General features: G+C 34.3%; 3 protein-coding genes across 4 annotated transcripts; 1 reads left to right on the plus strand and 2 right to left on the minus strand.

Moving 5' to 3' along the window:
- Positions 1–22,461: 22,461 nt before the first annotated feature.
- Positions 22,462–36,163, minus strand: LOC139891396 (nudix hydrolase 3-like). 2 transcript variants are annotated; one of them, XM_071874358.1, is made up of 21 exons: positions 35,990–36,163; positions 28,787–28,966; positions 28,559–28,636; positions 28,209–28,305; positions 27,972–28,105; positions 27,761–27,842; positions 27,500–27,586; positions 27,260–27,366; positions 26,973–27,144; positions 26,561–26,766; positions 26,334–26,415; positions 25,917–25,982; positions 25,647–25,724; positions 25,456–25,551; positions 25,241–25,347; positions 24,968–25,136; positions 24,799–24,882; positions 24,127–24,221; positions 23,926–24,016; positions 23,256–23,402; positions 22,462–22,645 (listed from the first exon to the last, which is right to left on the minus strand). In XM_071874358.1, the coding sequence occupies exons 1-21, from the start codon at positions 36,067–36,069 to the stop codon at positions 22,586–22,588; spliced, it is 2,298 nt and encodes a 765-aa protein (XP_071730459.1). In that variant the 5' UTR covers positions 36,070–36,163; the 3' UTR covers positions 22,462–22,585. The 2 variants fall into 2 exon arrangements, with proteins under 2 accessions (XP_071730459.1, XP_071730460.1); XM_071874359.1 differs by lacking the exons at positions 28,559–28,636; positions 28,787–28,966; positions 35,990–36,163 and adding an exon at positions 28,532–28,552.
- A 13,195-nt stretch (positions 36,164–49,358) lies between these two features.
- On the minus strand, positions 49,359–53,280 carry LOC139891397 (protein root UVB sensitive 1, chloroplastic-like). Its single transcript, XM_071874361.1, has 7 exons — positions 52,567–53,280; positions 51,424–51,699; positions 51,004–51,060; positions 50,708–50,906; positions 50,247–50,362; positions 49,939–50,115; positions 49,359–49,844 (listed from the first exon to the last, which is right to left on the minus strand). Exons 1-7 carry the CDS (start codon positions 53,278–53,280, stop codon positions 49,581–49,583), a joined length of 1,803 nt encoding a protein of 600 aa, XP_071730462.1. The 3' UTR covers positions 49,359–49,580.
- Positions 53,281–54,179: 899 nt separating this feature from the next.
- On the plus strand, positions 54,180–54,509 carry LOC139888267 (uncharacterized). Its single transcript, XM_071871286.1, has one exon. It carries the CDS (start codon positions 54,180–54,182, stop codon positions 54,507–54,509), a length of 330 nt encoding a protein of 109 aa, XP_071727387.1.
- The last annotated feature ends 17,580 nt before the right edge of the window (positions 54,510–72,089 follow it).

The following is a 72,089-nucleotide window of genomic DNA, read 5'->3' on the forward strand; positions in this document are numbered from 1 at the left end:
TACCCGAAGTTAAATATTCCAACTAATTGGGGATTCGAATTGTAACAAGGTTTTAATACTTTGTTTAATGAATACACCAGGTTATCGACTGAGTGTAAACCAAGGTTTTACTACTTTGTTAACAATTACACCAATTACCCTTGAATGTAATTTCACCCCTGTTTTAATTATTCTAGTGGCTATTAATCCATTCCCGTGTCCGGTTAAATGAACGATTATTCGTACATATAAATACCCCGCCCATCGTGTCCGATCGAGTGTATATGGTAATTTATAGGGACGCCCAATTGTAAATCTTTATATTAACATTAACAAACTTTCATTTAGTTAAACAAATATAAAGCCCATTAATAGCCCATAGTCTAATTTCCACAAGTGTCGTTCTTTTGTCCAAACCCCAATTATGGTACAAAGCCCAATTACCCAATTTTAGTAATTAGCCCAACATCATGATTACTTCGTTTTAAATAAGCATAATAATAACTTAGCTACGAGACATTAATATAAAAAGGTTGAACATAACTTACAATGATTTAAAAATAGCGTAGCGTTACACGGACAGAATTTCGACTTACACCCTTACAACATTCGCTAACATACCCTTATTATTAGAATTATAATTAAAATTAAAATTAAAATATAAATTATATATATATATATATCGTATAGATAGAGAGATAGAGAAATAGAATATGAAATTTGATCAGAATTCGGTTTGCTTTATAGCCAGAGTTGAAATTTGGGGCTCCGCGACTCGCGGCAAAATCCCCTTCAAACTCCGCGAGTCGCAGAGGATGTATTTACAGCTCAGTCCTTGGAGTTTTCTCTGCCGACGGTTTTTTTATATATAAATATAATATATATATAATTAATATAATTAATTATATATTATATTATATTTATATACATAGTTAACTTGTAATTTTTAGTCCGTTGCGTCGAGCGTTAAGAGTTGACTCTGTCCCCGATTCCGGATTTTCGAACGTCCTTGCGTACAATTTTATATTTTGTATTTTGCGTTTTGAATCTTGTACTCTTGTAATTTCGAGACGTTTCTTATCAATAATTGGAACCTTTTTGATTGTCTTTTGTACTTTTGAGCTTTTTGGTCGTTTGCGTCTTCAATTCGTCGAATCTGTCTTTTGTCTTCACCTTTTATTTTTTAAACGAATATCACTTGTAAATAGAACAATTGCAACTAAAAGCTTGTCTTTCTTGAGGAATAATGCTATGAAATATATGTTCATTTTTAGCATTATCAAATATTCCCACACTTGAGCGTTGCTTGTCCTCAAGCAATATCGTCTTGAAATACTAGAATCACTTCTTTATTCTTCACACTTTGTACATCAGTGATTTCTATACGGCGGTATAAACAATGGTAGTAACGATATGGTTTACAGTCCCACATGACTATAAAAATTTAGATCCATTAAGGAAATTGAATCTTTATGAAAACATTTGATTTTTTTTGAAAATTAAATCTAGTTTTTACCCTAGATAAGTTTTCCGGAATAACCCTTTACCGGTGTTTGCAAAATATTTTTGTGGGTTTGGTGGGTTTCAGATTTGAAAATTTTAGCTCAAAACTTGCGGTTTTGTGTCACCCACTTGCTAACCTTGTATTTGAAAAGCAACACGTCCAGTTTACTTGTCCCGTATATTACCTTTCGGTAAACTACCGTCCGGTTGTAAAGGAAAGCGTTGAACAAGCAACTGTTAAGGCAATGTCCCCTGACATGCTTTTAATTATGGTCTATAACGTGTCGGACGCAATTACTATCCTTGGTAGGAGCAATAGTAAAGCTCACCCTTATAATTTTTCGGTCTGGCACAAGGTCCTGTCTTTGACCACTATGCAACCACCATTCTTACGGTTGACACCCGATTTAGTTCAGGTGACCTAATGAATTCCAGGTGAATTCCTAGGATTTTACGTTCAATGGTAATGAACGCATTGAAAATAGGGTTTTCAGAAAACAAATCGGTTTGTAATTTTGATCAAAATATTTTCTCGTTTAAGCTCGAGTTTAGATATCATCGAATTCCATGAGTTTGTAATTCTCAATCTTTAAGGTCAATCTCTAGGATTGAGTAATATCAGTCTTAAAAGCTGATTTTTAATCTTTAAGGAGATTATCCTTTCTGGAGATCTGATTCATTAGTCTTATCAAGCTAATTTGCACGGTGCCCCCCCATTGTACGAGATAAATCCTTCTCATGGTTAGGATTAATCTGACCACTTGGCGACCCTGTTTAATGCTGAGGTCCGTGGATTTCCTGCTGATTTTAGTGATGACTTTTCTAGATTTTTCGTCAACCTACAGCTGGTCTGGATGACAACTTCATGACCTAAATCAAGAAGCGCGTTTCTTTTTCGGAAGACTTTACTTCCTTTTAATGATGGAATTGATTCATCGTGTAGATCCATCTTTTCTTTTCTTTCATTGGGTAAAACAGTTTAGTTTAGTCCAAAGCAAAAGTATTTTCAGTTATTTGTTACAGATATATGTGACATATGTTTAAGATAACTTGGTAAATTTTCCCACACTTGGCTTTTTTTTTTTTTTTTATCGTCCTCTATTCCATTTTAAATGAATTTTAACATCTTAGTTTGTTTCTTAATTTATGTCCTTTCCGAGGTAACAATAATTTCGGTGTTAAAACCTAGTTTTATCGTTCATAAATATGTATAAACATGATTTGAATTCATTTAATTGAAAATTTTGAAAAATTTTACTAGAATTGGGTAGTCAGTATATAAGACTAGGGCTGTTCTTTTTTATCAGAGAGCACTAGATTCTAATACAACTACTGCTTTACTAGTATTTTTAATGGTAACCAAGTGTTTAATATAAACATTTTAAAATCCGAAAGAATTTAACCCCTTCCCACACTTAAGATCTTGCAATGCCCTCATTTGCAAGAAATCAGTAACAATTTAAATTATTGAGGGTGATTTGTGTGAAAATGATTAAATTTTTACCAAAGTTTCCAAATATATTGGCGTTTGTTTGCTGAATGATAAATGGTGCACATCATTTGTTCATTCCGTCTTGTTGTTATTTCACATATATTTTGCATCTTGTCGTCAAAATTAGTTGCTTTTGCTGAACTTAATGCCAGTCTTTGAAAATGCGTTGTTTTACCCTGTTGTGTACATAAGATAAACTGCAAACATATATACATATTTTTGAAGTTTGGTTTATTACCCCACATTCAAAAATTATTAAAATCTAAGAATAAAAGTTAGATAATTATAAAAATGATTACAATATTAACAAAAATATTAAATGTATCAATAATTACAAATTACAAAATAAAAAAAATAATAATAAACTAAGGATGATATTGGTACCAATAGGGGTTCCAGGCATAACCATAAGTGCTATAGAATGCTTCGGCAGGGTCATACGTAGGATATGGTGGCTGCATCTCTATCGACCAAGGAGGGAAGACGGGTTTCGGTGTAGGAATATAGTTTCTACCTATATGTTTGCAATGAGCTATGATCTGGTTCTGATGAACTTGCCAATCTTCAAATGCTCTCTGTCTAGCATTTTCGTATTCCTGAGAAGCTATAAACCTATGCATTTCTTGCATCTCATTCCCCCCTCCTACATTACCTTGTTGCTGGTTTCTCTCCACCTGTGGATGTCTACCATGGTATCGTACTGCGGCGTTATTTCGCCTTTTCAAAACTTTCGCACCATGGTATACATTTAAACCTATAGTATCGCGGGGTTCCGGCTCTTCTAGTAATAATCCCCCCCGACTTATATCCACACCGAGATATTCACCAATCAAAGTAATAAAAATACCACCTCCTATTATGCTATGTGGTCGCATCCCCCGAACCATAGCTGATAAATAATAACCCACACAATATGGTATACTTACAGCGCTCTGTGGGTCTCGAATACACATATGGTAAAACAAATCCTGTTCATTTACTTTTTCTTTGTTCTTACCCCTTTGTGTAATCGAATTAGCTAAAAACCTATGTATCACTCTTAATTCGGCTCTATCTATATCCAAATAAGAGTAATTTCCCCCTTTGAAACGGTGATGGCTTGTCATTTAACTCCACACACCGTGTGTATCAAAATTCTCATCTATCTTTCTACCGTTTAGTATCAATCCTCTACAATCGGCAGACGCTAACTCCTCAGGCGTATATATACGTAAAGCCTGAGCCATGTCCAGTAAAGACATGTGGCGCATCGAACCGCCTAACAAAAATCTAATAAAAGAACGATCGGTTAAACTAGCTACCCGATCATTCAACTCTATACTACATAACAACTCTTCACACCATACTTTATATACAGGTCTGCGTATGGTGAATAAACATATCCAGTCATTAAAAGAAGAATTACCATACCTCTGTACCAGTAATTCCCTAATTGGCCCGGCCAATTCTACAGCTTCTAAGGGTCCCCATTCTATGACCCTCGGTACCTCAACAACCTTGGAATGAAGAGTATGCAAACCCCGTTGATATTTTGGATAATCTATCCAAAGTCTGTCAAATCTCAGGTTCGGGTGCAACTCTTCCAAATGCATATCGGAAAATGTCATGACTGGATGAGGTACATCCTGCTTGTAGTAGTTATCTACCTCCTGTTGTTCCAAATTCTCAGCAGGAGCATTGCGGGCTTGGGATGAAGATTCACCCCTTTCATTCTGCAAAACACATCAAACACAAATTTTGTGCATCCAAATATGCATTAGTGTCAGCAAAATCATCAATCAAAATAATTACAATGACATTATCAATTTATATCAAACTTAAGCTTATTTTCACATTTTTATCAAATCTACACTTTTTCAAATAAGCATATACGAAAATGTTCGCCAAGTTCATAAGCATTCAACTCAAATAACATGTCAAAATAATCATTACTAGCAATTAAACAAGTCTCAAATGGCATTATCTTTCAAAAATCAAGTTCATGAATTTTAGACTTGAAAAAGTCCACTTTAATTCTCAAAATCATGTTTAGGCTCAAAGTTTGGATCATTTAACTACCTAGACATGTTACACTACTCAATTTAGCAACAATTCATGACAAAAATCGGCCATAACCTGTTTATATCAAAAAGCCCCAAATTTGCTCAAGAACACAAACCCTAGATTACTCAAAATTTGAAGTTTAAGGCTTCTAATCATGTTAAACAGCATCAATCTAGGTTATACAAGCATAATACATAAACAATTTAAGTCTAATTACACTAAAAAGCATCAAAATCAAATTGGGGAAAAAATAGCTCAAGAACACCAAATTTCGGATTAAATGGTGTTTAGGTGTAGAAATTTACCGTTTTTCTTGAGTAATTCTTAGATAGCATCCTTCTCAACATGATTTTAGCAAAAAATTTGGTGATTAACGGTTAAAAATTGGGATTTTTGGGGTGTTTTTGGCATACTCTAATTCAATAAGATTAAAAATAATGATAATAAAAGTTCTCGTCCCTCCCTCGGGTAAAGCAATTTCGGTTCAAAGACCTAGTCTTCAACTTACGACGAATTTTAAAAATCATATTCTTAACTTAATGAGATAAAGTAAATTTTTGTTTTTAAATTCACACAACTTAAATATAAAATTCAAAATTAATATTAAAAATTCACACCAAACTTAAAATTTGAAATGCATAAAATTAAAAATTAATTATTTTAAAAATTAAAAATTCACACCAGACTTAATTTAAAAATTCAAATATTTACAATTTTAAAAAATATTGTTTTTACAAAGTTTACACTATTAATTTAAGATTTAAATATTAATTTTAAAAATATGGTAAAAATAAAATTAAAAATCTTTTTGTCTTTTTATCCCACTTTAATCAATCAAATATTATCAAAAATATGCGCCCCTCTTTTCGGTAAAGTAATTTCGGTTCCAAGACCTAATTTAACTCATGACGAATTTTTGAAATATTTTGGGTTGATTGTTTAAAGATATTTATACCTTAAGAATAAACGTTAAATTTCGCAGTGATGTAACAAATTTTTGAATGATATCAATAATTTCGGTCGCCAAACCTAATTTTATTTAATACCAATTTAATACTTTTTAGCAAACAAATTAGCGTTTATTATCAAAAGGTTAAAAATAAAAATAAAAACTAAAAACTGTACAGACATACCTGTGAAATAGATTTCTTAGTTATATGATCTATTCCATTCATAAGATAGTCGGTTTAATTGATTTTCCATGGCTACATAGGCGTAATCTCGAGCATTCAGTGTCTTTTCTTCTAAACATATGAACGGTCCGTCTCTGCTTAAAGTAACAAATTCGGTATTTGAATAGATTTGATTATTTGAACATTTACCTCCATGTGACCATTTTCCGCATTTGTGACATCGTTCTAGGTGTCGTGCTCTTCTTTTCGCTGCGGATTTTGATTTTCCTTTACCAAATTGTAACTTATTATCTTCGCATCTGGATTCTTTTCTAACTCCGTCCATTCTTTCTCTGATTACTGATACTAATTCGCTCGGTAGTATGTCATTATTACGTTTAGTGATCAAAGCGTGTAGCATTAGACCATGGTTTAGTTCACAGGCAGTCTTCATTTTGTAAAAACCTAAAAAAAATAAAAATTCAGAATGGGGGGAGAAGACTAGTTCTTTAGGGTCTGCTAGGGAAAGACCATTCGGGTTCCATTTTCGAGAACTACACGAAAACAGACAATCTAACTCTAACAGAAATACATATTATCCTTTAAAGACTTGATTCTCCCCACACTTAGTTAGCTGTGGTGTCGAAATTGTGATTAACTTCGTTGTCGACTTCCATCGGACCATGTATGTAATGTTTAACTCTGTGACCATTAACTTTAAATTCAATCCCATTTGAATTTATTAATTCTATCGTTCCGTATGGGAAAACTCTTTTGACTATGAATGGTCCAGACCATCTTGATTTCAATTTTCCAGGAAATAGCTTGAATCGTGAATTGAAAAGAAGAACTCTGTCTCCTTCTTTAAATTCTTTTGAACTTCTGATTCTTTTATCATGCCATTTCTTCGTTCTTTCTTTATAGATTAACGAATTTTCGTATGCTTCATGTCTTAATTCTTCTAATTCATTTAGTTGACTTAATCGTAGACGTCCGGCTTCATGTAAATCAAGATTACATGTTTTCAAAGCCCAAAATGCTTTGTGTTCAATTTCTACTGGAAGATGACATGCTTTTCCATAAACAAGTCTAAAAGGTGTGGTTCCAATTGGAGTTTTGTAGGCTGTTCTAAAAGCCCAGAGTGCATCCTCCAATTTAATGGACCATTCCTTCGGATTTGATCCTACGGTTTTCTCTAGAATACGTTTTAAAACTCGGTTGGTATTTTCAACTTGTCCACTTGTTTGTAGATGATATGCGGTGGAGATTTTATGAGTTACTCCATATCTTTTAAGAACTTTCTCAAGTTGATTATTACAGAAATGAGTACCCCGATCACTTATTAAAGCTTTCGGTGTTCCAAACCTTGCAAAAAGACGTTTTAAAAAGTTGACTACAACTCGTGCATCGTTAGTTGGGAGAGCTTGTGCTTCTGCCCATTTAGATACATAATCAATGGCTACGAGTATATATAGATTATTATGAGATTTTGGAAATGGACCCATAAAGTCAATACCCCAAATGTCAAATACTTCACATACTTGGATGACATTTTGTGGCATTTCATCACGTTGACTTATTTTTCCGGCCCTTTGACAAGCATCACAGGATTTGCAAAGAAGGTGTGCGTCTTTGTAAATTGTAGGCCAATAGAATCCAGCTTCATAAACTTTTCTTGCTGTTAGTTGAGGCCCATAATGCCCTCCTGTTGGTCCTGTGTGACAATGGTTTAAAATTTTACTAGCTTCATCTCCAAATACACATCGGCGTATTATTCCATCGGGACAACTTTTAAACAGATGTGGATCTTCCTAGAAATAGTGTTTTATATCACTGAAGAATTTCTTTCGTCTTTGGTACGATAATCCTTTTTCAAGGAATCCACAAACTAAGTAGTTTGCATAGTCTGCAAACCATGGGATTTCTTTATAATCTATCTTCAATAGATATTCATCAGGAAAGTTGTCTTGTATGGCTGATTCATTTAGAACTTCTAATTCGGGATTTTCAAGACGAGAAAGATGATCAGCGGCGAGATTTTCTGCTCCTCTTTTATCTCGGATTTCAATATCAAACTCTTGTAAGAGTAAGATCCAACGGATTAATCTTGGTTTAGCATCTTGTTTTGAAAATAGGTATCTAAGAGCAGAATGGTCGGTATAGACCACCGTTTTTGCTAGAACGAGATATGATCGAAATTTGTCAAAAGCAAAGACAATAGCAAGGAGTTCTTTTTCAGTAGTTGTATAGTTCGTTTGTGCTCCTTGTAATGTCTTACTAGCATAATATATAGGTTGAAATCGTTTTTCAATCCTTTGTCCTAAAACGGCTCCCATTGCAAAATCACTTGCATCGCACATTAGTTCAAATGGTAGATTCCAATTTGGTGTTATCATGATCGGTGCATTAGTGAGTTTTTCTTTAAGAATATTAAAAGATTTGATACACTCATCTGAAAAGATGAATGGCGCATCCTTTTCTAGGAGTTTATTCATAGGAGTGGCAATTTTAGAAAAATCTTTTATGAAACGTCGGTAAAAACCGGCATGCCCTAGAAAACTCCTAACTCCTCTAACATTGGTGGGATGTGGAAGTTTAGCAATTACATCTACTTTAGCTCTATCCACTTCAATTCCTTCTTTTGAAATTTTATGTCCAAGAACGATGCCTTCTTTAACCATGAAATGGCATTTCTCCCAATTAAGTACTAGATTTGATTTTTCGCATCTAATTAGCATTCGTTCCAGATTAACTAGACATGATTTAAATGTATCACCGAAGACTGAAAAGTCATCCATGAAAACTTCCATGCATTCTTCTATCATGTCGTGAAAAATCGCCATCATACACCTTTGAAAGGTTGCAGGGGCGTTGCAAAGTCCAAATGGCATGCGTTTGTAAGCAAAAGTACCATAAGGGCACGTGAATGTGGTTTTCTCTTGGTCCTCGGGTGCTATTGGAATTTGAAAATATCCGGAAAATCCATCTAGAAAACAATAGTAACTATTTCCGGCTAATCTTTCCAACATTTGATCTATGAAAGGTAAGGGAAAGTGATCTTTTCTGGTGGCGTCATTTAATTTTCTATAATCAATACATACACGCCATCCTGTTACAGTCCTAGTAGGAATAAGCTCATTTTTCTCATTTATAATGACAGTCATGCCACCCTTCTTAGGCACGCATTGAACTGGGCTTACCCATGGACTATCAGAGATTGGATATATCAAACCTGCATCTAGCAGTTTAATAATCTCTTTCTTAACTACATCTTGCATATTAGGATTTAGTCTTCGTTGGCGTTGCACATACGTTTTATGACCTTCTTCCATAAGGATTTTATGTGTGCAATACGAAGGACTTATTCCTTTAATATCATGAATCTTCCATGCAATGGCTGGTTTATGAGCTTTCAACACAGAAATGAGCTGTGATTTCTCATTTTCAGTAAGAGAAGACGATATTATTACAGGTAATTCAGATTCACCATGTAAATAAGCGTATTCCAAATGGTTTGGAAGTGGCTTTAACTCTAATTTCGGAGGTTCTTCTATCGATGATTTATATCGATATCTGTCTTCTTCTTTTAGCATTTGAATTTCTTCTGTTGTTGGTTCATATCCATTAGCTATAAGTGTAGCTAACATTTCAGCTTCATCAATTGGTTCATTACCTTCTCCTAAAGAACATTCTCCTGTTCCTTGTAATTCTGGAAATTCTTCTAATAATTCTGCATGTGCATCTATAGTTTGAATATAATAACATGTATCATCTGCAGATTGTGGCTGTTGCATTGCTCTATCAACTGAAAAGGTAACACTCTCATCCTCTATACTTAGGGTCAGTTTCTTACCGAACACGTCTATCATTGCTTTAGCCGTGTTTAAGAATGGTCTTCCTAATATTAGAGGAACTTGAGAATCTTCTTCCATGTCTAAAACAACAAAATCTACTGGAAATACTAAATTACCAACTTTAACTAGCATGTTCTCCATTATCCCTCTAGGATATTTTATTGATCTATCGGCTAGTTGTATGCTTATTCTAGTTGGTTTCAATTCTCCAAGGTCTAGTTTAGTGTATAGTGAATACGGCATTAGATTTATACTAGCACCTAAGTCTGCCAATGCTTCTATTGAACTAAGACTATCCAGAAAACATGGAATTGTGAAACTTCCTGGATCAGATAGTTTTTCTGGTATCTTATTCAACAGCACTGCTGAACAATTAGCATTCATAGTAACAGTCGAGAGTTCTTCCATTTTCTTTCTATTTGAGATTAGATCTTTCAAGAATTTAGCATATCTTGGCATTCCTGAAATCACATCAATGAAAGGAAGATTTACATTTATCTGTTTAAACATATCCAAAAATTTGGATTGCTCGGCTTCAAGTTTTTCTTTCTTCATTTTACTCGGGTAAGGAAGTGGTGGTTGGTATGGTTTAACATAAGGTTTATCCTTAACTGTGTTATTTTCATTAACCTTTTCAACTACCGGTTCTTTTTCCTTATCTTGATTGGGTTGTGGTTCTTGTGGAGTAGGAATAGTTTCATCAGAAGTTACAGGTATTTCAGGTGGTTTAAGTGTTGTACCACTTCTTGTGGTAATAGCTTTAGCTGTTTCATTTCGGGGGTTAGCATTTGTATCACTAGGTAGACTTCCCGGTTTTCTTTCACCTATTAACCTTGCTAGGTTACTTACTTCTTGTTCCAGATTTTGAATAGAAGCTTGTTGATTTCTAAATGCTTGAGCATTTTGTTCATTGGTTTGTTTTTGAGATGTGAAAAACTGCGTTTGAGTTTCAACTAGCTTCGTCATCATATCTTCTAAATTCGGCTTTTTATCATCGGTTTGTTGTGGTGGTTTGTTTTGAAAATTCGGTCTTTGCTGATTATAAGTATTATTGGATACTTGTTGATTGCTAGGACCTTGTTGGTTGTTGTATGGAATATTTCGGTTATAATTCTGGTTTTGATTGTAAATCGGTCTTGGCGGTTGATAATTATTCTGATAATTATTTTCAGGCCTTTGGTTTATGTATGAAATATTCTCTCTTTGTTCCATTGTTAATTCAATACTGAGACAATCTTTTGTCAAATGTGGTCCTCCACACTGCTCACAACTAATTCGTATAGCATGAATATCTTTAGTCATCTTTTCCATTCGTCTCTCGAAAGCATCTATCTTTGCCGAAATGGAATCTAAATCATGGCTAGAATCGGCTCTAGCTGCTTTAGATGATCTAATGATATCTTTTTCTTGATGCCACTCGTGTGAGTGGGAAGCAGTATTATCAATAATTTTGTAAGCACCAGTTTTGGTTTTCTTCATAATAGAACCACCAGCTGCTATATCTATGTCTTTCCTTGTAGTGATGTCGCATCCTTGGTAGAATATTTGTACTATTTGACAGGTGTCTAAACCATGTTGCGGACATCCTCTTAATAACTTTCCATATCTTGTCCACGCCTCATATAGAGTTTCATTTGGTTTCTGTGTGAACGTAACAATTTCTGCTTGAAGTCTTACGGCTTTAGATGCAGGAAAGAATTGTTTAAGAAATTTGTCAATTAAAACGTCCCATGTATCAATCGCCCCTTCAGGTAACGATTCCAACCAATCTTTGGCTTCTCCCTTTAAAGTCCAGGGAAATAACATGAGATATATCTGTTCATCCTCCACTTCTCGGATTTTAAATAGTGTGCAGATCCTATTAAAGGTACGTAGATGTTCATTTGGATCTTCCTTCGGCGCACCACTAAATTGGCATTGATTAGTCACCATGTGTAGAATTTGTCCTTTGATTTCATAATCTGGCGCATTAATGTCTGGATGAGTAATTGCGTGACCTTGGCCAATGCGTTTAGCTCTCATTCGGTCTTCCATACTTAGAGGTTCCAGATTCTCCATAATTGAATTTGTTGAATCGGTATCACTAGATGATTCTGATTTAATGGTTCGTTCCTCAACAATCTCTGTTTGAATGATTGGTGGTTCCGGAGGAAAGTTTAATGGTTCAGGATCTATGAACCGTTCCTGAATATTCTCCGGATTCTCAATTGTGAGGTCGGGTTCAAAAAATGGATTATCGGAAATTTTAACTGAAGTACTTGGTCGACTGGATGACGATTCTAAAGAAAAATCAACGGCGGTTATATTTGTTAAACGATGTCTTGATCTAGTTACAGGTGGTGAACGTACAAAAGGTGATGAACGTCTTGCTCGGTGCATTCACTGAATATCCTATTAGTTTTAAAAAGGAAAGAAAAATTATAATAAGTTATCCAATCAATAGACTTTTCTGATTTTGCCCACGTTTCGAATAGCCAAAAGATGCAGCAGAGGGGCAGGATTCGTTTGGTCTCAATATAATTGAGGACTGTTTGGCTCCAATAACCCGGTCCACGTACAAATCCAACTATTACTACGAACCAGAAAATTTTGATGTCTATTAATTTAACCACTTAAAATAAATTTTCGTAATTTTAAGAAATTTAGATAAGAAGTAGAAAAAAAAAATTCTAAGTCCTAAAAACTAGAATAGCGAGAAATAAGAAAGAAAAAGAGTTCGTCGAAAAAGGTCGAAAAAGAAAAAAATGGTTGAAAAATAAAAGGTGACGGAAAAATAAAAGAAACTTATCAAAACTTAAAAATACTTTACTAACCTAACCTTATTACTACAACTAACTTAAAATTATAATCGCAAATTGAAATTACTAATTGGAATGATAATTGATACATAGTAAAAGGTGTCTAAAAATATTAAAGCTTACAGGAAAAACTAAATCCCAAATGGAAATAACTTAAAAAGAAACTAAAACTTAAAAAGGCGTCACAAAATTCTAAAGCACCTAAATCTTAGTCTAAAGAAAAAGCACTTAAGGAATTCTACGGCAAAGCCTAAAAATCTAGGAGTAAAAATAACTATAGCAAAAACTAAGTTTAAAATTAAATATGAGCTAAAAATACAAATATTACGCTACAACGATTAAAAAGGGACAAAATATAAAAATATACAAAAAGTTGTAAAAAGTACAATTTTTATAAAAATATTATTTTTAATTTATTATTTTAATAAAACTACTAATTTTACAATTTAATAAAACTAATTTAACTAAAATATATAAATAAAAAGTAAAAATAAAAATAAAACTAATAATAATAATAATAATAATTAAGTTTAAATAATAATAATAATTAAAAATAACCCGTAATTAATGCAGATTTAGGGTTCTTTGTCGCCTGTCAGAAAGGCTCCGCGAGTCGCGGCATTTAATACTTCAAACCCCGCGAGTCGCGGGGTTCAGAAATTCAGTTGACAGGTTTGAATTTTTACTCGTTTTTCTTTATTTATTTTTTTATTTTATTTTCTGTTTTTAATTTTTATATAAATAAAAGATATTAAAATTAAACTTATATTTTTATAAACTAAAATAAAAATAAAGAAACTTATAAAACTTAAATATTTAACAAAATCTTAAAAATACATATATTTTTGTTTTTCTTTTTATATTTTTGAATAATTAAAACGTATTTTTACAAAAGCGAATTTTAATAAAAGTAACTAAAAATCTTTTTTTTTTTTATATTAGCGTTGCGCTTCCGGCTTTTAAGATAATTCCCCGGCAGCGGCGCCAAAAATTCTTGATGTCGTACGAGGTGTATATAAAATAGTTTATATTTTACTAGGAAAAACTATTAAATACGATACAATTTTACACAAGATATTTATTTATTTATAGAATGGATATACTTAAACCTTGCTACAACACTTATAGGCAGTGTACCTAATCGTACAGTAGTGTAGTTTTTAGTAAGTCCGGTTCGTTCCACAGGGAAATCTTTAAACAAAGCTCAACGCTATATTAGTTTACTTTTATAAAAATACAAATATATATATAAGTAATATTATTATTATAAAGGGGGGTTTTTTTACCGTTTAATGACCGGTTTGTCGATTTTAAGACTTTAGTCGCAGTTAAAACCTAATGTGAAATATAAAATAAATACAAGACTTAAATTAAAGCGTAAAGTAAATAACGATAATGAAATTGCGAATAATAAAAGTGCGATAAAAAGTGCGATTAAATAACAATAAATAAAAGTGCGATAATTAGAAGTGCAATTAAATATAAAATAAAGGAAATTAAATATGAAATAAAAGAATTATGCTTATTTAAACTTCCGTAATCATGATGTTCGACGTGTTGATTTTAGTTTTATGCCCATGGGTTAATTGTCCTTTGTCCTGGATTATTTAATATGTCCGTCTGGTTTTTGTCCATAACAGTCCATCAGTCATAAATATAAATTGTGAGTGTCCTCATCAAATTATTCTTATACCCGAAGTTAAATATTTCAACTAATTGGGGATTCGAATTGTAACAAGGTTTTAATACTTTGTTTAATGAATACACCAGGTTATCGACTGCGTGTAAACCAAGGTTTTACTACTTTGTTAACAATTACACCAATTACCCTTGAATGTAATTTCACTCCTGTTTTAATTATTCTAGTGGCTATTAATCCATTCCCGTGTCCGGTTAAATGAACGATTATTCGTACATATAAATACCCCGCCCATCGTGTCCGATCGAGTGTATATGGTAATTTATAGGGACGCCCAATTGTAAATCTTTATATTAACATTAACAAACTTTCATTTAGTTAAACAAATATAAAGCCCATTAATAGCCCATAGTCTAATTTCCACAAGTGTCGTTCTTTTGTCCAAACCCCAATTATGGTACAAAGCCCAATTACCGAATTTTAGTAATTAGCCCAACATCATGATTACTTCGTTTTAAATAAGCATAATAATAACTTAGCTACGAGACATTAATATAAAAAGGTTGAACATAACTTACAATGATTTAAAAATAGCGTAGCGTTACACGGACAGAATTTCGACTTACACCCTTACAACATTCGCTAACATACCCTTATTATTAGAATTATAATTAAAATTAAAATTAAAATATAAATTATATATATATATATATCGTATAGATAGAGAGATAGAGAAATAGAATATGAAATTTGATCAGAATTCAGTTTGCTTTATAGCCAGAGTTGAAATTTGGGGCTCCGCGACTCGCGGCAAAATCCCCTTCAAACTCCGCGAGTCGCGGAGGATGTATTTACAGCTCAGTCCTTGGAGTTTTCTCTGCCGACGGTTTTTTTATATATAAATATAATATATATATAATTAATATAATTAATTATATATTATATTATATTTATATACATAGTTAACTTGTAATTTTTAGTCCGTTGCGTCGAGCGTTAAGAGTTGACTCTGTCCCCGGTTCCAGATTTTCGAACGTCCTTGCGTACAATTTTATATTTTGTATTTTGCATTTTGAATCTTGTACTCTTGTAATTTCGAGACGTTTCTTATCAATAATTGGAACCTTTTTGATTGTCTTTTGTACTTTTGAGCTTTTTGGTCGTTTGCGTCTTCAATTCGTCGAATCTGTCTTTTGTCTTCACCTTTTATTTTTTAAACGAATATCACTTGTAAATAGAACAATTGCAACTAAAAGCTTGTCTTTCTTGAGGAATAATGCTATGAAATATATGTTCGTTTTTAGCATTATCAGTTGATAAATTGGATTTTCAAATATTACTAATCGAGTAAATGAATTTCAATATAAAGCACGTCTCGTTTTGTTGAACAATTGTTCAATATATGATAGTTAAGTATCTCATTAAGTATATTAATAATGGGTTTTATATATAAATTGAGACTACTAACTTAAGGGTTTCGAAAATAATATATATATATATATATATATATATATATATATATATATATATATATATATATATATATATATATATATATATATATATATATATATATATATAACATTTAACGACGTAATAACCCTTATGTTAAAATGAATATATATGTATCGTATTAAGATGTATTAATACACTTTTGAAAGACTTAAATACATATATTAACATACTTATACTTAACAAAGATAGCTATACTCATATTCCCATTCAATTTCATCAAGAATCCTACTCGTATTTATACAGTATTTATACGTGTGTTATACGCAGCTTCTAGAAGTACTTACATTTGGTAAATACCAATAGAAATTTTCAATAATGGAATAATATGTCATGCATGACCTAATGGTTTTTAACTTATACTAGATATTTTTCACAAAATGACAAATTACAACTAGTATATAAGACACCATATTTGATCAAATTTTTACCATTTCATTTTCTAATTTTTACTTCATGTTTACTTACACACACATACTCTCTCTAGTTCTAGTATCCCTTTCTTTGTTCTTCATCTATTTCTATCAAGTTCAAGCTTCAAAATCAAGGTATTAACCTTGCCTAAATTCTTGTTCAATTCATATGTTTATAGCTATCTATATAAGAATTTATAAACTAGAACATAGTTTAGTTGATTCTAAACTTATTTGAAGAACTAATCTAATCTTTCTAACTTAACTCTAATAAAACTTATTTAAATGTATTATCATGTTATATTAAGTTAATATAAGAACTTATAACTTGTACATATGAACAACACCTTGAAACTTAACATATATCGTTTAATCTCCATTCGGTAAAAAGCGGGCTGTTTTGGGTTGGGAATTAAAAACATATCTTAGACTTTGAGTTCGAAGCTAAGACTTTTAAAATATGTTAATATATGTAAATAAGACTTTCAGTATTTTTTTCATGATTTTAGACAAAGTGAAAGTATTTTATCAAAAATCATATATTGGGTGGATGCCGGGATTCTTCCAAATCTGTCCACCGACACCAAAAGAGGGTAAAGCTCTAAAAATTACTACATGGGCTGAACTTTTTGAATTATTTTTGAACAATTAACTTATTAAGTAATCCATATCAATTTGATTCACTTTAAACGGAGTTGTAATGAATATTTGGCGAGCAAAACAAAATCTGCTAAAATTAACGTTGTATGGACGAAATTTATATTATAAAAATTATATTAACCATATCCTTGCTAACTTTTCCTATATCCTATATATATTTGGACATGTTATCATTAGTATAACAAAATATTATAATCTTAGTTAATTTCGAGATTGTATATATATAATAATCTTGGTACGTTCCATGACAATAAGTATACAATACGTTTTGATAAATCCTAAGACAATAAGTATACAATACGTTTTGATAAATTCTAGGACAATACGTATACAATACTTCTCTGGGTTGATGCAAAGACAATACGTATACAATACGTCGTGGGGTAATTATAAGATTATATATATACCGATTATTGAACTGTTGGACATTTTGGACTATTTTGGACTACTAATAAAGGACTACTAACATAGAAATGTTAAAAATTAATATATAAGTACTATATGAACTTGTTTTATTTTATTCACATGTCGTATTATTATCTGAATCATTATTATTGTTATAGGTTCGTGAATCCAAGGACGACGACCATATTTTTAATAAGCTGAAAACTTATTATTAATATACTTTTACTACCGTGAGTATATAGTCCCATTTTTAAACTCTAAAAATATTTTTGGGATGAGAATACATGCATTTTATGTTTTACGCCATGGACACAAGTACTTAAAATATATTCTACGTTGAGTTGTATCACCTTGCATATCTTCCCTAATAGCTTGGTAACTAATATTTACATGTTGTAAGAACATGTAAGCGCGAATCCTATTGATAGATCACCCCAACCGGGATAGTCGCTCTAGTATCATAAACGGTTGCATAGTACTTCATTTTTACTACACTTGGTACAGTGTAGGGAGATTTCATAATAAAGGGAATATGCTACATTAATAGTTAAGTATGGTTACCGAAGCGCTTAACAACTTATAGAATACTTTTATACATTTGCGAGTGTACATATATTTATAACTATGAAATCTTGTGGTCTATATTTACATCGATGTTAAACCTATATATCTTACCAACCTTTGTGTTGACTGTTTAAGCATGTTTATTCTCAGGTCCTTAAGAAAGTCTTCCGCTGTTGCATTATCTGAGCAAGCTGTGCATGGAGTCTCATGCTTTTGTTTAAATGAAATGTTGCATTCAATAAAACCTTTGTCATGTATTATATTCGACTGTTATGTCACGTGTGTAGTATTTGGAAACCGATGTATCATGAGGATTATTTCTTAAATAATCGTCCACTTGTTTAAAACATGCATTATGTATAATAATGGTGTGCTTTTCATGAAACGAATGCAATATTTTCTAAAACGTATCATATAGAGGTCAAATACCTCGCTATGGGACCAATGAATAACGTACTGCGTTTATAGTAATATGGACGGTTCGTTTCAGTTTGAACCGAAAATCCCTTAGCTTTGGTAACTAGTAGCTGCCAGTACATAGGATATGGACTGGTGGGCGCGAATAACAGTATATGGATCCATAGGGCTTGACATCCCCGTCCGAGCTAGAGCGCTAGCCTTTTAACGGACGTATGTTATTTGAGTTTATGACACGTTGGTTTGCGTGTATTAAAACGAATAGGGTAATTATCATTATAACGTTAAAGTTTAGTTACCAGGGTGCTCTGTTACGTAGAATCTTTTGATAAACGTTTCGGATGAAACAAATGAAATCTTGTGATCCACCTTTATATACAAATTTGCGCAACATTAAAACTATGAACTCACCAACCTTTGTGTTGACACTTTTAAGCATGTTTATTCTCAGGTTTCTAGAAGTCTTCTGCTGTTTGCTTATACGTTATACAAGCTATGTGCATGGAGTCATACATGCTTTATTCAAGAAAACGTTGCATTCACAAAATCATCACCATGTATCTTATTTTGACTACATTATCAACGGATGTAGTATTGTAAACTATTAATTACAATGATTGTCTATATGTTGAAATCATCAAACGTCAAAAACCTTGAAATTTGATATTCAATTATGGTGTGCCTTTTCAAAAAAATGCAATGTTTACAAAACGTATCATGTAGAGGCCAGTACCTCACTGTGAAATCGATGAATGATGTATTCGTTCAAAAGGGATTTGGACGGATCGTCACAAATGTTGGAAGTAAATTACGTCTACATGGACAATCTATACATTATATAAAGCACGTGATAATAATCCTACGTATCAACTTCTCATTAATTCATGTCATGTGTCAACTCATCCTTTATTCTTGCCACATGTCAGTCTATCAGTTATTTTCATATATTAATTGAATTATTAGATACCTAATTTAATTTAATATACAAATTTCATTACTTAAAATACCATATTATATTACCATATAATACTAATATATTAATATTAACATATGTTATAATTATATTAATAATAATATTATATATTATATTATTATTATAAAATTCTCTTAAATGATCATAAATAATAATATTATTTTAAACGATACACAAATTTAATATAAAAACTGATAATATTTATATATATAAATGTTTATATATTTACAATGTTTTTTATTGTAATAAAAAATAGATAATTCTTTATTAACATTATAATATTATTTATGAATTATAAATTATATAATATAAAATTAATTTAGAGTTTGCGCATAAATTTAAAAATTACGTTAATATAATATTTATAGAATATTATATAAACAAAAAGGGCTCATATTTATCAATTGAAGTAAAAATGATTATTTGATAATCCTAATAGGTATTTAGATGTATGCATGCCCTGCTTCATTTGAGATTATGATATAATGAAATTAGTTTGTACTAAAAACATATACAATTAGATATGTACATAAACTATTATTCTTAACGATCGGTTTTAAAACAACTTTTTAGGGGCTCATGTTTGGTGTTTAATCGATTATTTGTCAATTGAAAATAAAATAAATATTCCAACGGACGATGTCATAATCTATGCATTAATATTCAATACTAATGTTTTCGATATAAATGTTAACAATAATAAATGATTTTTTTATTGTAATTGTATTATACATTTGTTAAGTATCAATATTAATGTTATCGATTATTAATTTATATAAATGTCGTGCAATGTACGGACTCATAAAATTAGTATATTAAATATTCGATGTTAATTAAGTTTATATCCTTTGAAAGTAGACATATTTAGTTAAATTTATACGATTAAATAAATATTTATATTTTTCTCCGCAATTTGTTGCGTAAATAGATAGATCTACTTTTTTTTCCCCAATTCATTTACAGAATATAACTACGTAACGGACTCTTATCTTTGTTACTAAACTCTGTTAACGCTTAACGTCGCACCCCATCCCTCGTCATCTCACGATCACCCTTTTTCATTTCATAGCTTTCACAAATCAAACCCTAAAAACATAAAAATACAACGTACGTCGCCTGCAAGCTAGCCTGTATGTATACTTTGAGCTTAGTTTTATGGTATGTTGTATGATTTAGTTATTTGTTGTCTTCTTATCGATTATGAGTTGCTTGTTTCTTCGATTGATTAATGTTTATATGTCGGCTATTTAGATTTTATTTTTTTTATACATTATTATGCGATTTGGTCAAAAGCATTTGGTTCTATTTATGTAGAAAAATCATTTTATTCTTCATTTTTTTTCTTTTTTTCTTCATGATGTTAGATGTTAGAGGTCTTAGATGCAATTAACCTTTTAGTGTACAGATCTTAGATTCAACTTAGGCTGATGTAATATTATAAGAACTACTCTGTACTATTTAGTTCTTCAAAATATTTAATATGTAAAATATCGTTTCTTTTAAATCTAATAAGCTCTAATCAAATTTTTTCCTTTATTCTTTTTTTTTGGTTGAATAGGAACAACAGCATCTCCTTGCAACCATGAAAATCGCATTTCTCTAGTGAGATATTGCGACAAGAATTGTGAGAAGGATTTTGTCTACGAGCATGGTGTTAAAGAGAAGTCTAGATACCTATTTAAGTAACTCCAATCTTACTTGGACTCAACGTATCAAGATATATTTTGATGTAACAAGAGCATTAAGCTACCTTTATGATCACTTGCGGACAAATCTAAGGGTTATTCACCGAGATATGAAAAGCATGAATGTCCAAGTAGATGAGAATTGGAATGTTAAAATTTCTGATATGCGACTCTCGGAATTTGGACAAGCAAATCATCAGGAGGATGCGGTTGTTATCATTAGTATTGTAGGGACTCTTGGGTACCTAGTTCCCTTATATTTGGAGACTTGCGTGCTAACGAGATTGTCTGACGTATATTCTTTTGGTAAATTCTTATTTGGGGAATTTTTTTAGAGATTATGTCCGGGAGTGATTGGTTTTTTCAAACCACGTTGCCGCACTGTGTGTATATGTTTGCATAAATCTCGTGAAATTCTCCAAGATGTTATCACTTGACGTTGCATAAAGACTAAACTACTTTCATGACCTTAACTAGAAATTGTAGGGAGTTATCCACAGAGATATTAAAAGTGCAAACATCCTTCTTGATGACCGATGGAATGCTAAAGTTAATGACTTTATGTTATTAAACATTGTCCCGACTCCCGACTAATCAGCATAACTCAATTCGTATCACCGACTTATGTACTTGTGGGTACAGAGAATCAAGATATATACTCCTTCGGAGTAGTTTTATTTGAAAACTCGTATTTCGGTGAGTATACATTGAATATAGCGGTTACTACGGTACTTATTGGTACCAAGAATCAAGACATATACTATTCCAGATTCTATAATAGTTATGAGTAACAAGAATCGAGACATTTACCCGTTTGGAGTAGTTTTATTTAAAAGGTCTCCACAATGCTTATGGGTATGCCGAATCAAGACATTTTACTCTTTTGGAGCAATTTTTTTCGAAAGGTGAAAGTATGCATTGAATATAATGATAGTATAAATCTCGTGATGAACGACCAAAAATGACTTGTTTTTGTATCAAAATTTGTAATTTCAATTTAGTAGTTGTATGATAGAAGTTGCTAATGGAGCATGGATTATCGGCAAATACTCGGGGTTTGATTTTGAACACATTACTAATGTTTTGTGGGGTTCTGTATTTAGTTGAGGTGGTTATGGATGTGAACTTCTAGAGTGAGGGTTAGTACATCTCTAGATTACAGTTTCCTTGTTTGTTTTTGTTCTTTTAGTTTCTTGTCGTTTTATGTTTTCTATCTGTTGTCTTTGTTTTCGTTGTATGTATGCCCACATTTTAACATCCATTTCGCGTCTAATTGGTATTTTAACATGTTTTCTTAAATTTATGACTAGCATTAAATCTTATTTTTAGTTGTAGACAAATGTGCATGTGTTTATTAGATATCTTTTAGAATGAGCTCGAGTTCTTTCACACAATGGTCAAGTCAACAAGTAAAAACGTAAACGGGACATCTCAAATAAAAGTTGTGCAAATGCTAGCACATTATGTGAAAAGTAGAAAGCCAACACGTTCTAATTGAAGCCATTCTCAGATCCAAAGTGAAGGAACACCGAAAGTTCACTTTTTGTGCAATAGGTCGGTAACAATTGGAAAATCTGGTGTTATATCAACCGGGACCTGCAAATTTATGAAACATATAAAAGGTCATAATGGGTAAGATCTTGGTACAACTCAAAATGGTATGGTTGGTTCAGATTGACACAAAGCATTCTTAATCAACAAATAATAATTTGTTTTTTTATTAATTATAAAAAAAAAAAATCAGTGTCTATTAGCAATAAAGTTGTTACAATTTCACCAATAATATAAAAAAAAGGGTAAACCGACCCTCTGGAAGCCCCACACCGATCGGTCCCACGGCTAACATGTGAGAGGAAAATCGCGTAACTCATGCTTAAAGGGACATGGGGTAGGGATTGAACCCATGACCACCGCGATATGCTGCATGTCCCCCAACCACTAGGCTACTATCGCGGGGACAATTTCACCAATAATATAAGTGTTTGAATAAAATGATTTTGGAGGTTTATAGAATTAACAACACACTTTGGGCGATACTCAGCCCATTTGACCCATTTCCTTTACACCCATTCATAAAAAATGGGTCAAAATTGCATCCACTAACAGATTGTGTGAGCTAAAGCTGCCAAACTAACATAAAGTCATATAACCTAAAAGGCACCAAGTCCATTAAATGACATCAATTATCAAATTATTGAAACATTACCTGAACGTTGGCTAATTTTTCCAAAGCGATTTTCAAAGGTTGTGTCATTTCACCATATTTTCCAAGAAGCTCTCGTGCTGCATATTTGTCTCCTTTGGCTTGTATCGTAAGTATTTCCCTACTTAAGCTCTCAACCACACCTTCAACCTATTTTAATACATGAAACAACTCAAACAACACGTTATATTCTTTAGAGGATTCGTTAGAAACCAGATAATACTTTGACTTCTTAAAATACTAACACTTACAACGAAAGAAGTGATACATTCACTAAAGGAGGACAAATTGGCACCGGCTGGGTCAGTAACGGGTCAAGTTGGTTTACTTTCAAACTGCCCATTCTTTGGTAATGTGTAGAACAAACAATACATATTGTACAGTTACAATAAATAATCAATGTGTAAATCGATTTTAGTAAACAATACCTTTTTTAATAATAAAACAATTTAGAAGGATGTAAATGCTTTAAAAATTTACTCCAGGCAACTTTCAAACCATCCCTCTTTTGGCTTAATTTATTTTCCAACACATTTGACCCATTTGAGACAAACGAAAACCAAATTGACCCATATATATAGCAGGGCCAAAATTATAAGCCTAAACCAAATCGACCCATATAAATTAATGGGCAAAATAACCAATAAAACTAACTTTGGAGAAACATACATACCTTATCGAAGTCAACAGAGAACATTTGGTCAGGATGCAAAACGAAGGCCCCCTTCTCAAATAACCAATTGAACTGTAGTGCTTGTCCTTTGCTGATAATAAACATGTACAAAAACAATACCAGAGTATAATAAATGTTACACTAACTATCCACATAATTAATATTTATATAAAAATAACGGTGATCAGATGAATTAATTACCCATGAGCTTCCTCTAAACCAAAACGTACTGAACGAAAGCAGCCAGCAAGGAAAGAAACATAAATGGACTTTACAAGACTCTTTGGTAGTAAATCCTGGTCAACCCCAAAGTTAGTTAGTCAAAGTATATAAATGCTGATATACTACTTCTATAAAGAAGGATAAATCCACTTTTGACATTTCGTTGTTACATGAGTTACTAATATAAAATTCAATTTCACCAAAGAGAACACAATTAACAATTACCTTTAACTATAACACTCAAAGTTGTAAAAGTAGCGAGTCGGGGACGAGTCGGTCGGGACCTTGGAGGGACGATTCAGGTGTTGACCAACATTGACTTTTAGTAATAAATAAATCAAACGTATATGTATTACACAAAAATTTATCAAACATAAAACATAATTATTACAAACATAGATATATGGCACAAAATCTAATTTCAAAAAATATACGGAGTACTTTTTTTTTTTACCTAACTTTGACTTTGACCGACTCAGACCGACTTTGACCCGACTTTTTAGCGTTGACAGACTTTTAAGGCATTTATGGGCGACTCGGGACGGTCTAGTCCCCAAACCGACGTGTCGGCCGACTTTTACAACACCAAAATATCATATGAACTGTAGTCAAATATTAGAGAAACTAAGAAAGAGTCAAAATATTTCAAACCTTAGCAATAAGGAAATTTAGGGCCCAAAGGCCAACAATGTCAGCTTTAGCTTCTTCAAGAGCAGAGTGAAGTTCTTGTAGCTCCTATTTCATCACATAAACTATGAAAAAGTAAACATATTTCAAACCGTGAATATCATATAATCTGTAAAATATTAAAGAAACTGACCAATCTCACAGTAGACTTGTGACCGTTAGAAAGTGTAATTGTATGTGGTCCAATCCCGTGACAGCACTCGTGACATATCGCGTGAGTGAAAAAAGAGTCAAAGTCAACTAGGTCCCGCTGTTCCTTGATAATACATAAGTCAGCTATAGGTTGAAGAATTAGCTTGAACCTATATAGGAATAAATTCAAGTATTAGATAATTTTTATATCTTATTCCTCTACGGTTATAGCTTTATTTATTTATATAAAAAAAACTAATTAAATTGACTTTACTTTGCCTCAGAAATATTCTTCAGCATGACCATTGACGAACCACGATCTTTCACAATACGTTCATCGTTCGGGAGATTGAAGGCAGCAGTTTGTGGGCCCTTCACACCCTTCAGCATCATTACAAGGCAATCTCATATTATAATCATATAATTTCACATATGGCAAACAAAAAGGTAATTGCTTATTTTGCAATAATCAACAGTAAAAATGATCACCCCGGAATTGTAAACAAGCTGGATGACACGAATAGGCGCAGATATGACATCCTGTGATTTGTACATGTCGTTCATAGGAAGATTTTGTTCCAAAACCTACATTATATGATTGATAAGATAAACAGAAACTTCAATAATAATATAATCCGAAAATAAGTAAACTTAATCATCAATAAAATTGATAACTGTACCTTTAAGTGATCCCCAAAGAGTTTAAGTTGAGTGGTTGCTTTATCATCTCGAATGCCAATAAATGCCTCAAATGTTGCCTAAGGATAAAATAAGAAAAACTGTGGTTGTATGAAAATACATAAAAGCAAAAAATTATGAACTATGCACCAAAAGATACAAGCAAATCATCATTTTCTAAAGCCAATAACTACTAACATTCGAACCAAAACTGTTATATAATATAACAAATAAAACATGGAGTTTACTAAATGAAGAAGAGATAAGATTACCTTGTATCCAAATAGAACATCTTCATAAGTCTCGTACGGGCCAATAGTAACATCCAATTTAGAATCCTTTAATAGATGAAAGATGCATGCAATTATAATTATAAGTAAGAAAATCTAAAAAAACGATAAATAACTTAATAGTCTTGATGAACTTTGTGGATAACAATCTTGATATCAAATTTTGTTTTTTTTTCTTCTTTTTTTGCTATTTTGTCCTGAAGTACACCTACATCGTTTATACCAACAATCCTGGATTACACATATCCAGTACATGTGGTGTTGTTGAGTACTCATACAAAAGGGCTACCGTCACGAGTCAAAATAATATACTTCTACTTCGTGTAAAATTGAACTTTAGATAACTCATACGATAGAAATAAATAAAATGATTTATAATGAAATGAAGTGTGAACTGACCAATTCCATCCAGGCTATATCAGATTCATAATAGTCGTTTAAAATGAACGCATCAGCCTTGCTGTGTAACAGTCTCTTTAAGCTACACAATCATAAATGACATATTAGAAGCCCATAACATCAAATGGGCGCGCACGCACACACACACTTAGTATGTCTATATCTGTAAGTATGTGTGTATATGTATATCAGCAGCTAAAAGATTTACAGCGTTTAATAAACTATACCTAGTTGAACTGGTCAAGTCCCCTGCTTTATGCAATAACTCAGCAGCTTTTGCAAGAAACGCAGAATATTCAATAGAGTATGGAATAATACGAAGATCACTGGTATTATTTGATTGAGAGTCATTATTCCTTCTTATAACGTTGAAAAAACACGTTGCATCTTGCTTATCTTTTTCTGAAAGCCCTTTTATCCATAATTCAAATTCCTGTCCCAAAAAAAAAAAAAAAAAAAAAAAAAAATTTGCTTTAGAATAAGTGATCATCAGAAACCCAACTGACCTGTTTGGATTTAAAATAACCCAAATTGACCCATTCATAAGTAATTGGGTTGAAATTGGCACCAATAGTCTTACGAGCATAAAAACAACATATACAACTTAGTACATTAGCTAATATAAAGGTTAAGACATACCATTTTATCCATATCTGGAGGATAGAAATTGGCACCGGGTGGTTTTGAGAGGGGAAACGCAGCTCGGTATTCAAAACCTTTCCAGCCACCCACTCGTTTTGTTGCTTCCGGAAGCAATTTCATGGCAGAGTCTGACGTCGTCAAAAACGCTTCATTTTCATCAAGACAACACCTTTAAGAATATTAAAAAACGTTGTATTTCATTAAATAAGAAATTTCTTAGCTAATGAATACAACAACATAAGAAGTAGTGTCATCAGAAGATTATATAAGATATAATAACATACCATGGACTCTTATTTATCAAGTAATACTTCAATTTTAACATGTCCAACTCGGACATTTGACCACGTTCGTTTAACCATTCCCTTAGAGATAAATTGCTGTACCAAACCTAATTCATAGGTAACAAACAAATAGAAATATAAAGAAAACATAAGAAATTACCATAAGTCTTTAGGTATGTTACAAAGCACTTAACGAATATAAATGAATACACATTTATTTGTAACGGTTTGTTAAATAACCTGCTGGTAAAAGATATCATCCATTATTTTCGCAGCTTGAATGAGTAAAACCAAAACTTCCTTATCCTCTTCGGTCACACCTGTCAACTGTCATTAGCTAATTTGGTTAACTTACTATCTATATATACCAGTAACAAACCACAGGAATAATAAATTAATAATTAACTAATAAATTGGTAACAATGGATCATAAAATATATTTGAATGAAATAAACTGATAACTAATAATAACTTAATAGAGATAAAGAAAGGCGAAACAACATCTGCAGTAAGTGAAATAGGAGCGTAACGATTGAGCTTCTTTTGCAAGCGCAAACTCCGTGCTTCTGTATTGTCTTGGTACCTTTCAAAAATTTTAACTAGATAATAAGCTGAATGTGTAAATGTTAAGTGTAATTTTTGAAATAAAATGGTTCACAATTGACTATATGTTCATGCAAGCAATAAAAGTAGTTAACTGGAAGACGCGTACCTTTTGGTAATTATATCAAATAACTGACCGTATGGTCCATCCACATTGTACGGTACATAAAGAGAGTCTTGCTTAGCAAGTAACTGCTTGTATTCCTCAACCGAGATATATTTAACAGCTGAAACTTCCGATTCCTACAAGAGAAGAAAACCATAATTAATCACTTTTGTTGGATACTATCAGTCGCTATTTGGGAGTATCTTCACAAAAATTAGCAACAGCTATAGATATCATTACCTGAAGAGTAAAAGCTTCCAAAGGAATTGGGTCGGGTGTTGTAACGAGATAAACATCATCAAACTCATTATCAATAAACATTCCATCATTTGTAACACTACAACAATAATAGCAATTCATAATTATAGGGCATTTTAACTTACATGTCCGAATGTGCACATTGCACAAGGTTCAATAATTTATATGAAGCTAACATTTAAAATCTTCATAGATTTTAGAAATTAGAGATCATGATGTAAATTTGTTATCAGTAAGAGTATTAAAATCCGAATACAACAATAGTTCTTAATACCAGATTTTGTTAGCTAATTATCAGTACTAACAGAGTGCAAATCGTGTAGAAGGACTACCATTCTTGCAAGAAAACGAATAGAAATTCAAAGGCATCGTTCGGGAGGGTTACACCAAGCTCTTCTTGAAGTTCTCGCCTGCAAACATGCACAATTTTTAAAGTTGTGTATGGCAAACTAAAAATATCCAAAAAAGTACTTAATAAACATGGTATAAACCGTTATGCATGGATATTCGTGTTCAACGGGTTAATAATTTTGTGTTTCGAAACACGGGTGATTATCTACCTGGCAGTAATAAGAGATGTATCACCAGCAGATACATGACCTGCACTAGATATATCCCATAATCCAGGCCATGAATCCTTGAAATCGGTACGTTTTTGTAGAAGAAGTTGTTGTGTACTTTCAGCGAAAATCCACACATGAACAGCCCGGTGATAATCGCCATCTCTATGCACTGCACTTCTGTACACCTCAAATTGTACACAAATGTTACCATATTTAAATGCATTATGTTATATACAGTCTAAACTAATCAAACTCAAAATGCTAAAATATTCAATCTTTGAAATGATAAATTAGTATCTAATATTACTACAGAAGAGTCAATAACTGACTTTAATGGTCAACATAAAAAAAAAAAAAAAAAAAACAGTAAATACAATAATCCTTTTTTTTTTGAAAGGCAAAAAGAATTTTTATTAAATTAAAAAGCATACAGCAAAGGCATATGAGGAAATGCCTTGTATAAACAAAGGAAAGGGAAATAACAAATGACAATACATATTAACTATTACAGGGAATAAAGGAAACAGAAAAGAAACATGCAGACTTCGACATCGAATCAGAACTTGGGCTAATTAGCCATGATCATCAAAAGACGAGGGATTGATGAGCCAATTATTCCAATCAAGGGAACGTTTACTCCAACGCCTTGAAATCCATTCAAAGGATTTTATTTGAATCTCATTTAGGATCATGGGAGCATTGCCTTTTTTCTTTTGGAAAATGCAATTATTTCTATTTTTCCAAAGTAAGTAGCCACAAATCCATTCGATTGCTTGCCATAGACATGAGGTATTATTCGCTTGGTTTGCACTTCGTTTGCCTAAAAATAGATCCTCCCGATTCATGCACATTGGACTCGATATGTTCCACCACCTATGAACTCTTGACCAAATATCTTTTGCAAAGGAGCAATTGATGAGGAAGTGATCGACGGTTTCGATGTCATTATTGCAAACCGGACATCTAACCGAATTTAAGTCTACACCTCTTTTGTCTAATTCGGTCAAAACCGGTAGTCTTCCCATTCTACATCTCCAAACAAAAATACCAAGCTTTTGGGGTACAAGATTATTACGTAGAGTCTCTTTTGCTATAGGGTCGGCTTGGAGGATGTTTTGATTTAACAACGAGCCTAGAACCGAACAATGAAATCGACCGGAGGTATGGAGGATCCATTTCCACGAATCGCTTTGGGCATTGTTATATTTGAAACTGTTAATGGATGTGAGCAATCCTTCTAGCTCGCTTCTTGTTCTACCTGTAGGGTTGCGGTTCCAATCCCAGTTTGATTTCCATTCGCACCCCTCCTTGATGAGTCTATTAGCTAGCATCACATCTTGATTCGACTCTAGATGGTAGAGCCTTCCGTATTTTTCACACAGGGGGGTGTCATCTAGCCACGGATCTTTCCAAAACAAAATATCATCACCTGTGCTAATTACTTTCTTGAACGATTTCGTAAATGGAATATTGAGGCAGTCGATGTTGATTCCCACTCTCCTTATTCCATTCCAGGCCGAATTCCTGTTAATACCAAGTGATAAATCATGAGAACCTAACCCCCCGCCCCGCCCATATAGGCTCTTTATAATTTTGACCCATACGGCATTAGACTCGTTATTGAAACGCCACCACCATTTCCCTAATAGAGAGAGATTTTTTGCTTTTAGTGTTCCAATATTGAGTCCCCCGCCCTCATAAGATAATAGTAATTTTTCCCATTTAACCCACGAGATTTTTGAATGTTCACCCGTCCCTCCCCAAAAAAAGTTACGTCTCATACCTTCGAGCAAGTTGACAACACAGGTTGGGGCACGGAATAGGGAGAAAGCGTACAATGGAAGACTACTGAGTACGGATTTGATGAGAGTGAGTCGGCCCCCGAAAGACAAAGATTTTGCTCTCCAATCCGAAAGTCTTTTTTGGAACTTTTCAATGATCTTTTCCCAATCCTTAGTATTTTTCATTCTCTGGCCAATTGGGATTCCTAGATAAGTGAAAGGAAAGGTACCCACATGGCATCCCATATAATTTGCCATGTTTTCGACAAGCTCTTTTCTTACCCCGACACCATATAAGCAACTTTTTGATAGGTTCACTTTCAAGCCCGAAAAGATCTCAAAACAATCAAGGAGTTTGATGAGATTACCCGCATTTCTTCTATTCCAATCGCCAAAGAAAATGGTGTCGTCAGCGTATTGTAGGTGAGAAAGCATTACCTTATCTAGACCGATTTCCAATCCTTTGAAGAGCTTATTGTTTACCGCATGTTTCACTAGCAAATTTAGACCCTCAACCGCCATTATGAAGAGATATGGAGACATGGGATCACCTTGACGAACACCTCTTTGCATCTTAAACTCTTTTGTAGGCGACCCGTTTACAAGTATAGAGATTGATGCCGAATTCAAGCACGCGGAAATCCATGATAACCATCGCTCTCCAAACCCCATGTACTTCATTACAGCAAGAAGGAAATCCCATCTTATACTATCAAAAGCTTTTTGGAAGTCCGCTTTGAAAATTAGACCTTTCTTCTTTTGGAATTTCAGTTCGTCAACGGTTTCGTTTGCTATGAGAATGCCATCAAGGATGTATCTACCTTTAATGAAAGCACTTTGCTCGGGCCCAATGATTTTATGAATGATTCTTTGAATTCGATTGGCGAGCAACTTTGCGATGATTTTGTAGTAACTTCCGATGAGGCTAATCGGTCTATATTCCCCGAGGTTTGTTGGATTAGGTGTCTTTGGGATTAGGGTGAAGAAAGATGCATTGCATCCATTCGAAATTTGACCATTATGCCAGAACCATTCGATCGCTTTCTTCAAGTCTTCTTTAATCAACCAAAACATTTTTTTTGTAGAAACCCATGTTGAAACCATCGGGTCCAGGGGCCTTGTCCGAATCACAACTCTTTATTGAGTTCCAGATTTCCAACTCAGAAAAAGGTGCTTCCAACAGTTGTTGATCTTCGTGGGTTATTTTCGAGAAGTTAAGGTGCTCAATGGAACCATAATCAGGGTTGCTGATATTATTCTGTTCGAATAATTTTGTAAAGTGCCCAAGTATCTCATCCTTAATTGCATCAGGAGATTCGACCCATGTACCGTTTATGAATAACCCTCTGATGCCCGACTTAGTGTTGTTCCTTCGAATCAAGGAATGGAAAAAAGATGTGTTATCATCTCCCTCTGCCGCCCACTTGAATCAGGCCTTTTGCCTTATCATGGAGGCCTTTTCTTTTTCCAGTTTTGAACTCGTTGCACGGGCCTGAATCCATTCAATTCTTTCCGAATCCGAGATCAAACCTGCTTCTGCCTTAGATTCGAGGTCATCCGAAACTTTCTTCCATTTGTCCAATTCAGTATCTAAAGGGCCATATTTGAATTTACTCCACTTCCTGAGTGCTTCTTTCACATTTTTTAGTTTGTTTCTGAAGGTGCAGTCAGGCCTTGATCCAGTGACGTTTAGATTCCAAGCCTCGATGATAATTTGTTCAACCTCTTTATTTTCGAGCCAGATATTAAAAATTTTGAAAGGCTTGGGACCGAAATTTTGGTTACTGTCCCGTAGCATAAGAGGGTAGTGATCAAGGGATTTTCGGTCTAAGGTTATGGTTGAAACATCACCCCAGGTATTGATAAAACCTTCGGAAACAAGAAACCGATCCAATTTACTAAATTTTTTTCCATCGTCGCTAATTCTTGTGAATTTCTTACCTAAAAGTGGAACTTCGATTAGGTGACTTTGTTCTATGAAGTTGTTGAAAAGCTTTGCTCTACGTTCTATGAAAATTGAGTTTTGACGTTCATTTTGCGATCTAACTTCATTAAAGTCACCACCTATCACCCATTCATCATTATCAAAAGACATCAAAACTTGGAGGCTGTCCCAGAAATTCTTTTTTTCGTCATCCTTATGTGGCCCATAGACGTTTACCACAATCGTTTCCTTCATTTTTCCTTGCCATTTGCCTCGGATCGCCAGGAAAAATTGTCCTTCTACAGCATCCATTACATCAACGATATTTGGATCCCACAATAGTAGCATACCTCCCGATTGTCCTACCTTTTCTTTTTGCAAATAACGGACGTTTGAAGAACCCCATATACATTCAATCCATTTGTCGTCTACTCGATTGCATTTACTTTCTTGGATCAACACCACTTCTGGACGTTCATTTAACCGTAATCTCCTGAACCACCCTACCTTACTATTCGAGTCGTCATCTTTCCCGAAACCACGTATATTGATTGATATTATCTTCATTGGGAAACTATAAAGGATCGAGAGACAAAAGATGAGTATGTCATTGGGGGTTAGAACCCCAACGTAACCCTAACTTATTTCCAAATTCATTCAGACCCACACTATCTGACGATTCATTCGATTTGGCTTTGGAAGAAGAGGATGTGGGTCTGCTTGAGATAGGTTTATTCCTTGCTAAACTTTTAAATCTGAGGATTTTTGATGTGGTTTTGAGGCTACAATCAGACTTCGGTGTTTTTTTCTTTGACTTGGTTTTCGTTGTATGTTTATGAATCTGGCTATGTTGACGTGATGGTAAGGTTTGGTTGATGTTATTTTGGTTCTGGCTGGGGTGACGAGGTAAGTTTGGTGGTATTTGATTAGTCCGGTTAGAGTCTGCTTGGTTATGGTTAGGGTGACGGGATGGTTTAGTGTACTTGGGAATTTGGTTTCGGGGAATTTGAGATGTAGTCGATGGAGGAGTATCAAATAGGTTAGCAATCTGAATGGGGCTAGAGTTTGGGGTGGGGATTTGAGATGTGTCTTTTCCTTGCTTTGAAGGTAGTGGGGATAGGGTTTTTGTTTGCGATAGGGTGAGGTTTGCAGGTATAGGTTTGCTTGGAGGGGTGTTTTGGTTATTCTTTGATTTGGGTGTCGGTATATTTTCTTGTGCAGAATTGGTTGTAAAAGTGATCGGGGTATTTGGGATTCTTTCGATAGTTGGATCTTTTATCGGATGGTTTGGTGATTGGGCTAGGTGGATTGGGAGAGGATTTGTTGGGCTAGGGGTAGATTTTGTTGATGGACTCGCTATGGTAATTTTTTCTGTTGGATTTAAAGAGGGAGTTGGGCTCGGTTCTATTGGATTTCTGTTATTGGGCCGGTCCGCCAAGTTTTGGGAATGGATATTGGTAGATTGTGCTAGTGAAATTTTTGGATTTACCTCATGAGTAGGTGGAATTCCAATAGAGCCGTCATCATTAATTCGTTGATTTTGGGGACCGTGAGCGTCATTAACGCCAGAAAAGTTTCTGTTTGTTCCCTTACACTTTGACGTTTCTTCTTCCATCTTTGATTTCGACTTTTCATCTGGGATTTCTGTTTCCGGCACCGATTCATCATCGGAATTAACATCGTTTTGAGAATTACCATCCGAGGCCCCATCATCAAAATAAGCATCTTCATCTTCACTTTCAATATCTATTTCGACAATATTTCTAATCTCTTCAGTTGCACGGATATAATGGATTGTTGATCTGTGTTTGATCCCTAAAGATTCTTCAATGGGATTCGAGCCTCTAACTTTTATCAATACCTTTCCTGCTATGAGGTTTTGATTTTGTTGAGTAATAGTGCAATTTCTGGTGTCGAGAACCATTCCCCACCACGAAGCAATTTTCTTGAAAGTCGTTTCGTTCCAACATGATACTGGGACTCCATAAATGCTTATCCATGATAGTCTACCCGGATTGATGAGATTGATGTCCCATTTTCTGATGTTTTGAATCCATTTACGAATATTGTGATCTTCATTTGCTAGTATATTTTCCATACAGGCCTCTGAATCCAATATAATCATGATATCTAGACCTCCCAAATACTTGATTATAAACTTGTTAAGACCTTCCTCTTCACATAAGAAATGAATTTGTTCAAGGATGTATAGATTTGGGACACTACCCGTAAGGGCATTTTTCAAAGTATCTTCGCAACCATTTTCGTCGTCTAATTCAATCGTTCTACCAGCAAAAGCTTTGTTGTAAGTGTCTAAGTTTGCTTGAACCTGGGGGTTTAAAGGTTGTGGGATGTTATGTGAGTTGTATTGTTTTGGCTGCCAACTCGTGTTTGTTTGTTTGTGTGTGGTTTGTGCGGTTTTGTTTTGGTTGGGAGTTTTGTGGTGCTGTTGGGGCGTGTGGTTAATATTGATCGGATTGGGTTTTGTAGAGGGAAAAAGCGAGGGTTCAGGATGTTTATTTGGCATTCGCTGTTTAAGATTGACTGGTTGGTATTGGTGATGATGGTAATGTTGCTGGTTATGTTGGTTATGGTGTTGGTTTGCATATGTGTTTGTTTGTTGGTGTATGTGGCGATTATGGTTAGGGTTGAGGGGAGGGAAGTGGTTAGGGTTATGTCGATCTGGTATGGGAGGCGGATGTGGGAAGGGAGGGATTTGGTTATGGTTTTGGAATCGGTTTGGATTAGTAGCAAATCTGGGATTTCTTTGGTCTAGATTGCCAGTGTTTCCTTTTTCGCTTCTAGCAACGTAAGCCCTAAGGTATGAATCATCATTGAAATGGATGTTTCTTAATCTCTCTGCCAATCTTTCCGGATCTACAACTTTCTCATATCGAACAAAACCAAATTTCTGTCCATTTGGTAGGTTTCTGCGAGCCATATATATTTCTGCTATCGCTCCATATTTTTTGAAGAGCCGCCATAGATCTTCCACCACCCATGTTATTGGAAAGTTAAAGAAAAGAAAAGATGTAATCTTCCGACCGTTTACCTTCGCGTTGTTGTTGTACCCGTAGTAGTTTCCATTGATGCTTCCATGCGCCGCTGCCGTGCCCCTCCTATTGCCGCCGACTGCTCCAGTGAACCTGTTTCTCTCTCTCACTCTCTCACACATTGTTTTTTTGTCCAAAAGATTAGAAGATTACCTTCCGTAAATACAATAATCCTACATTATATTAAACAGATTAATTATGAGCATTTTCAGGAACTAAAAACCTACCCAAAAAATGGATAAACAAAGTAGTAATATTTCTGTATTACATACAATTACTTAATACTGTAGGATTATATGGATTATTATTATATTGCAAATTTAACACCTTGTCAGTGGAAACGTATGTTTGAGTTGCCAAAAAAAGGATATGATTAAAAAATAAAAATAGAAAAATAAAATGAATTAAAAAGATGAAAACTTTAAGGAAATATAGATGTGACCTGGGTTTAGAAACACCAGTTTTCAGGCCGGTTTTAGTGAGGATGTCGAAGTGTTCTTCTTGCTGATCGCCGTCGCCCATTTTTATTTTATTTATTTTTAATTATTTTCTTATGTTTTACTGATTTAATTAAATTCTTTAAGCTGTACGATCGACCAATTAGAAGGAGATTGATGATTAATATCGACGCAAGTTAAAAAGGGAGTATTTGTGATTCCTTTTTTAAACAAACTGATAACCACGAATATTTTGATAGAATATTTTGATAGTGAATGAGAGTGTGGGATTCGATTACTCGCCTTATCGGATATTTTGAATAAAGAAATACCTTCTACCTTACTTCGTACATTATAATTTGATAACGTTTACTTTAATTTATTTTTATTTTTATTTTTATCTTTATCTTTTTAACGATTACCGAAAATCTAATAACATTCTTCGAAAAATGAAACCCACAAATGGATACAAACAACTTACAAGACGATAAGGCTCAATGGCAATAAACAAGAACTACAAGTTAGGTAAGACAAAGTAAAATCCAAGCAAATGCCAGCCACACGGGGCACAAAAACAAGATGAACAACTTAACTAAAACGAATTATAGTTTATTTAATTATTTATTTATTTTTTTGATGTAAAATAAGCTAAAATTATGTCGTTAGTTCTTAGTTCTTGTGGTTTGTGTCAAATTGTGTGGATGTCCCTAAACTTTTTTTTTATATTTATTTTACTTGGTTGGTCACTATGGTTTACATGAGTTATACGGTTTGTCCCTGTGATCAACGTCCGTTACTCTGGTACCTTTAAGTCATATCACATGCATCTTGCATTAGAGTATTTTAGTCTACTCCCTTTTTATTCTTCTTTTAAACATGCCACTTAACCATCCCTATTTTTATTTGTGTCCTTTGTTTTCTCAATCAACTCATCATTTTCCTCTCGAAACATTTCCGGTAGTGAAGCAAAGTAAAAATTAATTCCGGTTAATCGATGATACACTATGCGCGAATGTGATCTCTCTTTTATATACGGTATGTTTTAGGGATTTAAATTACACTTTATACATGATGCATGTTTAAATTCAACATAAAGTTGTGTTTTGCAGCTTATTACCCACGTCAATTTTCTATAATATTACATCATGAGGGATATTTCCCTGATCGTCTAGGTATAAGATATGTGGAAGGTAATGTTACATAAGATATGTGGAAGGTAATGTTACATAAGGTAATGATATTGTGGAAGATCTCATGTATGGTGGATTTAGTAGAATGTATTGCTCCATACCATTTTTTAAAAAGTGATACCAACCTCAATTATGGGTTAGAACCTCTTGGCAGTACAGTGGTGTTAATAACTTAAGGCAGTATAAGAAAATGTGGGTGAACATTGAACATAAAAAAAGGTTGAACATATATATGAGTAGTCGACCTCGAGCTCGGCTCGTTCAAATTATAGAGAGTTCTAGCTCGAGTTTGAGCTCGACTAGGTTCAAGCCTAATATTATAAGCTCGAGCTCGGCTCGACCGGCTCATTTGATATTATACAAGCTCGAGCTCACCTCGACTTCTTAATTATTTCATATTATATTTATTTTTATTTAAATTTATTTCATATGTTTAATTCATGTAGTTTTTATGCACACATAATATGATAAAAAAAATGTTATTAATATTATATTATTAGAAAAGGAAAAAATTTCATGGTTGGTCTTCAAGCTTTGTTCCGAAAATCAAGGTATGGAGGAGACTTTATAATGATCACGTTTGGTCTCAACTTTTAAACATAATACCCGATTGGTTTCGGCTTTTAACATTCGTTACTTGCTCACAGTGATTGGCACATAGTGGGCAGTTTGATCTTTTCGTTCGTTTCTCTCATATTCTGTCCATCATGTGCCAATCACGTGTTTAAGTTAACTGGGAGCAAGTAACGAGCATTAAAAGCTGGGACCAGTCAGGTACTATGTTTAAAAGGTGTGACCAAACGTGATCATTTTAAAGTTCCCTACGTATCCTGATTTTTAGAACAAAGTTTGAAGATCACGCATGAAATTTTTTCTTACAAAAAATAAATAATTTAATTGATGTAAATGAAAAACTCGAGATACAAAGAATTAGCCATCACAAATCACAATCAGTATTAGAATACTAATCGCATCCAAACAACACCATTCACCGTAAATCGCAATTAAATTTGAATACGGAGTCACCCTTAATACATCAATTAACCAAAGTTGTCATCCCAGAGTCGTGAAAAAACAACAGAAGATAACTCGAAGAGGTGAATTCGACCAAAGCATGAAATTGCCATCGGGATGAGACTAACAAATGGATACCATAAAATCATCCTTGAATCTCACGAGCCGCAAACGAAAGTAAATCCACACCGAAGAAACCCAACCTAGCAAAAAATAGCATCAATGAAGAAGAGCAGCGGCACACGGTAAAATGTTATGGAGGGAATAAAAAACGAACAAGCGTCGTAACAAGAAGAAAAATGAAGTTGTAACTAAACATCACCTTAAAACCAAATTGTAACCAAACATAACCCTTGAACCAAACTATAAACAAACACCACCATTGAACTAAGCTATAACCAAACGCTACCTACCATTGTACTTATACGGTCAAACCACTGTACCAAAAGTCGAAAACCCTCACTGAAAAGTAACAGTACTAAACACCAGTACACCACCCTTGAACTTAATAAGGCATACCAGCCATGAAGAACCGGCGATCCAAGCCGGAAAACAGTACCACCATAATCCGAAAGAGACATGACGAGATCCACCTCCCACATACACCCAACCACACGCAACCTGCAGAAAAAGAGAGAACAAGACGCCCTAGTCGCCGCCTGCAAGCCATGGACGGTAAAGATAGCGCGAAATCCGGAAAAAGTAAAGCTCACCGGAAAGTCGCATGTTGCCGGAAAACCAACCATAAACCAGCAAAGAGGCAGCACTACCAACACGTTCACAACATCCCATGCCAGCAGCAGAGCACGGTGTAGAGACCACCATGCTCGCCACCTGCTGCCGGAGATGGGAGGAGCAAACAATCGGCCGGAAAACCTTCTCAGAAACCGGAAAAAGTAAAGAGGAATAAATTCACAAAAATTAAACCAATTTTGCAATAATGCGATACCATAACTCTTATATTAGCCACAATAGGATCAAAAGCATGGAATAACATAATCAAAATAATTATGGGAGCCAGAGCCACAAAATTACAACAACAAGGTTCAATTTATTACTATCGGTTTTCAGATTATAGTATATAGTTTGATCAGAATAATATTGATGGTATGTAATATTAAGGTTTGGTTAGTATTTAAATGTTTGTTTATGAAAATTACATGTTACATTTACAGGTTTATATTAAAACAGTATATATTAATATATAGATAACAAGTTTTAATGCATTTTATGATTTTGTGACAAGATTATTGGATAAAGTTACGGTGGTAATTGGTAACAGATAGAGCCATATGATTTGGGGTTCCGCCACGAAAAGTCTAGTAAGAAGCAAGGGGCTTAGTAACCCGATTCAACCCTACCTTCTCGGATTCATTGAGGTATGGTGCCATGATTTCTCTACATTTTTTATATATATAAAGTTTCAACCTTTGTAAACAGAAAGGGTATTGATCTGTAAAACAAAAAAAAAAAAAAAAAAAAACGAATGCTTGTGTGTACATCAAATTCTAGTAACAGTCAAAATTTTCCAATCGAGGCTCGTGTATCACATATAGGTACATGTGTCGTTTCACCATTCATGCATCACCCCGGAATGATTGCAAAAAGGGTGTTACCCAAAGTTATGGTTAATTAGCTAGGTCATTGATTGTCATAGAGCAAACGGAAAAGAAACATAAACATCAAACCAAAATCGAAGTATCTCATTACTTAAAAGAACGAAAGGGTATCCCCATGTTAACCTTGTTCTCCTGCATTCTAGTGTATGGAGTGAAAGGAACACAACTACGACCTTGTTCATGCCTTTCATGGCAAACACTTCACTTGGTGAGTTGCTAGGGATGACTGTTAGCGTGTTCAATAAGTCGCCTAAAATTAGCCTGCTGAGGATGACTTTCAGTTTCATGCTATGTTGTTCGGGTGCTAACCTGAGATATGCAACGAGGTCCCCATCCAAAGTTGTGTGGTTGAATTCAGTGGTGGTAGTTAAGTCGTTGTTGTTGTCCGCGACTGCCATCTAATTAATTTTGACATCATCAAGTGTTAGATAATGAAGAGGCGCACTCGTTGTTATGCTCAACCTAATGTGAATTCAATATATGAAAATTAGATGTAATTTAGAATTGTAAAAAAAAGTATTTTAGTAAGAAGTTTTCACGAGAAATGTGATACGGGTTCGCCAACAAATCGATTATGAGTTGTAAGAAGTTTTCACCGCTAAACAAGGTTTCAATTACATCAATTTGACATAGTTAGCAGGATTTCTTCCTTCCCTAACAAAATATATACCGGCTTTGCAAATACTTTTACGTTTGTGAACACACACGATCGCTAACACAACAATAGCCTAAAACAAATTAGAGAAAATAATACTATACAACAACAAACAACAACAACAACAATACCCAATTCCACAAAAGTGGGGTATGGGAGAGGTGGGTGTAGACAATCATTCCCCGTACCCTAGATTAGAAGGAAGTCACTACTCCACCCGCGGGTATAGAACCCGCGCCTAGATAAGGTCGTCCCTCCCTCTACTCTAGAGCAAAAGAGATTGCTTCCAAACGGACCTCTGGCCAGAAGTGCTCATAAAAACGAAATAGATAGGGCAAAAGATACGTACCTGTAAGAGTTATGTGCTCCTAGCAAGAAGCAACCATACACAGTATCCAAAAAAGAGAACACATAAAGCAATAATGCACAACAGTACGGCAAATAGCATGGATCATACCGAGCACAAAACCATTTAAAATCAAGTAGACATACAGACAAACAAAATAAATACATACATATACATATATATATATATATATATATATATATATATATATATATATATATATATATATATATATATATATATATATACACACACACACCACACATGAGCATGGATAAAAAAAAACTCATGCTTAAACATATATACTAATAGATACATTCGTAGATATATATACCTAGGTACAGAAACAAGACAGACAAACATACATACACCAATACATGTTACATAGATACATAGGTACATATATAGGTACCAACATATGCAGCGGTACATATGTATAGCCTAAATACATATAAATAGAAACAGGTGCATATATACTATATGGAGGGGTATATATAGTGTAGCTATAGAATAACTAGTTATAGTTATATATGTAGTTGTATAATAAATGTATTAAACACATTGAAAAAAAAAAAACTTACCCAATTATTCTAATTCTACTCCTCCACATGCTCCTATCAGAAAATAATACTATATTTTGTTTAAAAAGTCAAAAGAATGATAATATTCATTCATAAATTATTATAATTCCTTTGGCTTTTCAAAACAATATATAATTTACTTATTTTTAGTTTGTATTTCAAGTATTGTTGTGTTAACAATAGTTGTTCCTAAATTTAGAAGTAGTCGTGAAGCTGATATATATTTTGTTAGGGAAGGAGAAATCCTGCTAACTATACCAAATTGCATAATGTCAATGAAATCTTGTTTGGCAATGAAAGCTTCTGACAACTCATAATAAATATAGTGGCGAATCAGTATCACATTCCTTTTAAAAAACCTTTTATTTTTTTCATTAATCCTACTAAAATACCTTTTTTAGATTCCAAAATTATAAGGAGTATCTAATTAATATTAGGCAAAACCAACTTGTGTTTCTCTACATTAATTCAAAAGTTAATAATATCAAGATTAATGAGATGTCTGCCGCAGACAACAACAATGAGTTAAGTACCATCGTTGAATTCGTCCACACAACTTTGGATGGGACCTTTTTTTTTTTTTTTTTAAAAGCCAACAAATTATATTAATAAAAAGAGATACAACCAGGAGGGCCTAAGGCCAATATACAAATAATGCTACAATCATAGAGCTATCAGCTAACACGAAAAAAATGCTTAAAAATTAGAGCAAACGCGAGAATATAGACAGTGTGTATGGTTAATTGTTGATAGGAAAAAGCCTTCACCCGCCGGTTACTACTAAGTGGGATCAACTTGTATAAAAACAAGCCGGATTAGGACCCGAAATACAGTGCTGATCTAATGCAGCGACAAAGCAATCGAGCCTAAACCACTTAGACTCCTCTAAGTAATAATTCAGCAGGATCCGACATAAAAAACCTACCTTAACCAACACCTACTTTTGCGAGTGATGCATCAAAACTTTTGGGGTTCGTGATCCACGTTAACCAATTTAGCGATCCTTTTTTCCAACGGGCGTTTATCCACTCGAAACATTTGCTTTGAATTTCTGCTACGGTCTTTGAGGAGCTAAGGCAATTACCTCCAAAAGTACGGGCATTTATGTGAGTCAAAATATGATAGGATGTGACCCAAACCGTAGCTTGCCATATGGATACCCCATGGTTGGAGTTTAAAAACGGATTTGAACTTTGTGCAATGTCGGAAATACATGAGATAGGTAGATGATTGAAATTCCACCACTTTTGGATTCTTTCCCAAATGTCTTTGGCAAAACTACAAGTTAGGAGCGTGTGATGTAGAGTTTCAATATCATCATCACAAACCGGACATCTCAATGAGTGGAGATCAATACCTTTTTTATCTAGCGCGACTCTAACGGGCAATTTGTTTTGTTTCGCCCTCCAAATGAAGATACCAATTTTTTGCGAGATGAGTGGGTTAAAGTCCGTAGGCTGGGGTGGTGAAGAAAGAACTTTTTCAGCGGCTAGAGAGCTAAGTAATCGGACCAACGAGCTGGTGGAGAACAGACCCGACGGGTCATGTTTCCAGGACCACGGGCCAGCCGAAGGATGAGACTGGGTAGCAGGAGAATGAGAAAAAGGGTGTGCTCTGATGGAATCGATAAGAGCAAAAAGTTCATCCTCAGTACGCCATCTCGGGGGCATGGACCAATTCCATTTGAAAATCAACGGATTAACCGTTACATCCAAACGGTCGGCAATGAAAGCCTCTAGTGTAGCCTCGAGTTTGAAAAGTCTCGGGTATGCGTCTTTGAGCGGTACGTCGCCCATCCACTTATCAATCCAAAATCTCGTATCCGCACCAATTCCTACATCTTTGACAAAAGCGTTAGAGAGATTACACCCTAACTTGGTTAGGGTGTCTTCGATTTTAATAATATTATACCAAGGGCGACCCGAAAGATTTTTCAATTTGTTCCCGGGTATCGAGGTACAACATCCCAAACCCCCGCCAATTCCATAAATACTTTTGATAATGCGAACCCAAAAAACGTTTTCACCCGAGAGGAATCTCCACCACCATTTGGATAGGAGTGCAAGATTTTTAATTTTTAAGGAGCAAACATTTAAACCACCAAATTCGTAAGGTAAAAGTATTTGTTCCCATTTAACCCAAGCCATTTTTTTCTCATCTTGAGATCCCCCCCAAAAAAAATCACGACGATACCCTTCAAGTTCTTTAATTACATTAGCAGGTGCTTTAAAAAGTGAAAAATAATAAAGTGGGAGACTAGTTAACACCGCTTTAATTAACGTGAGACGACCTCCAAAAGAGATAGATTTAGCTTTCCAATCCGATAAACGTTTTTTGAACTTTTCGAGAATAGGAGCCCAAGTATTATACGAAGAAATTTGAGCCCCAATTGGGAGCCCAAGGTAGCTAAATGGAAAAGACCCTTCTTTGCAATTAAACCACGAAGCTAAGCTAGCAAGTTCGGAAGTGGTCGTACGAATACCATAAACACTACTTTTGTTGAGATTAATTTTAAGGCCCGATAGATCCTCGAAACATTTAAGAATTTTCAAAATATTTTTAACCTCGACTTTGTTCCATTTTCTAAAAATAATTGTGTCATCCGCATATTGGAGGTGTGACAAAACAACATTATCTTTTCCAATCTCGACACCATTGATTAGTTTTTTGTTTGTTGCAATTTTTAAAAGTTGGTTTAATCCTTCGCCCTCAATGATGAAAAGGAAAGGGGATAAAGGGTCCCCTTGTCTTACACCTCTTCTGGGAAAGAATTGGTCGGTGGGTGAACCATTGATTAAAACAGAAATAGATGTAGAATTAAGGCAAGACATAATCCATTTTACCCATTTAGACCCAAACCCCATTGAAGACATTATTGATCTAAGGAAATCCCAATCTAGACAATCAAAAGCTTTTTCGAAGTCAACTTTAAATATAAAACTCTTTTGATTTCTAGATTTAAGGTCTTCTAAAGATTCGAGAACAATTAAGACACCATCAAGTATATATCTATTAGAGATAAAGGCGCTTTGTTCGTCACCTATTAGCCTCGGGATTATTTTGCGAATTCGGTTTGCAAGTAGTTTGGAAAGAATTTTGTAGTAACTCCCGATGAGACTAATAGGTCTAAAATTAGAGAAATTGAGAGGATCATTGACCTTTGGGATGAGAGTGATGAAAGAGGCGTTGCACCCGTTGGAAATGGATCCCGTTTCCCAGAACCACTTAAGAGCCTTGATAAGATCTTCTTTGATTATGTCCCAGAATTTGATGTAAAACATGATATTAAAGCCATCTGGTCCCGGCGCCTTATTTCTACCACAACTCTTAATAGCATCGAGAATTTCAGTTTCAGTAAAGGGAGACTCCAAAGCCTCGGCCGAGGGTGCTTCAATTTTTGGCCCGTCCCAATTATCAAACATCCATGACTCCGAGGTATTCTTTTTGAAAAGTCCCTGAAAAAAAGAAAAAGCTTCATTTTTAATAGATAAGGGATTAGAATTCCATACCCCACCAATGTTGATGCCATGAATATTATTTTTCTGATTCCTCCGCCGAATGTAGGAGTGGAAAAATTTGCTATTCTCGTCTCCTTCTAAAGCCCATTTGAATCTTGATTTTTGTTTAAGCATTTCTAATTGAGATTTCTCTTTTTGGAGGAGATTTTCTTTGTCTTTCATCCAATTGTTGTAGTCCTCATCATTTAGATTGGAAGTTTCGGCTTTCTTTTCCCATTCAGTGACCACACACGTTAATTCTTCGATTTCAGTTTTCAATTTACCATGAGAAGTCGAATACCACCTTTTCAGTTCTTGTTTGACTAACTTGAGCTTATCTCTAAAGATGCAATCAGGTTTGGAGCTATTTGTATTTTTGTTCCAAGTTGTTTTGATGATGTCGAGCGAATCTTCGTGCATTAACCATTCATCGAAAACTTTCACCGGTTTAGGTCCAAAATCGATGTCACCGTCTCTTAAGAGAAGCGGGCAATGATCCGTGTGTTTTTTATCCAAAACCAAAACGTTTAAATTTGGCCATTGAAGGATGAGGTTTTCCGAGACGAGGTATCTATCAAGTTTGCTGAATTTCTTTCCATTATCACTAATTCTGGTGTACGTTCTTCCACCTAGAGGCAGATCTAGCAATGAGTTCTCCTTGATAAAATCGTTGAAGAGTTTGGCCCGTCTTTCACAAAAATCCGTATTTTTCCTTTCCGATGAGTACCTTACTTCATTAAAATCGCCAAAAAGAGCCCACATAGCTCCATCATATTTCAGGATGTCATTAAGATCGTTCCACATCTTTCTTTTTTCTGAATCAGAATGAGGACCGTAAATGTTCACAAGAATGATCTCGGTACCTACATCTTTCCAAAATCCTTTTATCGCAATAAAGGAGTCACACTCAACAACACGGTTAGCATTAAAAAGATTAGGGTCCCAAATCGTAATAATCCCGCCCGAATCACCTTTTGATTTTTTAAAAGCGTATTTATAATCACTACTACCCCAAACCTTTTCCACCCAATATTCCGAGATTTTTTCGGCTTTTGTTTCCTGAAGGGCAATTACGTTTGGCCTTTGTTTATCACAAACCCGTTTGAACCAATTGAATTTATTTTTATCTTTAAGACCTAGACCTCTGATGTTAAGGGATACTATCTTCATATTTAACAGATTAGAATCACGAAAAAATGAAACAAAAATCAGAGGTTACCTCAAAGGTTGGAAGAAGGCTGTTTCCGTGATAAACCCAGGATTTCACCTACATCCTCGATATTTAGTGATGATTCTGATATGTGGTTACCTCTAGGATCCGAGTTACGTGAAGATGATGGTTGATTTGTTTTAATTTTTATCTTCTTTCGATTAGGGTTCCTGGCCTGAGACCTTGCCTTAAGAATTCGAGAAGTTGAGTTCCATTTTCTTATGGTGGACCAGACTGAGTCGGTTGAAGAAGTTTTTCTTTTTTTGCTTGGCATACCAGAAGGGTGATATGTGCACTCGTGTACAGGAGAAGCAGAATTGACATGGTCTGACGAAGATGTAGTAAACACGAAGACATCAGAAGGTTGAGGAGGGACAGATTGAAACGGGCATGCATTCTCCTTGTCACTTGATTGTGCCGGGAGGCTAACAGATTGGGCTACGTGAGAAATAGAATCAGATATATCATTGGGCTTATCAGCAAATGGGCTAGGGGAATCAAAAACATCGATTGGGTTGGTAATCTTTTCATTAACAGTGGACTTGAATGAGGTTTCATTTACCGAGTAATACTTAGGGGGTTCGATTACCGGGCTTGACTCTTCATTATCACTTTGGGGAAAACGAATATGGGTATTTTCAAGGCCAGCTTTTAGAGTTCCATTAACGTTATCATTAATCTCAACATTAATCTCGTCATTAAAGTTAGCTGACGTGGCAAATAAATTTGAGCTGCCCCCCTCGTCGGCCGGTAAGTCGTTTTCCGGTTGCCAAACATCATCATCGGTATCGTCTTTTTCGTAGAAAGCATGATTTGATTCATTATCATCTTCTATGTTGGTATTGTTATCAGACGAATCATGTTCCATTTCCTTCATCTCAATTTCAATAATTCCTTTTACATCCTCGATTACATGAATGTAGTGAATACTTCCATCATCGACTTTTGCATGGACTGTGGTATTAATAAGTTTATCACCCCATAATTTGACGAGAACTTTGGCCGTTACAAGATTTTGGTTACCGATAAATTCGCAATTATGGACATCATGAATCGTACCGAACCACCCGGCTATCTTCCTGAAATTTTTTTCTGACCAACAAGTGATTGGGACGCCTCTGATCGTTAGCCAAGATAATCTAGCTGACTTGAAACATTTGTCATCGACTTTACGAATATTTTTTAACCAACTTTTGAGAATATGGTTATCCTCACTTAGTATAGTATTAACAGTTGATTCATCCTCGAAAGTGAGACATATTTCGAGTCCACCAAGGTATTTGATGTTAAACTTTGACAAACCTTCGGCGGTGCAAAGAGTGGGGAAGTCTTCAATAAGATCAATGTCAATAATCTCGCCAATAATAGCCTTTCTAAGAATTTTTTTGTTTGATATTTCAGGTTCTAACGTGACCATACGAGGCTTGTCCCAGGGGTTGGAGATTGTTTCTGCTGGAGTAGTAGTAGGGGGATTTGGATCAGAGGTTGGGGGGTTGGTTTCACGGCTCGTGGTTTTAGGGACATACTGAGTTTTAGGTTTATTAGGTCCGACTGATTGGGGGGGATTTGCAAGGTTTTGGTTACTGAAGCGTGAAGGTTTGGGAGGTGCTGGTTCATGAAAACGATTCATATTCAGATGGGGTTTTCGGTTATGTGCATGATATGCTCTTAACCAGTTTCCATTTAAATATATAGTGTTTAATCTCTTGAGCAGAAAATCTAAATCATGGATGTTGGAATATCGAACAAACCCATACCTTTTCCCATTCCTCAAAGTTTTTCCAAAAGGGAGATAGAGATCTGTCACGGTTCCATATCTCTTGAAAAAGAAAAGGAGGTCGTTATAGGTCCAGTGGTCAGGGAAGTTAAAAAACATGATGGACGATGAAGGGTTTGATTGGTTGATAGGGATATTATTTGGAAAAGTAGCATGGCGATTGAGGGAGTTTGAAGGATTTTTGAATAAAGGTGAGGAAGATCTGAATTTAGGGTTGCCATATTTATGAATTAGGTTACTAAAATTTTGTTTGTTTGGAGAGGATTTATGTTTTCTGGTTACAGGCACCCATTCTCCTTCCTCAATCTCATCAGTTTTCCGGTAACCATGATTTTTCGGTTGGGGGATAGGTTTCATCGAAGGAGCAGGTTTGTTCATGTTTAGGTTTTTGTATTTGAAGGTGTTAGGGTTACGGTTTAAATCATGGGACCTTGCTGCACATCGCAAGTTAGCACCCGAACAACACATCATGAAATCAAAAGTCATCCTCAACATGTTGATTTTAATAATTGTAGGCGATTTATGGTGATTTATTGAACATGCTAATAGTTATCCGCAACAACCGATTTGCACCATTTGGAGTATTTGTCGTGACAGACGTGAACGAGTTATAGTTTTGTTTCCTTTCACTCCAGAGATTGGAATGCACGCCAGCAAGGTTAACGTCGGAGTACCCTTTCGTTCGTTTAAGTAATGAAATAGCCCGATTTTACTATGGTGTTTATGTTTCTATTTCGTTTGCTTTATGACAATCAATGACCTACTTAATGAAGTAACAGAATTTCATTCCATCTTTAATTATACCCCATCATAAAGGTCCCGAGAAACAAGATAGATGTGTATACGTCCTTCATGTGGGTTTGATACTGTTTCTAAATGGCCAACTCATGGAAGAAAGTGGTGCTACATGTGTTATAGGAGATGGCTTCCAAAAAATCTATCATTGGTGTAGGGACACACAATCATTTGTTGGAGGTCAAGAATTAAAAGTTGCACCAATTCGTCCTCCTAGGGAGAAGTTCTACAACGGTTAGATGACAATGACTTTCTTGTTTATGGCGGTCCGGGAAAAAGAAGGGTATTTTTTTATATGTTGGCATATTGGGAGCATTTGTTGTTTATATGGGACTACAAAGTACAAACCGAGTCATAATCGAGTTTTATTGTTGAAACACAACTATCTTTTTATTTTCATTTTAATTTGGTGTCTTGAAAACCGAATTCGGAATTCTGTTTATATGGACTACAGAGTACAAACCGAGTCTGAATTGAGTTTTGTTGTTGAATTTGTGTGACCAATGTTGACATTTATAAGTGATTCACATATGATTAACATAAACTATAGGATCAATACTCAACATCAAATTCACATATGGTTAACATAGACTATAGAATCACTATTCACTACTCAACATCAACATCCTATTTTAGTATATTTATTTAGATTAGATGAGAAACATACAATAGAAAGTCAAAGTCAAACAGTTAGAATAAAAACTGTTTGTTGAATAAGGAATAGGACCAAATACTTCACACATATTTAAGAGTTAGAGAGTCGCTAAAAACCAGAATCATTCTAATTTTGCATTTACACCTTGATCAATCAGCTAGTAACCCTAATCATATTCCAATTTCAACTATTCCTGTAACCACTATTTTTCCAATCCCTCTATAACAAACTTCCGTATACGTTATCAAAACATTTTATTAGCAATCGGGCCGAATTCTATGAGGTAAAGGCCTAGCTACAAGACTATCAGTGACCCACCCCGCAAATTCCCCGTCACGTTTCGCATGGTTAAATTCCCTTTCTACATATTCTAAAGATAATCGCAAAACTCCACTTGGTCCACAATCGTCAAACGTGCTAACTGATCTTAGTTGAGCTTCTTTTTTTAACCAGTAGAGATAATTCACATGAAACATTGACTTGAGCATATCTTGTGGTGAGCATATCTCTTTCAATATCACCTGTTTAAACAATCATGAATAATTGTTACTAAAGCTATGATAGGATATGTAAAGAAAGTGAGAAATATATCTAATTGGAGTATAGTTTACTTACGCAAAATTTGCCGTTGTGCTCGGTTAAGATGTAGCCTTGGTCATTGTACAAGTCAAGTAATGCGTGTGCGTCCATTTTCGTTTTGACGACGTCTGACAGCTTCGATCCGAGCTCTAGACGTTGCTCGATAGTAGCAGCAGCCTCTTTGGCTTCGGATGATAGTACTCTATGTTCTGCCTGGAGACACGATATATATTTTAATAATTTTTTTAATCAAGATTTTTTTGAAACAAATGACATTAGAATATGTACAACTAGAAAAGGTAGCGAAAAATACACTTAAAAGACGTGTGAACTAGTTGACTTACTTTGTTTGCTGGTTTTAGACTGAGAAGTGGTAGAGCAGGGAAAAATGGCTCTTCATCATTGACCTCTTTAACCGAAGGAATAAGACCACTTAGGAGATATTCACCAAATACTAAGCCTGTATATATCGGTGATGGAAAACGAGTTCAGTAAAGTAACACTCATCAAATAATTACTAAAGGTTAAAATGGTAATTTTAAGTTTTAGACTTTAAGCATAGATATGAAAAAACCATCCCAAGAGAGCCCAGTAGTTGGGGCCCCGAACTCTGTCACAGGTTCAAATCTTGGGGTGGTCAGAGAAGGTTTGGGAAACGGTCACGGACTGTTCCCGATAGGCCACGTACATCAGAGTTAAAAATACTCGTCCTCCGGGTAACCCGAACAGGGAAAACCTTATAAATTTTTTAATCATAAATAAGAAAAAGTTGATTAAGTAAAAAATGAATGAGGGAAGGAAGTACTTGCACGATAAGGATTCAAAGTCCTTAATTGGATAGATTGATAAGATTTGAGATTGCAAAACATGTGGATCGAAGTCACTACGCCAAAAGTAACAAGAGCCAAAGGTGTAGAAGCTTGTATGCAATTAGCTAATGCTATGCCAAGCATTATTCCAATTGACTTGCTCACCATTCCCTGAGCTTCACCCTTTGCTATTACCTGTCTTTTTGAAACTTTATTAATTTATTTATTTTTTTTCAAAAAATATCTTTTATGTTGATGGTACCAGAGACGTGTATAAGCAATAGGGAATTACCTCTGCAAAGTTCCTCTGAGCAGCGAAACCTGCAAAAAAACAGCTCCTGGTAGCAGCCTGTAATGTTAAAAAGGGTTTAACTACATGGTCATACATTAACCAGAATATAATCCTAAATATGCAAAAATGTTGTTGTAGATAGATTATTTACTTCTAAAGTTATGAAGAAAGCAACACAATGAGAATATAAACCCGAAATCTTGATATAAAATAACTAAAGGTGTCAAATTTGGCCCATTAACATGCTAATGGATCATATGAACCATATGCTAATGTTATATCTCTAACGGGTCAAATGGTTAAGCCAAGAGATTTTCAGACAGTGAAACATGTCGAACGGGCCCAAGCAGTAAAATCGACTTTAACAGATCTAGAATTTAAATGCATAAAACATCCAAAGTTAGTTTAATTACAATATACCTGAATTAGTGAAGCTGCAGATCGTCCTGCCCCAGCAGCAGCACCGATCGGGACAAAAAGATGTGGAAAAGCCGGAGTTAAAATTTCAAGGCCAAAAGCAGCATTTTCGAAGAAATCAGCAAACAATCTCCACCCTTTCGGATTCACATCAAAATGACGCCCAAACTTCGACAAAAATATTTTACTTAAATACCCAATGCCATCCTTGAGCACCCAATTCACTGCTGCAGCAGTTGGAATCGCTCCTTTCCCCAAACCAACCGCATATAACAAAGACTACATAAAACAAAAAACAATCTAGTTACACCACCTTAAAACTTCAAAATTCAGTTACATTTTCATAAACTCCATGAGATTTATCGAATTTTTGTACCACTCTAAAACAGCAGTCACTTACAATCATATGTTGATATTTTAAGGACCAAAAAACTACTATTAGTATGATATTTATTCTTAACTATCTCTCACTTTGAACCATCCAAGACAGCGCACTCACTAGCAGCCACGTACATCTTAGTAAATATATTCTCCTTCTTCGGTTAGTTTGAACATGGAAAACCTTATCCATTTACCCGTTTTATCTCTCACTTCAATTTATCAAAATTTTACTCTTCAATATACAAAAATTAGCACGAAAAGAATATCCAAAAACGTCTTTTACATTTCCAAACATAACGAGATTATATATTTGGGCAAAGTATATACAAAGATTCCAACTTTCCCGGTTCTCCTATAGTATATACTTAACTTAAATACGAGAGAACCATTTAATGTACCAAACTTCCAATTCTTTGCAACTGAATACATCCAGTGACCTCTTTCATCAAGTAACTGCTACATTGTTAAACTTTTACAAGATTTTTCTGCTAAAGTGGCATCCATATCTTGCGATGTCATCAAAACTGGTGCCACTCCACCATTTACATATGAGATTATAAAGCAAAGTAAATATTGGTTCATCAAAATTTAAAACTGAAAGTCCATATATGACAGCAGGGATAGTAGCTAGATACATTCTAACAGTAAGCTACAAGCTCTATTCTAAAAAGATACAAGCTTTAACCATTCCTAATATCAAAAACCAATAAACATTCAATCCCAATAACTCGAAATCCAAAAATTCAATATAAATTGGAAACTTACTTGAGTAGCAAGAACACTACTAACTTGAGCAGCAATACCCTGAACACCTCTCCAACAAGAATACTCCATATAATCACTAGTAACACTATCCGGATACCCTTCAGGAAGCATCAACCTCATAAATAACTCTCTACATTCACCCCACATTTTCGGAATTACGTCATCAAACGACATCGTTTTCGACCACCAATCCGACGTCACAGATGGAACTATAAACTCATCTGTCATACTATCACCTACAAGTTTTCTTCTTTTTCCTCCTTTCACTTCCCATACCCAATTCTCATTTTCATCTTCAGTTTTATCATTATTATTACTATTATCTGAAATTGCATAAGCTTGAGAAGATAATTGAAGGATAAAGGTGAGTAATAAATACAGTAATATATGTTTTGTATGGGGATTTTCATTGTTATCATCGTCATCATTAAACCATCGATCCCACCAATTACTTGAGCCGCCGCCGTTTCCTCCGGTGGTGGAGCCACCGGACCCGGAAAACCCACCAGAAAAGCAGGAGAATTTGAGTTGGGTTTTTTGTGAAATGGGGAAATAATGTGATATTGAAGGTAATGGTTTCCAAGGTTGAAGATGGGGTGTGATTGGTCTGGTGGTGCAGTGAAGAAAAGTGGGGCGGTATGAGCGGATAAGTGACGGAGAAATGGTGATCGATGGTGGTGGTGGTGGTGGTGGTGGCGCCGGCGAGAAAAGCATGGTTTGGTTGAGGTCTAAACCCGGAGTCACAAACGGTGGTTAAACCCTGAGTTTGGGGGAATTGGACTTTTAACACTTTTTTTTATTTTTTATTTAATTATTTAATTCAATTAAAGAATCTTTTACTCCGTATTATTTAAAAAGAATTTATAATGATAGCCCTAAGGCCACTCGCAGTGGACCATTAGCCACTTCCGTGATCCACCGCCACCAGCTTACGGCCATCACTAGCAAACCGCCACCAGGTTCGCCAGTTGTACCTGCAACGAGCCTAATGGCTGGAAAAGTGGGCCCCACTTGTTTTTTGTTTTTTTTCAAACGACTAGTATGCATCTTTTTAATATACATTACTTATACTATACACATTACCACTTTACACAAACAAAATCACACATTCAATATCAAACATTTTCAATATCAAACACTCTCAATCTTCCATTCCTTCAATTCAAACAAATGTCTCAACTAAATAACAACGATTTCTTCAACTATATGTTAAACAATCCATTCCCGTCACCGAATCATTCATCGTCGAACCAAGCTAGCAATTCGTCTCCAAGCGAAACTAGTTTTTCTCAACAACAACAATTTGTTCCGTCACAACAACTACCACCATTTCAACAACAACTACAATTTGTTCAACCACCACCACTACCATTTCAACAACAATTACAATATCAAAAAACGAATACATATTATTCACAACATCAATTTCATATTAACCAACAACAATTCTTTTCACAATCACAACAACAACAACTTCCATACATACAACAACATTTAACACAACCGACTCTTGAAAGCGTACCCGGAACACAACCCGAGACCGAAAAATAAAAAGCTAAAAGCAAGGGAAACGGTAAATTAGTCGAAGGAAGTGAAAAGCCGAACGTCAAAATATGCATTGGACTCCCGAAGAAGAAGAAATTTTGGCCGAACGTCGGCTCGATGTGACTGAAAATCCGAAAATAGGAACCTCACAATCGGCCGATTCGTTTTGGAATACGGTTATAGCCAACTATGCTCAACTCGCTTATCGCAAAAGGAACAACGAGCAAATAACCGGAAAATGGGCGAAAATGTCAAGAGATATCAAAGTTTTTATTGGTGTTTATAATCAATTAAAAAGAAATTGGCGAAGTGGAACTAATGACTCGGATGTCATTGAAGCGGCGCATGAAGAATATCGGAGGCGTCAAGGTGTTCCTTTTACGCATTACAAAGCATGACAAGTACTTCGTAGTTGTCCGAAGTTTTGTGCCCCGGAAGGCGTAATGACATCTCGGAGGCGTCCACAACCGGAGCCACCGATCACTTTGGTGGACGATGAATCTTTAAGGGTTTATCCAAACCCCGATCACGCTTCTTTATTCGGGGACGACCCTGTGATGCCCCGTACAAAACCATCATGTACGGATCATCAACAACAGGATCATCACAAGGTCAAACACTATATGCTGTTTGAAAACCGATTTGCATTCATTAAAAGATAACGTTTTACAAAGATAACATGTCATAAGACTTATTACAAACCATTGCTCAAAAATAACATAAGTTTACGAATGCAAAACATAAGTTTCATAATTTGAGACATCTCTAGTAATTGTGATGACCCGGAAATTTCTGATCAAGTTTAAACTTAATCTTTGTATGATTAACATTTCCGACATGATAAGCAAAGTCTGTAATATTGATTCTCAAAATTTTTGAACTAATGTTATATATTCAGTTAACCTTTGACTATTGACCAACGATTCATGAACATCTATTTGAAAATAGATATATATATATAAATTGGAATATTAATTATTCATAAATAACTTGCAATGTGTATTTAAAAACTGATTTATGTATATTAAAAAGATATATACATATATATAATTTCAAGTTATTTAGTAAACGATAGTAACATTCGTTTATTGATTCAATTGATATTTAGATAAGTTAACTAAAGCGTTTAAGATGAACCAGTAAAATACTAATTTGCTACAGTATTTTCAAATTGCTACAGTACCCAAAATGCTATAGTGTTTACGAAAATCACTATTTGCTACAGTGAAATTGACTTTGCTACAGTGAATTGATACACTATTTCAAAATGAAAATGTATGTATTATATGTTAACAAATAGCGAGACGATGATTTATAGAAGTAAATGACCAAAACACTCAAATGTATAAGTTATACCTCGAGTGGTATAGTTTACGGATGATTTAAGACTATATTTTGACAAAGGTACGATTCACGAAACGTAAAGTACAAGTTTTCTCAGTATACGATAGGACGTTCGAAAATCCGGAACCGGGACATAAGTCAAGTGATGACGTACGACTTATCGGAATAAAAATTACAAGTCAACTATGCACGTGAATTTAATATAATATATAATTAATTATATAAATTATATATTATAAATATAATATAAATAAATATGTCGACAAGAGTCATGACAAAATCATATGTGAGCTGGAAAAGCTTCCCATGCGATCGCATGGGAATTACACTGTCCAGCCATGCGATCGCATGGCAACCCTGGACAGGCCACATCTATAAAAGCCGATCATTTCTGGTTCTGAATTTATTTAAATTACTCCGTAAGTATTTATTTTATTTATATTATTATTATTATTATTATTAATCTTATTATTAATCTTATTATTAATCTTATTATTATTATTATTATTATTATTATTATTATTATTATTATTATTATTATTATTATTATTATTATTATTATTATTATTATTATTATTATTATTATTATTCCTAATATTATTAGTAATATTAGTGTTATTAGTAATATTATACATAAAATACTACGACGAGGTCTTGAGCGTGTCACTTTCAAAATGGTTTTCAAGCGGGATAGAGCTAAGGAAATTATGGGTTATTGCCAAGGAGGTTATGGGTAATGTTCGGGGGTATATTTGTGAATCAAACCTAGTGTTTATCATCTCCGTTACTTCTACGTACTATCCTACAATATTGAATCTCAATATTCATACGTAAGCACTCATATTTTATCTTTTATATATTAATTGTGTATCCATGTCTAGTGCTCGAGTATATATATTTATACATACGTGTATGCTAAATTTCGTTGTTAAACAGTTTATAATAGATCACGAATTAAATACATATATTACTGGTAAAAGGTATATGATATACATGTTTTTGGAAAGCTGGTGAAAAATCAATAACTTTTCATTTATATATCGAATAGTTTCGATGAACGGATTAAAAGATATGATCAACTGAATTATAATTGACGTTAATTGGAATTGCTTTTGAATCTGCAATTAATATTTAAACAACTTGGTTGTAAGATTGATAAATTGAATTTTTGAGTATTACCAACTGAGTAAATGAATCCTTATATAAGATACGTCTCGTTTTGTTAAACTATTGTCAAAATTGACTTTTTGAAACAACTTTGGATAACTTTTGTTTGTCGATCTCGAGCATTAGGATTGTGATACACTATGACCTGACCTAACTTGATAGACATTTATTGACCAACATATATTCTCTAGGTTGAGATCTACGGTTATTTGGTAATCCGTGTTTCGGTCACATTTTGGTGAACGACTTTATATGCTGCTAAGGTGAGTTTCATTTGCTCCCCTTTTAAATGATTTTGCAATATATATTTTTGGGCTGAGAATGCATGCACTTTATTTTAAAAACAATGGACACAAGTACATACTAAATTCTATACTGAGTTTGAACCGAAAACCCCTTAGCTTTGGTAACTAGTAACTGCCAGTTATAAGAACTGGTGGGAGCGAGTAGCAGTATATGGATCCATAGGACTTGATATCCCCGTCCGAGCTAGAGCACTAGCCTTTTAACGGACGTATGCTATTTAAGAAGCGTACACGTTGGTTTGCGTGTATTATTAAGATGATTATACAAAGGGTACAAATTATATATACGTTAAGTTTAGTTACCAGGGTGCTCAATTTCGTAGAATATTTTGATAAACGTTTCTGGATGAAACAACTGAAATCTTGTGATCCACCTTTATATACAGATTATACGAAACATTAAAACTATGAACTCACCAACCTTTGTGTTGACACTTGTTAGCATGTTTATTCTCAGGTTTCCTAGAAGTCTTCCGCTGTTTGCTTAGATGTTAGACAAGCTATGTGCATGGAGTCTTACATGACATATTTTTCAAGGAAACGTTGCATTCACCAAATCATCACCATGTATCTTATTTTGACTGCATTGTCAACGGAAGTACTGTTGTAAACTATTATTTATGGTGATTGTCTATATGTAGAAATCATCAGATGTCGAAAACTTTTGATTTAAATATTCATTTATGGTGTGCCTTTTCAAAAGAATGCAATGATTACAAAACGTATCAAATAGAGGTCAAATACCTCGCAATGAAATTGATGAATGACGTGTTCGTCCATATGGATTTGGAGCGATCGTCACAGTAATGCAGCGGATAACTAGTACAGTAGGTCCATAACAGCAATTCAATAACAGCATGACAGCAAGTGTAACAGCATGACATCAAGTCTAACAGCGGAAGCAATAAACCTCTAGGCACCTGAGAAATACACGCTTAAAAAGTCAACACGAATGTTGGTGAGCTATAGTTTAAGTTGTAATAGTAACGTAAGATAGGCCACGAGATTTCAGTGCTGCAACAGCGTATCAAAATAGTATGAAAAGTATATGCATAACCGTGGGCACCCGGTAACTAAACTTAACGTTTATAACCCCCTGAAAGTACACTTGGCGAGTGCGTATGTTTACGAAGTATTAAACACCCGTTAAATGCTAGCGCGACTAGCCCGAGTGGGGATGTCAAACCCTATGGATCCATATCTAAGATTCGCATTTACCGGTTCAAAAACCAATGACTAAACGTTACCGTGCTAAAGGGAATATTTATGCCGTTGTATAACCCACACACATATAAAGTTTAAGTACTCGTGCCTAACATGTAAAACGTAAAAAGCGCATGTATTCTCAGTCCCAAAAATAGTAAAAGTGGTAAAAAGGGATGCTATAACTCACAGTGATAAAAGCGGTAAAGTCGGTAATGAAATTACGCAAGTAGTAAGTCGGTCCGAAAGGTCGTCAACCTAAATCAAAGGTTACTAGGTCAGTAGGTTGTCTTTATATATTCCAATAGTGCATAAAATAAGTTTAAATGTCATCATCATCATCATTCATCATCATAAAAGCTAAGTAAGTTTGACGAGAATAGAGATCGAAACAATAGGCTGACTTCGGTCAGCTGCTACAACCTCTACGTAAATCGAAAAGAAGCATTGGTCAGTGGCTATGGCTCCGTATATGAGTCCCCTAACAGCTGACCAATTTTCAGAACCTAACTTATCTTCGTTTGACCGTGGCGATGGTTTAAGTGCGAGTAGGTCAGAAATTTCAGCACAACGTTAATAGGGTGTAGTGACTATCGGAGGGCCATAAATCCTAAACCGTAACTCAGATTAAGACGAGGCCTAAACGGAAAATCATCTACTCGAACCGAACTAACTGAAAATCAACTTTCCAGTAGCCCAGGTGGTCTGATCAGATACGAAAATCAGTGGACAAGTGCTCCGGTGGAGTTCTTGGTGCTTGATGCTCATCACGGCTCTCATCCTTGATGCTTGTAGCTTCAAGTGTACAACTCGTTGATGGTTTAGCATCACTTTTGACCAAGATTCACCATCAATACACAATATGTTAATACCAAGTAAGAACACAACTCATTCATGAGTCTTAGATGGATGATGAACCAAGGTTACATCATATCCTTAGTCTTAACACAATTTCAATTCACAATAACAACTAAAGTTACAAACTTTACATTAATTCAACAAGTAATAGCACAATCTAAGTCAAATGAGGTGATGGAACCCTAAGCTAGAGAGCTTGGATCCATTTCACACAAGTTACAAGGTTGCAAAGCTAGAAAGCTTGAACCTTTAAGTGTTCTTGAAGATCTTGAAGCATAAAGCTTGGATCTTTAAGATATATGAAGATAACAAACACAAGTTTGAATCTTTTTCACAAAAAAACATGATCAAAGCAAAAAGAACTTAGATCTAACAAAAAGATATGAAGATCCAAGCTAGAAAGCTTGCATCTTGTTTGTTCTTGAAGATCTTGAAGCATAAAGCTTGGATCTTGAAGATGCATGAAGATTACAAACAAAAGTTTGAATCTTTATCATAAAATAGAAAGATTAAAGTATAAAAGAAGTAGATCTACAAAAGATATGAAGATTCAAGCTAGAAAGCTTGAATCTTCCATTTTCTTGAAAGATTCATGCTTGAATCAACAAGATATAAGTAAGATCAAAGCTACAAGGAACTTGATCTCCATAAGAATGATGATGATGTACACGAAATTGATGAAGAAAAGAGGAAGAAAAAGAAAACTTACAAGTATGGAAAGAAAGAAAGAACAAGTGTGTGAAAAATCAAAATGATCAAGTGTTGGAATGAGAGACTAAAGGCTAGTATTTATAAGCATTAGAGATTCACATGGATTGATGAGGTGGCCATGAGGCCTCCTTGGTGGCCGAAATTTTGAGGGAGGGGAGGGGGAGACAAAACTTTACTTTTTGGCTAATGGTGTCTAAAGTGTGTCCTTTTGCTAGAATCTCATGTGACAATTAGATAAACCTTATCCATTATGCTAGTATGGCTCACTAATTAATTTATTTATTATTTATTTATTATTATGGACCACTAGTAATTATACTTGGGCTAATTAATTGGGTCACTAGCTAGAGTAGGGTGGGCTTGAGCCCAACAAGGTAGAAAGTCCAACAAGACTAACTATTGGGCTTTAGCAATTAAATAAATAAAATTAAGCATCCAAAGGCCCAAGTAATTATTATTATAAAATAATAATTAATATTTCGCAGTCTAAAAGTTCCGGTTCTGACAAAAGTCAAACGTGCGCGCAGTCCGCGGTTTATTCGTAACGGCAAGTAACACTAACGGTTATAAAGCATCCGGCGGACAAGTTAAGCATTTTACATACACCAAGGCACGTTTTAAAGTATATATGAATATAAAACACGTATGCCAAGGTTCCGGAGTAATAAAGTAACACAATACGCACAAATACGCAGTTTCGCAAAAATACAAAGCATAAAAGCTAGTCGAAAAAGTCGGGTCGTTACATTACCCACCTGTTAATGGAAATTTCGTCCTGAAATTTAAGGAGTGACTACAAATGGTACCGTATTTAAATAAGAAGTAGCGTATCAAGGTTCCGTAAGACTCGTGGGCTCAGAAGTGAGTTATTTACCTCGAAAGGTACTTGGGCGTATAAAAGTAAGAATAGGTATATGCCATTAAGTAAGTCCCTTGTCCTAAGAGATCAACAAGTTGATTTCGTTTCTTGCTATCATGAATATGTCATCCGAATATATATACCCACAAAAGGAAATTTGATGTTTTTAGCCTTACAGGCATTTTCAGTAAGCTGGATGCATGAAATGCATCATGAATGTTACCAAACTCATTTAAAACATCGAGCGTTTATGTCGCAATATAAAGTTGACAGGTGGAATGGAAAACATGGTGATCACAACTATGCGATTTGATGTATAGATAGTGTTGGCCGCGGATTTCACTAACCCTTAAATTTCGGAGGGAGACCATAGGCATACAGAACCCGAAATTTAAGAACGTTTCATTTGACTAAATGAATTGAAATTTTTAGCTGAAAGTGACTAATCGGACTTATTTGAAATGTAAGCCATAATTATCTATAGTGTCTTCAGGACGGTCTGAATGAACAATGAAGTATATCACCTTAGTTTACCATACTACAGGTGAACAGTTCCATAATGTAACTTTTTCCTTTCAGTTACATGTTGGGGTTAGGGTTAACATTAACTAGAACAACATATAGTTGCAACCGGCGAAGGAAGGAATGTGTGGAGTAACCATATCCGTGTTACAGACGTTTTAAGCAGTCCCTTCCAAGAGGATAACAAGATTCATAGATTCTTAAGGTATCTTATGTTACATTTCTGAAAGAAAATCGCACGAAAGGTGTGGTCCTTGAACGAGAGTGAATTCTCCGAACAGTTCGTTCTGAATTTATCCTTATACTTAAGGGGATGAGCGGATGAGAAGATACGTGAACTCCTTGTCATAAAGAATGATTTACTCCAAGTTAAGAGAATCTCTAACAATGATTTCCTGTACCTCAACATAATGAATCCTAGAGATGACGTTTACGAGGGTGTTGCGATTAGCTGTGAAATATTGAGAGTAGAAACCTAACAAGTTCCTTTCCTACAATCGGGTAAACACTGAGTGTACATCAGAAGATTGATTTATCGGCTCGCGTTTTTGCCAAGTCTAACCTTAAGAGGAACATTTCATGAGCGCAAAGACTTCTTAATTTTTTTTTTTCTTTTTCTTTTTAAAAAAAAAATCTGCCACCCAAAGTGGCTCAGGTGTTTTTAACAAGGATTTTAATAGTAAGCTTCATCCCTAACGGAGGGCGAGAAGAAGTGTGATCCATACATGGTGTAGCTTAATACGAAAACCTTTAAAATCAACCAAGAAAGTTTTGAAAAACCTTTAAACGTTTGATGTGACAACATAAACGGAACGAAGTTCTTAGTAAATTTAGAAATATGTACAACGTGTACCATTTTGCATAAAACTATTTGACTTAAGTTAAACAACTCATTAAAGGAGCGATTGTTAAATAATTTGAAGGTATAACTTAGTAGGTATTAACCAAAATAAGTAAGGGTAAATTTGTTAACTTAATTATATATATACATATATGATTTTATAAATCGCGTAAGTGACCGAAAATTTTTATTACTTTCATTTGTCCATAATCTCGTGCGGACCGCACAAATAAGCAACGTGTAAAATCAAAATATTTTGATAAATATAGTTTTTCGTATTTCAGAGGTTATGAGTTGAAAAAGGTCGAGTGAAAAATCTTTGAATCATCGGTTGACATGTTACTAGGTAATGAAAACTAATGACTTAAATGTAGTTTTGAAAATTATCAGGACCTAAGTCTTTGGTCCAAAAATGTTCACGTGCGAAGCAGTTGCTAAAAAGTGAGGTATGAAGGATAGAGCATGAGGATGAGAAGTTAATTATTTCTTGACTTTGCAAAAATGCCAAACAGGTTATGGCCAATATTAAAGTCGGAGTACTGATGATGTTAATATCGCTAGATGAGAATCCCTTGGAATAAGTCAGGACTTTGAGTTGTGTAAGATAGAGCATCGCTCAGACAGGTGTGAAGGATAAGATCCCTAGGGTAACGCAGTAATTTTGAATGGTTTAAGTGTTGATGGATGCCCGAAGGCTCTGCATGACGTGGTAGTAAGTGCCTTCATCACATACACACCCATGAATCTCTCGGTTTCGATGGTTGTAAAGTCTCCATGAAGACTTGGATACGAATAAGCAATGAAAATTTTATAAAAATCGTTTAAGGTGACAATGTAAGAAAAGAAACGAAGTTCTTAGCAAACTAGGGTTATGTGCAACACGTACCATTTTAAGGTAAAATATCTTTTGAATAAAAGCTTTGATTTGTAAAAGTGAAAGTAAAATTTCATGTGTACTAGTCAAAATAAGTAATTATTTAACATATACGGTTTCTAAAATTTGTACGAATGTCAATAAAATAAATTTTTATAAAACTTTGAGAGGATCGCACAGTAAAATAGTGTGTGTAAAATTTTGGCAAACAGATTTTCATATTTCGGAGATTACAAGTTGGGAAAAGATCGAGTAAAAGATTTTTGAAAATTTCGGGTGACATTTGAGGTAATAAAAACTATTGAATTTAAATGTGGTTGATGACTTTTAGTAGGACATAAGTCCTTTGACCAAAAATGCTTAAGTGTGAAGTTGTTGCTTATAAGTGAGATACGAGTGGGAGAGTATGAGGATGGGAATTAACTACCCATTGATTTTAGAAATTTCGAACTGGTACGACTAATATTGACGTAAAAAGGATGATGGTATGATTATCATCAAATAAGAAATCTCTCGGAGTAAGTTAGGATTTAGAGTCGCGTAAGAATGAGTATCAAATAAGATTCCTGGCCAGTCCTTAAGATAGAATTTGAATTGCCGAAGTGACGGGATACATTTTCCTTTATGTATCGTTGTGCAGGTTTGTCCATTGTATCGGTTCCTTTCATGGCTAGAAAGTGAGCAGATTTGGTGAGGCGGTCAACGATAACCCAGATGGTGTTATAACTGCCTATTGTTTTTGGTAGTCTTCAGGATGAAATCTTTCGTCATCCCTTCCCATTTCCATTGTGGGATCTCGGGTTGTTGAAGTAACCCAGATGGCTTCTGGCTCACCATTCTCGCGAGGTATACGAATAATATTCTTACTATAAATAACTTACGCTTTCATCCTTGAAAGCCAATCTGTTCCAACTATTTCATTAAAGCTTCCTATCTTGATGAGTATTAGGTTAATCCTAAAGTCCATTCCAACTAAATCTTATTATACTATCGCGAAAAATTCCATCAACCTTCTCAAATAACATCAAGCAGGTAACTAATCCTTTCCAACTACTACTATAAAACTTCCAAGTTTCGTCGGCATGAGGTCATCTCCAAATGACCCACCTGTTAATTATAAGATACTACCTTAAATCATTCCTCTATCTCTGCCAGATTACCATTACTTTGTCCTATAGAATACTTAACTCTTATGGTTGTTAATGGCTTACTAGTCATAACGCTAAAATTCTTAGATGTAAGGTTTCTATCACTCTAGTATTAACATCTCAGAGACAATAAACGTTGTGAAGAAATGCACCCTAACTAAAATCAGGATCCATGCGAGTCTCCATATGTGATGACCCGAAAATTTCTGACCAAATTTAAAATTAATCTTTGTATGATTAACATTTCTGACACGATAAGCAAAGTCTGTAAAACTGAATCTCAAAATTTTTGAACTACTTTCATATATTCAAATACCTTTCGGTTATTCTTGACGATTCGCGAACAATTATATATACATATATACTATAACTTGAAAACGTAACAATGTATTAATTGTTTGATACCGTACATTAAACTTATTGGTTTAAATATTTATTTGAATATATATGATAAGTTGGAATATTAATTATATGAATAACTTGCGACGTATATTTAAAACGTGTTTATGAATGTTGAAAATATATATTAACTTGGTCAAAAAACGATTTGTTATTATATATATATTAACAAATAGCGAGACAATGATTTATAGAAGTAAATGACCAAAACACTCGAAAGTTTAAGATATACTTTGAATGATATAGTTTATTGATAATTTAAGACTATATTTTGACAAAGGTACGAATCACAAAACGTAAATTGCGAGTTTTCTAAGCGTACGAAAATGCGTTCGAGAAACCGAAACCGGGACATAAGTCGAGTGACAACGTACGAGTCATCGGAATGAAAATTACAAGTCAACTATGCACATGAATTTAATATAATATATAATTAATTATTTAAATTATATATATTATATATATTATATAATAATATGTCGATAAACAAGAAAACAAAAACATTTTGAGCTGGATCAGGCGGCCATGCAATCGCATGGAAAATACACTAAAAACCCATGCGATCGCATGGGCATCAGATTCCAAAAAGTTGCCTATAAAAGGCCAGTTTCTGCTCGAGTTTAAATTTCACATATACTACTCCCTTTAATATTATTATTATTTATATTAATATTATTAATATTATTATTATTAATATTATTATTATTAAGATTATTATTATTATTTATTTTATTATTATTAGTAGTATTATTATTATTACTAATTATATCACTTAAAATACTACGACGAGGTCATGAGGGTGTCACTTTCAAAATGGGTTTTCAAGCGGGATAGAGCTAAGGAAACTATGGGTTATTACTAAGGAGGTTTTGAGTATTGTTCAAGTGTTTTGCTCATGAGTCAAACTAGTATTTATCATCTCCATTGTGTCTACGTACTTTCCTACAATATTGAATCACAATATTGATACGTTGAGATCTACGGTTAATTTTGCATTCCGAGTTTCGGTCACTTCTTGGTAAATAACCTTATGTGCTGCTAAGGTGAGTTTTCATTTGCTCCCTTTTTAATTGCTTTTGCAATCTATATTTTTGGGCTGAGAATACATGTACTTTATTTGAAACACAATGGATACAAGTACATACTAAATTCCACAACGAGTTTGAACCAAAAATCCCTTAGCTTTGGTAACTAGTAACTGTCAGTTATAAGAACTGGTGGGCGCGAGTAGTTGTATATGGATCCATAGGGCTTGACATCCCCGTCTGTTCCAGGTTTAGAAACCCTAGCCTGAACTATTAAACAGACGTATGCTATTTGAGTTTAGTACACGTTGGTTTGCGTGTATTGTACATGTTGGTTGCATGTATGTTAAAACAGGGGTACTTATTATAACGTTAAAGCTTAGTTACTAGGGTGCTCAATCTTGTAGAATATTTTGATAAATGTTTCTGGATGAAACAACTGAAATCTTGTGATCCACCTTTATGTACAGATTATGCAAAACATTAAAACTATGAACTCACCAACCTTTGTGTTGACACTTGTTAGCATGTTTATTCTCAGGTTCCCTAGAAGTCTTCTGCTGATTGCTTATATGTTATACAAGCTATGTGCATGGAGTCTTACATGGCATATTTTTCAAGGAAACGTTGCATTCACCAAATTATCACCATGTACCTTATTTTGACTGCATTGTCAACGGAAGTACTATTGTAAACTATTATTTACGGTGATTGTCTATATGTAGAAATCATCAGATGTCGAAAACCTTTGATTTAAATATTCATTTATGGTGTGCCTTTTCAAAAGAATGCAATGTTTACAAAACGTATCATATAGAGGTCAAATACCTCGCAATGAAATCGATGAATGACGTGTTCATCCATATGGATTTGGAGTGATCATCACAGTTGGTATCAAAGCGTTGGTCCTAGCGAACCAGGTCTTGCATGAGTGTGTCTAACTGATAGTTGTTAGGATGCATTAGTAAGTCTGGACTTCGACCGTGTCTGCATGTCAAAAGTTTTGCTTATCATTTCTTGTCGGAAATTACCTGATTATCATTCCCAGTCTAGACACGTTTTACTACATTGTTTGCATGAATAGTGTATAGATAAAATTCATATCTTAGCGTATCTGTTACTGTAAACTTTTCCTGACATCTTCCGAAAATTTCTCCGCGATTTATGGAATTTGGTATTATATACATATGTAAATTATGTATTGAAGAATACCAAACTAAATTCTATAATCTAATTCATATCAAAAATCATTCCCTGATTATACAAGATGGATCACGTATCTAGTTCAAATTCCTTAAACTCCGACAGCTATTTCGATATGGATATTCACCTGAATTCCGAAGACAGTGTAACCAGAATAGATCAACCAATTAGCCATCACCTATTCTGGATGAACTGGGGATGGGTTCGTAGCCTGCTTAGTCATTGGAGACAAGAAGAAGGTGATCCCTTCCATCCACCACATTGCCCTCTTGGCGAAGAACCTGAAGCACTTACCGGCGAACCTATTCGAGACACCATTTTCTCTCTCATTTCCAGAGTGTCTCGTCACGATTATATATTATCTCAATTTCTAGATCTTATTCGTCCACTCGTCCGAACTGACAATCACCCCGGTGTAATAGAAGAAGTCAACGAGTTTCGCGCTCGGGTAGTGGCTTTGGAGAATGTGGTGCAAAGGTTACAAGCACCAGCAGCAGCACCGACAGCAACAGTACCACCATCAGCAACACCAACAGTACCATCACCACCACCAACAACAACATCCGCATCTCACACCTCAACATCACAATCTGTACCTCGAACATCACCGTCATACGCACCATAGATACCAAGGAATACCAACAACAACAAACGATGAAGTATTGATTCTTAACTTCATCGAAGAAATATTTTGCAGAGAATATGTAGTTTCTAAAAGTGTTAGAGATTATATATTCTAGTCCTAGTCGAAAACCAGATGAGATTAATATTATGTTAACTCATTAAATCCATGATTACATCTAAGGAAACTATATATATAGGTATATTTTCATAAAGATTGTAATTAAGAAAATTATTTTGTACAAACTGTTAATGGTGAGAATATTTTAACAGGTAGGTAATACCCGAGGGATATATAAATTCACAATTAATATGTTACATTCTTCGATTCTGATTCAACAAATCATCAACTATACTCACTACTTTCACACAATATATATTCTTTTATAAAAATCAAAACAACCATCCTCATCCAAATTTGATTACATATTCTGATTTAAAAAAAAAATCAGAATCCAAGCCAAGATTTAACAAAAGACATCATTCTTAGATTCCTAAATCTTTCAAAGCTATACTTTGACTTCAAAACTGTGCTAGAACATTATATGTATATTAACGATTACAATCTGTGTTCAAACCCTTCGAAATTCCTGAAGACACTTCAAATAATGAATCATCGAGATGATGATCCAACCAAATGTTACCCACAGTTATGTACCTGAAAAACTCTTGAAACCAAAGTCATAGTTTAACACGTATCCGTGTTAGACCCTTTGGCATTTATTAGCTAAAATAACTTTGCAATCCCTTTACAAAGTAGTCAGTTTTGTCACAGCCCCAGCAAGTCAATTTCGATTCTTCAGTCGAAACAGCCTTATTATAACCTTGATATATACGTTGCCCCTTTCGCCATCATTACCAGGGAACCGTTTATGTTCCACCACAAATAAAATTACCAACAACTTCACTGATCTTTGACTTTTCGAAAAATCATTATATTTATCGAAACCCCATCATTTACTCATCTGCATCTTATAACAAGAATTGTCTTGCCAATTACTGGGAATCAGCAATCAGTATTTTGAAATCTCGCAGCATGTCTACTCCAACAGTTATATGTGTATATATAACATCTATCTCCTATACTTACGTACTTTGAATGTGAAGTTTCTGAAAACACCTTAAACCGCGAACTAGTTCTCAAAATTTTGAAAAGTACTGATGAAGCAGCAAAAACTGTAAACGACCTTAACAGTAAAAAGTTTGATGATAAAGAATAGTGTGTTGGCAAAACTCAGAAAAAGAAAAGGTTTAGAACTGGAAAACGGATTGAGCAAAGTATGAAGGAGGCTGTGGATAAATCACAAGGACGAAACCTGCCTTCCAAGAATCCAAATGATTCAGTATTTGCTGAAGCCATTAACGAATACCTTGCTTCCGAATCTAAACCCTTGCGGACAATATTCTTCATCATCCTCTGATATTAGAAATTCTAAGATATCATCATATCTTTCATTATAAATATCCTCCATATTTCTGGAGATAATTCCATAATCATTCTTATCGGAAATCAATTTTCTCCTTATGATATCTGTGTTACATCATAAAAGAAACTATTTTAGTTTCTAAATTCTAAAACCTTCGAGTTTAAAATATGAATATTTTTGAAGTGGTGTTGGGAGCTGAAGCATGAGTTAGTATAATATAATGACACTTGATCAACGTGATTATATTACAGTAAGTCATGCTGAGTTTTTAAATGGAATGTGATGATTCACAGATCATAACGTCATCATGTGCTATGTCATACGACTCTTGTATTCTAATTAATCTGTAAGAATATCAAGAAAATATTTTCTTGATGATTCGGCCTTTTCCGGATATTCTGGTAATTTGACAAATCAAAATCGTGTCATTACAATTTCCTTCTTAGAACATTAACTATGTTCATTTCAAAATCCATACCTACGAATTCTGGACCATTACAAGTAATGCTTAGTCACAAGAAGAAGAAACGAAGAGACAAAACTCCGAAATAGAAATTGGGGTATAAATCGCAGCAAATAAAAGAAAGCATTAACTGGGGATGATAATAATTATAGAAGACAGAAGCAGGAACTTTGAAATATAAGGGAGAATAAAGCCCGATAACAAAACATAAATTACAAACCGTGTATATCAATGTTTATCGCAACATAAAGACATGGGAGAATTAAAAGCACTATAACCCCAAGGGCAAAGTAGAAGTAAGCAGATTCCTCCGGTGGTAGATGAAAAAGAAGAATGACAGATATGAAAGTTAGGAGTATATCAAGAATCAGAACTGGATGAAGCATTTTTCACAATCTTTTGAAAATAGAAAATGAGGAAGAAGATGTAAGAATGATGAAAATAATGAAACGGAAGAGGTCAATTTATAGCGAAATATCAAACATAGCAATCGAGGCAAATTACGCATTTAATTAAAAGAAATCTTAATTTCCTTAAATTCCAAAGAATCAAATCTTATTTTGATTATGAAGATTTTCTATTCCTTAAATTACGGAAATCAATCGTTAATACGTCAAGAGTTAAGACGAATCTCTATTCTTCATTTCACTCTTTTACGATAACTTCTCTCATACGCTTCGAATAATCGGATTGTTTTATCCATATTATTCAACGGTGATAAACTCTATTTATCAACACATATACGTCATGAAAACATTTTTATTGTTAGTCATGACGACCTCACTCAAATTTTGGGACGAAATTTCTTTAACGGGTAGGTACTGTGATGACCCGGAAATTTTTGACCAAATTTAAACTTAATCTTTGTATGATTAACATTTCTGACACGATAAGCAAAGTCTGTAAAACTGAATATCAAAATTTTTGAACTACTTTCATATATTCAAAAACCTTTCGGTTATTCTTGACGATTCGCGAACAATTATATGTATATAGATACATATATATATATATATATATATATATATATATATATATATATATATATATATATATATATATACTATAACTTGAAAATGTAACAATGTATTAATTGTTTGATACCGTACATTAAACTTATTGGTTTAAATATTTATTTGAATATATATGATAAGTTGGAATATTAATTATATGAATAACTTGCGACGTATATTTAAAACGTGTTTATGAATGTTGAAAATATATATTAACTTGGTCATAAAACGATTTGTTATTATATATATATTAACAAATAGCGAGACAATGATTTATAGAAGTAAATGACCAAAACACTCGAAAGTTTAAGATACACTTTGAATGATATAGTTTATTGATAATTTAAGACTATATTTTGACAAAGGTACGAATCACAAAACGTAAATTGCGAGTTTTCTAAGCGTACGAAAATGCGTTCGAGAAACCGGAACCGGGACATAAGTCGAGTGACAACGTACGAGTCATCGGAATGAAAATTACAAGTCAACTATGCACATGAATTTAATATAATATATAATTAATTATTTAAATTATATATATTATATATATTATATAATAATATGTCGACAAACAAGAAAACAAAAACATTTTGAGCTGGATCAGGCGGCCATGCGATCGCATGGAAAATACACTAAAAACCCATGCGATCGCATGGGCATCAGATTCCAAAAAGTTGCCTATAAAAGGCCAGTTTCTGCTCGAGTTTAAATTTCACATATACTACTCCCTCTAATATTATTATTATTTATATTAATATTATTAATATTATTATTATTAATAATATTATTATTAAGATTATTATTATTATTTATTTTATTATTATTAGTAGTATTATTATTATTACTAATTATATCACTTAAAATACTACGACGAGGTCATGAGGCTGTCACTTTCAAAATGGGTTTTCAAGCGGGATAGAGCTAAAGAAACTATGGGTTATTACTAAGGAGGTTTTGAGTATTGTTCAAGTGTTTTGCTAGTGAGTCAAACTAGTATTTATCATCTCCGTTGTATCTACGTACTTTCCTACAATATTGAATCACAATATTGATACGTTGAGATCTACGGTTAATTTTGCATTCCGAGTTTCGGTCACTTTTTGGTAAATGACCTTATGTGCTGCTAAGGTGAGTTTTCATTTGCTCTCTTTTTAATTGATTTTGCAATTTATATTTTTGGGCTGAGAATACATGTACTTTATTTGAAAGGCAATGGATACAAGTACATACTAAATTCCACAACGAGTTTGAACCAAAAATCCCTTAGCTTTGGTAACTAGTAACTGTCAGTTATAAGAACTGGTGGGCGCGAGTAGTTGTATATGGATCCATAGGGCTTGACATCCCCGTCTGTTACAGGTTTAGAAACCCTAGCCTGAACTATTAAACAGACGTATGCTATTTAAGTTTAGTACACGTTGGTTTGCTTGTATTGTACATGTTGGTTGCATGTATGTTAAAACAGGGGTACTTATTATAATGTTAACGCTTAGTTACCAGGGTGCTCAATCTTGTAGAATATTTTGATAAACGTTTCTGGATGAAACAACTGAAATCTTGATATCCACCTTTATGTACAGATTATGCAAAACATTAAAACTATGAACTCACCAACCTTTGTGTTGACACTTGTTAGCATGTTTATTCTCAGGTTCCCTAGAAGTCTCCTGCTGATTGCTTATATGTTATACAAGCTATGTGCATGGAGTCTTACATGGCATATTTTTCAAGGAAACGTTGCATTCACCAAACCATCACCATATATCTTATTTTGACTGCATTGTCAACGGAAGTACTATTGTAAACTATTATTTACGGTGATTGTCTATATGTAGAAATCATCAGATGTCGAAAACCTTTGATTTAAATATTCATTTATGGTGTGCCTTTTCAAAAGAATGCAATGTTTACAAAACGTATCATATAGAGGTCAAATACCTCGCAATGAAATCGATGAATGACGTGTTCATCCATATGGATTTGGAGCGATCATCA

Source organism: Rutidosis leptorrhynchoides, chromosome 2, assembly GCF_046630445.1.
Source record: "Rutidosis leptorrhynchoides isolate AG116_Rl617_1_P2 chromosome 2, CSIRO_AGI_Rlap_v1, whole genome shotgun sequence".
NCBI lineage: Eukaryota > Viridiplantae > Streptophyta > Magnoliopsida > Asterales > Asteraceae > Rutidosis > Rutidosis leptorrhynchoides.

Excerpts from the sequence above, each read along its gene's own strand:
- LOC139891396 (XM_071874358.1), bottom strand. The coding sequence starts at position 36,069 with ATGGGCGACGGCGATCAGCAAGAAGAACACTTCGACATCCTCACTAAA. Across the intron at positions 27,367-27,499 it reads ATGATATCTTTTACCAGCAG|GTTTGGTACAGCAATTTATC; the intron begins GTTATTTAACAA and ends CCTATGAATTAG. Across the intron at positions 25,983-26,333 it reads ATATAGCCTGGATGGAATTG|GATTCTAAATTGGATGTTAC; the intron begins GTCAGTTCACAC and ends CATCTATTAAAG.
- LOC139888267 (XM_071871286.1), top strand. The coding sequence starts at position 54,180 with ATGCATTGGACTCCCGAAGAAGAAGAAATTTTGGCCGAACGTCGGCTC.
- LOC139891397 (XM_071874361.1), bottom strand. The coding sequence starts at position 53,280 with ATGCTTTTCTCGCCGGCGCCACCACCACCACCACCACCACCATCGATC. Across the intron at positions 51,700-52,566 it reads GTAGTGTTCTTGCTACTCAA|TCTTTGTTATATGCGGTTGG; the intron begins GTAAGTTTCCAA and ends TGTTTTATGTAG. Across the intron at positions 50,907-51,003 it reads CTCAGAGGAACTTTGCAGAG|GTAATAGCAAAGGGTGAAGC; the intron begins GTAATTCCCTAT and ends TCAAAAAGACAG.